At 37.0% G+C, this 72,089-nt stretch overlaps 1 protein-coding gene across 2 annotated transcripts; it reads left to right on the top strand.

Annotated features, from left to right (window-relative positions):
* Positions 1 to 21,478: 21,478 nt before the first annotated feature.
* Positions 21,479 to 66,006, top strand: CAND1 (cullin associated and neddylation dissociated 1). 2 transcript variants are annotated; one of them, XM_025882942.2, is made up of 15 exons: positions 21,479 to 22,018; positions 32,356 to 32,499; positions 42,642 to 42,796; positions 44,526 to 44,649; positions 46,210 to 46,466; positions 46,547 to 46,652; positions 47,801 to 47,946; positions 52,653 to 52,945; positions 54,386 to 54,527; positions 54,869 to 56,362; positions 57,123 to 57,218; positions 59,651 to 59,820; positions 59,901 to 60,065; positions 61,381 to 61,488; positions 62,288 to 66,006. In XM_025882942.2, exons 1-15 carry the CDS (start codon positions 21,951 to 21,953, stop codon positions 62,510 to 62,512), a joined length of 3,693 nt encoding a protein of 1,230 aa, XP_025738727.1. In that variant the 5' UTR covers positions 21,479 to 21,950; the 3' UTR covers positions 62,513 to 66,006. The 2 variants fall into 2 exon arrangements, with proteins under 2 accessions (XP_025738727.1, XP_073756786.1); XM_073900685.1 differs by lacking the exons at positions 21,479 to 22,018; positions 42,642 to 42,796 and having other exon boundaries at positions 32,366 to 32,499.
* The last annotated feature ends 6,083 nt before the right edge of the window (positions 66,007 to 72,089 follow it).

Below are 72,089 nucleotides of genomic sequence, written 5' to 3'. Positions count from 1 at the left end.
ATATATATTTATTATAAATCAAAATATCACATATGCATATGTGTGTGTATATATATCTATAAATTTGCATGTATTGAGTTGTGATATGGGGCGCCTGGGTGGCTCAGTTGGTTAAGCCTCTGCCTTTGGCTCAGATCATAATCTCAGGGTCCTGGAATGGAGCTCGGTGTCCTGCTTCCTGCTCAGCAGGGAGCCCGCTTCTCCCTCTCTCTGCCTGCCCCCCCCACCCCATTCAGGCTCTCTCTTGCTATCTCTCTCCCAATAAATAAATAAAACTTTAAAAATAAATAAAATAAAATGTTTTTCTTAACGCGTGTCATGGTAAAAATATGTCTGAAAACCCCTGCTTTAGAGGCGCCTGGGTGGCTCAGTTGGTTGGGTGACTGCCTTCAGCTCAGGTCATGATCCTGGAGTCCCAGGATTGAGTCCCACATCGGGCTCCCTGCTCAGTGGGGAGTCTGCTTCTCCCTCTGACCCTCCCCCCTCTCATGCTCTCTCTCTCTCTCATTCTCTCTCTCAAATAAATAAATAAATAAAATCTTTAAAAAAAAAAAAAGAAAACCCCTGCTTTATTTATTTATTTTTTTTTTTAAAGATTTTATCCATTTATTCATGAGAGACAGAGGGAGAGAGAGAGAGAAGCAGAGGGAGAAGCAGGCTCCCAAGGAGCCGGGAGCCCGATGCGGGACCCGATCCCAGGACCCCGGGACCATGACCCGAGCCGAAGGCAGATGCTTAATCATCTGAGCCACCCAGGCGCCCCGAAAACCCCTGCTTTAGATGATATTTTTCTTCTATACTCTTTATGTTAAAGGACTATAGTTATCTGTTCACTTTTGTGATAATTCAGCTGAATCAGGAACTTGATAGCGGCCCAGGAGCAAATGGAGAGCTAGCTGACCAGCATGAGCTAGAAAATTCTGTGATGTCATTAAGCTCAAGAAAGGAACAACTATTCTGCACTATTATTATAATTTTGTCCAAAGGCAATAAAGGAAAACACAGCTGAGTACAAGATCTGGACCAAGGCACACTGAAGACTAATCCTCTAACCCATCCTAATTACCACCAGACTCTAGAACCACTTAGGTTACTGACCTTCAGTTACAGATGTCTATTGAAAAGCCTATTGAAGAAGCAGAAATCTCATCATGTCTTTTAAATATTTTTCCTTATTAACAACAACTCTATTTATTTTAGTGATTTATGCTTATCTTTGTCCATAATAGGATAGGGGTTAGTTTCTTTTCATACATGAAAGAGATTATAAAGGTATCTCAACTCAGAATTGTATTTCTCTTTTTGGCATAATGATATTATTTATATATTGAATTATTTGGGGTATATTTTAAAAGCTAATATTATTAAAACAAATAAACAAATAGAGCCAAGAGTATCCAGAGGTAAATCTTCCCTAGCAGACTATATATAAATAAAAGTTTGGTAAATTGATTATTTTTTCATTGCTTCATTGCTCAAGAGCCCCTAACATTTTTGCTTCATGCTTCCCTACTAACCTTTTGTTTTCTTCAAGGAGCTAATGATAAAGAAATTCTGATATAAATAACCACTCCCTAAGCTATCGATTTGATACATTTCAATTTTCTTTTATTGTGATTGCTGAAAATAAAGACAAAACTGTACTCAACATTACATTTGTGGTAAGAACTGCTTGTCTACTGGCCCAAATTTTTACAAGTGTGAAAGCATGTGTGCGTGTTATGAAGATGATTTGTGAAATGATTTGGTAGAGATAAAGAGGAATAAAGATTTTCTGTTTGTGAACATAATGGGCTAGGTATCTTCCTAATTTCTTTAGTCCTGCCAGGTCAAGTAATGGCCTGGCTAAATCCCAAATGGGTATAAAAGGGCAGGCATAGATTAAAAAGCAGTGAGAGCTGAATTTTGTATCTGATTCTAACATAATCAACTACCCTTGATCAGCATGACTTCTTTCCTGCAGAAGTTTCTATGGGAATGACATTAATAAAGTGTTTTAACTTCTGAGAAGAGTTTGCTCCATTTCTGAATGATAGGCTGGATACTGCTGATGAAGACAGTAAACATTAGAGGGAGATGAACTGCTGTGTTCCAAGACACAAACACTATTGCTAATTTCTCACAATCTTTCTCTCACTCTCTGGGAGGAATGTACAGTTGTTTTAAGACCTCCTACAAATTAGCACAGCATCACAAGTAATAGCCCTATTAATAGGAGAGGACTTGCCCGTGTGATGTGCCAGAAACTGGGTGAAGCCTTGAACCTGCATGTTTCCATTTGGTCTTCACAACACACCCTGGACTAGAGCTTGTTATTCTCGTATAAAATAAGGCTGATTGGGGCACCTGGGTGGCTCAGTTGTTAAGCATCTGCCTTCGGCTCAGGTCATGATCCCAGAGTCCTGGGATCGAGGTCCACATCCGGCTCCCTGCTCAGTGGGAAGCCTGCTTCTCCCTCTCCCACTCCCCCTGTTTGTGTTCCCTCTCTCACTGTGTCTCTCTGTCAAATAAATAAAATCTTAAAAAAATAAATAAATAAGGCTGATTAAGCTCCAGATTTTGTTTTCTAACTCATGCATTTCTGTCCAACTCCAGAGCCTTATCACTGCCATCGGCTACAATTTGACAGCATTTTACTTCTATGCCTTCAGATTTTCTTGCTACAAAATAAGTAAGTAAGTAAGTAAATAAATAAATACATATTGAAGAACTTCAAGTAACTTAAAGGTAAGATGATATTTATAGCTAAAAAAACATACAATGCTCATATATAATTATGTAGTTGTTCAAAGGCCATCTTGTACACAATAGCCATTATTTATAAACTGGAACGAATAAGTGCAATATTTTATATTATCACTCAAAAATTTTATTAAGCACCTTGTATTCTAACAATTTGTGATACTAGTGACCACCCTTGGAAAAAAATACTATTAGGTGATGTTTTTCATACTGAAGTTTGGCTTACTCTTCCAGAAATAATTTTAAGAGAGACTAGTGTTAGATAACACTCAAACAATACCATAACCAGGATGGAAATTACATTCTTTGAGTTCACCTTTTAAGGCACAAATGCCTCTTTCTGAAAAGATGGAAGCACGTGTCATGGCTCACCACTACTGAGGGCCCAACATAAATAAATACGGTGTATCTTATCTCTTATAGAGTGGATGATAAACCCTCTCATCTCAGATTATGTGTACTCAGGCAGTGGGCGCATTATGTAAAACAAACTTGATAGCGTGTGTTGGTAGAAAATGAAAACTAAGAAGAAAATTAGCTTCCTTTATACCTAGGATTTCCAAATGTTTGTGGTTATAAGATCTTTCTCTATTTTTTTATCCCAGAGAATTCCTACCCTTTCTGGTGAAAAGAATATGTAAAATAGTCTCAAAGTCCTCAGTGCTAAATTTTCACAGAAAAAGTCAGAACACAGGACCAGAGAGGCACCTGGCTGACTCAGTCCATGGAGAGTGTGACTCTTGATCTAGAGGTTGTGAATTTGAGCCCCACATTGGGTGTAGAAATTACTTAAAAATGAAATCTTAAAAAAAAAAATCAAAAAGAGTGTCAAATGTTTCATTCAGCTAAATGATTGATTCTCTCGAGATTTATTTTTTAAAGTACTGGTCACTCAAAGGATTACGCAAAGTAAGACTAGACGTCATAGGACCAACCCTCTCTGCCACCTCCCTACCCTGCCCCGCCCCGCAATGGACCAGAGTCCTCAATTTAACCAAAAAATAGTCTGACAGCGACATTTTCAGAGAAAAGGGTAGATGGTAAGAACAGGATATCAACCTAAGTATTTTGGGAAAACAGCCCCTAAATGTCTAATGGTTTTTGACATCCATATACACATTTATTCTCCTACTGCTATAATTCTAGAGGTTGAAAGTTGGTATAAGGAATGGCAATCGTTGGTCCTTACAAAATGCTTTATCAGAAAAAAAAAGACAGATTTAGTCAGTTTTGCTGTAATGAAGTATACTATAACATTCTGAAGTCATTTTTAAGGCGAGTGTTGGTTAAAAATCACTTTTTATATTAATCAAAAATTTATTCAGGGAATGAAAGATTGATTAGAGCATCCTTCATTCCCCTAACTGAGAGTATCTCTCATTGACAGCCTTTTTTTTTTTTTTTTTTTTGTTAGGGAAGTAAGGGGGTGGAGGGATGGGCTTCCCATAAGAAAAGTTAACAAATAATTTCTGTGTTTGAGATTAAAGTTCTCCTCTTCTGGAGCCAAGGCAGGTAAAAGAAGCCAGTCACCATTATCCATTATGTTTTCTGTGACGTCTAAAATTATTCAATAAATGATAGCACTGCAGTAATTATGGAGTTACTATTAATTATTTGCTATTGCCAATCACAAGCTGATCAATCAAAACAGTACAATGATATTTACTAAAACTAGGGCCAAGGGATATGGAGCACTTTTGCTTTTGTTGTTGTTGTTGTTTAAGGAAAAAACCCACCAACAATGGTGAAACAAGTATGAAAGTCCACATCTAGCTCATCTAGTCTCTAACAGAAGATACGCGAAATGACATTGTAGGCTTGGGTTATTTCTGCTGTGTGACCAACCCTCGCATAGTCCCCAGAGCACAAGATTCAAAGGGCACTAATTCTTGTGCAGTGCTTCAGTTTTTCCCTTGCATACCCCTAATGCTTAAAAATAACTGAGCACAAGCCCCCAACATAGGTAAATGTTTTTATTTACAAATTGTATACATATATATTCTTATGTTAACAAAGTACGCACATGATAAAACTTATACAAGTAGAATTTTTAAAATATGTATGTAAACACAAGTTCTCATATTTTCCAGCTCTAGCTCAAAGGGTGGTTTTGAGCAATCCCTGGAGTGTGCAGGACCTCCCTCCTCCTCCCACTTAGCACATGGCTGCTCTGGACTAGACAAGTAGAGGCTGGCCTGTCCTTTCTTTTGAATCTACAAGTCCCCTGATTAGCAATTATCTTAATGTATTTAATTTTTAGGAACAAGATTAAGGAATATTTGAAGAAAAAAAGACCACACTTAATTAGGAACAACATTCCTAGAGAGATTGTATGCAACAGTGAAAAGGAATTTCCCTAGTATCTCAGCTATTTGTCATATTGTGAAGCATTCTTCTTAAAACAGAGTTAAGCCCAGTTTGAGAGAAGCCAGGAAAATAGATTTGGAGTGGTGCAAGATTATTTATTTATTTATTTATTTAAAAGATTTTATTTACTTATTTGAGAGAGACAACACGAGCATCGGGGAGGGGCAGAGGGAGGGAGGAAAAAGCACGCTCCCTGCTGAGCCAGGAGCCCGATCATATGGGGCTCCATCCCAGAACCCTGGGATCATCACCTGAGCTGAAGGCAGAGGCTTAACTGACTGAGCCATCCAGGTGTCCCTGGATTTTAATACAAGGTTAGTAAAAAGAACCTACTGGATAAAAGTAGGACTAATGTATAGAATTCCTTAATTATTTACTTTAAAAATCACTTTTGGCTAATTATATATAATAGTCAAAAAATGTATGTACTTTGGGTTTTATCAGATCGTAACATTTTCACAGCATATTCACTTGGATATCTCATAAAATACAAACAATAAAATGGCACATTTACATATAGTCATAAAACAACATTTTTATTAACTTAATGGTTGGGTCAAATAATAAGACATAACTATTTTTAAACTTGGGGTGTTTTATTTATAAACCAAGGAATATTCTTTTTCTCCTGACCCTGCCCCCGTTGTACCCTCTACAATCCTACCCATGTTTCAAAGTTCTCCTCTAATTCTGTTTCTTTATCGAGTATTTTGAAATCCATCCTTACTATACTCAGAACTAGTCACTCCCCTTTAGTTCACACATTAAACATTGTGGTACTTTTCATCAGCAGCCTGAATAACAATAACAGTTATTTTGCCCAAGATCAGTTTGTAAATGGCAGTTCTAAGAGGAGCTCAAGTCTATCTGACTTCCAAGTCCATGCCCCTCTGCCATACCATATCTTACGAATTATAACCAGATTGAGATTCTCAAAGGGCTGGTATGGTCCTGCAGCATGTAACACAGCCTCTTATACAAAATGGGGAATCACAAATGTTTGGTAATTTGAATCAATGAATGCAAAACAGCTACCCTGAATATATGCATTCAAATCATATACATATAATTTAATAAGTCCTTTCATTGGCACTTAAAATTCATATTGTTCTTTAAGCATATTTTTGTTATCTTCTGAAGGAAAAGAATATGGAAAGGAATATGGGAAGAAAATCAGTGGACTACCATAATGTCCAGTTCTAAAGAAAAATACTAGAAAACAAGAGATTACAATTTAAGGGGGGAAATACTGAAAAGAAATTCATTGCTTGAACGAATGGGCTCATTTTGTGATGTACCTCAAAATTTTTGTTCTTCTGGGGTGCCTGGGTGGCTCAGTTGGTTCAGTGTTTGCCTTCGACTAAGGTCATGATCAGGCAGTCCTGGGATCAAGACCCGCATCAGGCTCCCTGCTCAGCGGGGAGGCTGCTTCTCCTTCCTTGTTCCTCCTCCTGCTTGTGCTCTCTCTCGCTCCCTCTCTGTCAAATAAATAAATAAATAAAGTCTTTTAAAAAAAATTTGTTCTTCTTTGACTTTTCCCAATTCATAGTAGATGGTTAATGATGCACATGAAAATATGGAAGAATTCTACAGGGAAATTCACCACCACATAGTAGTGTTTGTATACCCTTCTCAAGAATTCTGGGGTGTCAGAATAAGCCATCCGAAATCCTCTTTGACTGAAGCTTCCCAGGAGAAACAGTGAAGATTCCTTTGTTGCAACCTTTGGGAATGCCAGTGGAGGGGATTGCAGGATGCGAGCAGATGCCCAGGAAGACAGAAATTCCCTCCAGAGATAGGAGAAAGTATGTCACGGAAGATGAGTCTGGCCTTGGGATTTCAGCTTGGATAGAAAAGGGGTTTTTTGAGAATGCCTCTGAAGGGTTTCTGAATGCCCCCAGGGTAGCTCTTGAGAACTCGTTCTAAAAGTCTTAAAGAGAAACTTCTAAAGCTGAAAGAGTAAAGCTAACTCATCAGAGCCCCAAATAGCTGTATTCATCGGGTAAAGTCAATGCAAGGTCGTCTAAGAGAAGCAAAAACAAAACAATTCTTTAGCTTTAAAGCACACAAAGCTCAACAGGTTAGGGAAGCTCTCAAAAAAATGCAGCTCTGACAATAAAGTCATGAGTGACTCTGATGTAGAACTGTTTTGAAATATCACCTGGGATATTTTCCTTTTTCAACAATTTATCTTTATCTTCCATAGTCCTTCTGCCAGGTAGAGTTGGCCTGCCCATGGGCACGTTGTCTCTGGGAAAAGGAGACAAGTAGAGTTTTAAAAGAAAAAGTCATTGATCAGCCATGAGTTCCAAATCTGACTTTTAAAATATTTATAGGGAGACAACGGTCTTGAAATATGACTTTCAAGAGAGAAAAAAGGATTTTCTCGCCATCGTCAAAGCTTAGATTTTATTCCAGAACCAAAGCTTAAAGGATTGACCGTAACTTGAATATACAGAAGAAACAATGAGAATGTAATGCGGAAAAGTTCCTGCCACCCCGTGAAGGAAATGGTCTGCCTGCTGCTGAGGGGTGGAACCAGGAGAGGGGTGGCTTTCTCCATCCCCAGCCTAGAGGTGAATTTCAGAGGAAAAGACATCTATAGAAACACCCGGATATGTTTAGGAAAATTCCAGGTCTGAAGTCTGTAACTGACTGCCTCAGGTGCAGGCTGAAAACACTTCTAATGCCTCCAAGGGAAAACCATGGTTAATGTAGCAACACACACATCAGGCTAGAGGTCAAGTACAAGGCTGAGGGAGGGGCCTAGCTCAGTGGGCCAGAAGGCAGCCTCCCAGGGGCTAGCACAGTCTGGCTTAGTACAGAGAAAGTAACTGAGAGGTCCTGAGCCTACAAGGGGATAGTGTAAATAGAGAAGAGACCATCATAACAAAACAGGCCTCAGGGGGGCAGGCCATAGAGAAGAGGCACTTTGGAATAAGAGTTAGGGGAAAGGTCATGTTCATCAACAATGGGTGCAGGTATATGCTCCAAAACACCAGGTAGGACCAACTATACCTCAGTCAATGCGAGAAAAGACACCCAGAAATGAGAAGACCAAGCTGCACCATACTGAATGCAGTGATATTGGGACACTAGGATCCTGAGACCCTTAAGAAACCTTAGTTGGGTTGAGAAATCTCAATTGACATCAACCATAGGTCATAGAAGACCAGCCCCTCATTCCCCAATGCAGCCATGACATATAAATGTTTCTTGTATGGTCAGTATGGCAATTCCCCGTTGCCATCTTGGGAAGCAGGAGAGGATAGAAGAGAGAGAATCCCTCAGGAGATAAACAGATACCCAGAAGAGAGCTTTATAAACCTTGAGGCTGGGAGACCATCATTTGCAACGTGAATTTTTATCTGCCTCTGTTTTAGTTTTCTAGGGCTGCTATAACAAAGTAAAACTAACTGGGTGGCTCAAAACAACAATAATTTATTCTCCCATAGCTCTGGCTAGAAGTTCAAAATCAAGTTGTCAGTTGTACCATGTTATCTCTGAGGCTCTGGGGGAGGATCTGTTCTATGCCATTCTCTTAGCTTCTAGTGCTGCCAGTAATCCTTGGTGTTTCTTGAGAAGGGTATGGAAATACTACGATGTGGTGGTGAATTTCCTCTGTAGGACTCTTCTACATTTTTCATGTGCATCATTAACTGTCTACTGTGAATTGGGAAAAGTCAAAGAAGAACAAAAATTTTCAATGTACATCACAGAACAAGCCCATTTTCTTAAACCATGAATTTCTTTTTTTTTTTAAGATGTATTTATTTATTTAAATGAGGGGAGGGGCAGAGGGAGAGAATCTCAAGCCGACTCCCCACGGAGTGTGGAGCCTGGAGCCTGATTCGGGGCTCCATCTCACAACCCATGAGATCATGACCTGAGCCAAAACTAAGAGTCCGACGCTTAACTGACTGAGCCACCCAGGCGCCCCTCAAGCAATGAATTTATTTTCTTTCAAGTATTTTCCCACTTAAATTGTATTCTCTTGTTTTCTAGTATTTTTCTTTAGAACAGTACATTATTATAGTCCATTGATATTCTTCCTATACTCCTTTCCATATTCTTTTCCTTCAAAAGATAACACAAATATATTAAAGAACAATATGAACTTTAAGTGCCAATGAAAGAACTTATTACATTGTATGAGTATATATAATTTTCTTAAAGTAGGCTCCATGCCCAGCACTGAGTCCGATGCCAGGCGTAAAACCACGACCCTGGGATTGAAACCTAAGCTGAGATCAAGAGCCGGAGGCTCAACTGACTGAGCCACCCAGGTACCCCATGAATATATATGATTTGAATGCATATATTCGAAGTAGCTGTTTTGCATTTATTGATTCAAATTACCAAATGTTTGTGATTCCCCATTTTGTACAAGGTGCCATACTACATGCTACAATACCCTGCCCACCCAATCTAGTCATCATATTTCATAAGTACCAGAAATGAGTACTTGAATGAATCTCCTGAGGGGATACAACTCAACCCACAGCAGTTCTCAACGGAAATGTGGGTTTAAGAGCTAGTTGGGTTTATTTATGTGATTACTTTTATTATCATCCTTTCCCTGTTGGTTGTAGTGTATATTGTATGTTTTGACCCCTCTCTGGCGGGAGCTGACAAACTCCAGCCTACATGTGAATTCTACACAGCTGCCTGTTCTAAGGCTTAGCAGCTAAAAAATAGATTTTACATTTTTAAGTGGTTTTAAACAAATCAAAAGAAGAATATTTTATAACATGTGAAATATATGTAGAACCCACAGGTAGATGTCCATAAACAGAGTTTTATCCCTGTCACACTCATTACTGTGCTTCCATGTCAGAGTGGAGCAGCTACACAACAGATTGCAGGCAAACAAAGCCTCAAATATTTACTCTGCACTTCTTTATAGAAAAAGTTTTCTGCCTCTGATCTACACTGATGGGGGAAAAAGGGGGAGAGATGTAAAGTGATTGATGGATATGAATGCATGGAGCAATCTCCAGCAAGTTCATATTTAAAGGATTCTTGAAAAAATGAAAAAGAAATATGATGGAAAGGCAAGAAGAAGAAGAACAGCAACAACAACAATAAAAATGAGAGGAGGAGGAGAAGGAAGAAGAGGTGGAGGTAGAGAGAGGAGGGGAGGAAGAAGGAGAAATAATTTGGAGAAGTAGTAGGGAATATATGGGAATGATGTCAGTGAGGCTAAAAGTTCACAAGATGCTGAGGCTTGTGAAAATTAGTAATAGCAAAAAAAAAAAAAAAAAAAAAGATGTTGTCAGGGAAACAAGAATGTTCCCAAGGCCACCACTTGGGGTGAATGGCACAATGAATGCTACTGAATAGAAAAAATTAAATTGAGTTATTTAACTGTCTTTACTAACTTCTTAAGTATGTTTCTATTTTTTTTTTCTGTGAAGATTTATCATCACTTGGAAAGAACAAAATAAATAGTAATAAGAAGAAAGGGAGATCAAGAAAGTAAAATAGCAAAGAAATACCCATCAGGTCTGATGGGTATTTGGAGAGAACCAAAAGGTGTTTAAAATATAGAGTTAGAAAAATAAAGCCTCCAATTAAAAAGAAAATAGAAGATGCTGCAAGCTATCAGATTGAGAGCTTGCTATGACTTCCAGTGAGACCCTAGGATGAATTGTTGAGTCATTAAGAAATGTGAAAGAAAATTTGTGATCAGGGAGAGAACAGGTTTACTAGAAAAATCAGGCCAGATAAACCTCATATCATTTTTAGATAGGATCATAATATATGTCTTGATTTTAGAGAGTCCTTTGACAGGCTTTCTTATAATATCCTTAGAAGTAAAAGATTTAGAAGGAATGATGTTTGCAGATCAGGAAGTATTATCAGCGCAGTTATGCAGGTTCATAATTGGAGTACTTGATTAATGATATTCCCCAGAGTGCTGATTAATGAATTGATGCCAAGTTATGGCAAATTCCCCAGGAGAATGTTACTGTCTTATTCTCTAATCTTTACAAATGATTTGGTTAAGGATCTGGCTGACACAATGCCTAAATTTGCAGAAACTCAGAAGCAGCAAGAGGTAGTTAGCATGTCTTATGGTAAAATCAAGACCCAAAAATATCTTCAGAAACGGAAGCAAAATTCTACAGTCAGATCCCAAACAAAACACACGAACAACAAAACCAAACCCTAACCAGGAAAACAAAGTTGTGCTTCTCAATGCCAGTGGCATGTTTGAATTGGGGAGAGTTTGATTTAATGGGTCTGAGAGTGGCCTGACCATCAGTATTTTTTTAGAGGCATTCCAACTGATTCTAAGTGGAGTCAGCTGAGAATAGGGATACTATGCAAGTAGAGGAGGCTGGTGTGTGGAATAACCAGAGCCCAGTGCGGGTACGGAAGTGTTTGGAGGCTTTGTGGACTGCAAGATCCATGAAGCAACAGTGAGATATGGCAGTTGAAAAAGCTAAAATGATCTTAAGTTGTAAATTTGAACAGAGAATTAGAAAGTGGTAAAAGTAACCCCCTTTGACAGGCATTTACTCTTGTATCAGGCACAGTAAAAAGGATTTTTAGTGCATTATATAGTTTAATCCTTACATTAACTCTATGAGGTCGATATTACCACCCCCAGTGTGTAGTGGAGAACACCAAAGCTTACCGAGGCCAAGTAACTTGCCTAAATCACCCAGCTAATATCTAGTGTGGCTAGGGTTTACTGAATGACAAGACAGTGATGAGCTGAAGGAGGGCTGGAGAGACCAGTTGTACTGGGAGCTTATTAGAAAGGAAAGATCTAAGTGATATTTTCTTGAAGAATTTGGTGTTAAAGTGAATATAGATAATGAAGGAAATGTAAAATTCAAATATTTTTCCAAGATTTTCAGTCTAAAAGAATGGAATATTTGTGGGAGCTATGAAAAGAAATATGGTGGGGCGCCTGGGTGGTGCAGTTGGTTAAGCATCCGACTCTTGGTTTCAGTTCAGGTCCCGATCTCGGGGTTGTGGGATTGAGCCCCATGTCAGGCTCTGAGCTTGGTGCAGAGTCTTCTTGAGACTCTTTCTCCCTCCCTCTGTCCCTCCCACTCATGCTCTCTCTCTCAAATAAATAATTCAAAAAAAGAAACACGGTGAGAGGGAAGAGGGTTAAATTTTTGGAGAAAACAAATTTTGTTTCTAAATAATAACAGGTAATGTTTATAAAGTACCTGTATCAGGCATTTTATATTCATCTAATTTAAGCCTTATACAACCCAGGGTACTATTAGTAGTATTCTTATTTTAGAGAAGTTGCCCAAGATCACAGAATAAGTGGTTATAGCCAGGGTTTGAACCCAGGTCTCTGAGTTAGAGCCTGCCCTCTGAATCACCCAGCTATATGATACGGCAAGCTGGGTTTAAGGTAGCTGTGCAGTATCTAAACAGAAATGTTCCAGAACAGTTGGACATATGGCACTAGAGCACAGGCAAAATGATTGGATTTATGTTTAAGTAGTTAATAGTTTATAAATATATATGCTAAGTTATTTCAAATGAAGCATTAGCACATCAACATTTTTAAGTGTCATAAATATAGTATCACTACTTTCTAAAAATTCCTATCAAGGCTGTAAATATGTATATGGTCAATATGTACTCTTTTTTAATACAAATCCTTTGTAGTAAATATCTCTTGCTCTCCAGTGGTGACAATACTGAGTTCTTTTTCTTTTTTTTTTTTTTAAGATTTTATTTATTTATTTGTCAGAGAGAGAGAGAGCATGCGCGCACAAGCAGGGGGAGTGGCAGGCAGAGGGAAAAGCAGGCTCCCCGCTGAGCAAGGAGCCCAATGTAGGATGATCCCAAGATCCTGAGGTCATGACCTGAGCTGAAGGCAGATGCTTAACTGACTGAGCCACCCAGGCATCCTGATATTTCTTATGTCTTAGCTCAAATGCTCTCTTTGGGGGAAAAATCCATTAAAGAAACTAAAGTTATTCTGACTCTTGTATTTTTTGAAAGTGGTCTATTTTTAGGTAACTTGGCTTCTATTTTTATCATTTTTTGGGCATCTTTATTGAGGTATAATTGATATCCAATAAACAGCACACATTTAAAGGGTACAGGTTAATGAATTTTGACATAGGTATACACTTGTGAAGTCATTATCACAATGAAAATAATAAACATTTCCATCAATTCCGAAACTGTCCTGGAGCCTTAATCTCTCCTCCACCCTCATCCCTGATCTGCTTTGTGTCTTTACAGATTAGTTTGCAATTTCTAAAATTATATATAACTAGACTCAGATTCTGTACTCTTTTTTTCTCTGACTTCTTTCGCTCACAATGATGCTTTTGAGATTCATCCATGCTGGTGTGTTTATTAATAGTTCATTCCACTTTATTGCTAAGAAGTATTTCATTGTATACATATATTACAAATTGTTTATCTGTTGACCTGTTGGCAGACGTTTGGGTTGTTTCCAGTGTGGCACTACTATGAATCAATCTGATATGAACATTTATGTTCTTTCTCTTTTGCGTAGATATCTAGGAATGGAGTGGCTGGGATGTATGGAAGATGTATGTTTAGCTTTTTGAGAAACTGCCAAATTGATTTCCAACAGCAGTATATGAGCATGCCATATCCTTACCAATACTGAGTATGATCAACCTCTTTGATTTTAATATTCTAAAAACTATGTAGCAGTGTGTCTTTGTAGTTTTAATTTGTCCTTCTTTGATGTTAATGATATTGAGCACATACTCATGTGTTTATTTGTCATCCTGTAGCTTCTTTTGTGAAGAGTCTGGTCAAATCTTTGTTCATTTTTAAATAGGAATTTCTGTCTTCTTATTGAGCTGTATGAGTTCTGAATACAAGTCCTTTGTCAAATATATCTTCTCCAAGTATTTTCTCCTGTTTTACGCCTTTATTGCACTATTAAGAGCAAAAAGTTTGCTTTTTGCAAATTCAATAAGAATTTTCTTTTAAACCCATTCTAGATTGTGACACATCTTAAGTGTTAACAACTACATCCATTATAACAAAACTCTCACACTTGTTAGGAAATGATTCAAATTTTTTATGGCATTTTCCATGAAATGTAGAGAGTTTGATTTTTTTACTTGGATCATACAGAAAAGTTTGTATTTTCCAAAATGATATAAGTAAAATAAAAAACAGGTATTTTATAAAATCAGCAGTTGTTTTTTCTAGAATGTGATATTTCTACCACTTTACCTATTAATATAAATAATAATGGACTAATTTCACTGTATAAATATCCACTGCAGAAAGAATCCCAGGACTCTTTCATTCAATTTATTTTCATTAAAATTATTATTTTCCAGCTTCATTTTACTGTACTTTTTTTAAATCTCTGAAACTGTGGGCTCATGATTTCCCTTTAATTACTCTTTCACACCATTTCTCAAAAGTCAAAACTTGCACCTGGTAGTGAGCAGAATACCTTTTTTAAGCAAAAGGATAAGACCCCATGAGCATGGCATCTCTATTTAAAGCAAAAGGCAGCATTTGCTTAATTCTAGCATTTTCTTCTGCATTCTTCTGTAAAAACTGATAACCAGCTTTATACTTATAAAGTTATATTTTTAGTTGTCTGAAAATCCTGGACAGTCCTCCTAAAAATGTATATCAGAAGATGTTATGATATTAAAATGCCACAGGATGGTTAATATTATTATAAAAGTCACAAGTAAGAATGAAATGGTAGTTGTTCCAAAGGAAACACCTTTGTGGTATAAATAATCATTGTAATTTTCTCTAATATGCTGCAAATGTATTTCTAACTCTAAAAGAATAATTCCTTCATGGAATAACAATTAAGTTTGATTTAGAGTGCCACTAAAAATTAACCAAGAGCTTCTAGCAGTTGTTTAGAAGAGAGTAGATCATAGGAAAAACTCTAGCTGTTGAATTGTTTCCAAACAACTGGAAATAAATCTTCTTAAGATCAATCTTATACAGCATTTACTTCCTTTTGCACCTAAGATGAATTCATTATTAACAAATGATCTGTAACAGGAGCATTTTGTGTTTATTTGTGTGCAAAGCTGTCTGCTGAAACACAAATCACAGCTGCCCTTTTCCTCCACTATTAACAGAGCAGCTTTGACATTCGACAAAGAATTATATTTCAGAAATTAGTAACTGGTTGAATAAATATAGCTCTATTTTCTTTATTTCCTTTAACTCAGTTTATAGCAAAATCTATGAATTAAGCACAATCCACATTTACTTGGCAGAAAGCTGTTTTAAAATGAATGTCAAATGAACTTATTTTCTGCCAAGACTCTCTTCCTCCCCAACACCCATTCAGCATTCAATTCAGGAAAAAAAAAACAAACACCCATGGAACAACGATTTCCAGTGTCTCATGGTACTCTCATTCCTCGAGATTGTAATAGGGTAGGACTTTAAAAAACTCTACATTCAAATGTGTCAAGTACCTGCATCCTTGTATAAGTTAGCTCGGGCTGCCATAACAAAATGCCATAGACTGGGGTGGCTTAAAACAACAGAAACTTATTTTTCCAATGCTGAAGGCAGGAAGTCCCAGATTAGGGTGCCAGCATGATTGGGTGCTGGTGAGAGCTCTCTTCCTGGCTTGCAGATGGCTGCCTTCTTTCTGTGTAAACACATGGCCCAGAGATTTGAAAGAACTCTCTGGGGTTTCTTTTTATAAGGGCACTAATTCCATCATGAGGGCCCCATCCTTATGACCTCGTCTAAACCAAAATACTTCCCAAAGGCCCTATCTCCAAATACCATACCCTTGGAAGTTGGCTCTTCAACATACGAATCTGTCATCCTTGTAAGGGAGAAGAGGGAATGAAACACATTGGTCGGTCCATAGGGATTCTATATATGCCTCTTGGGTATTCACAGCATATTAGCATACGAAAATCCCTGAGATTTTCTGGAGTTAAGAAAAAGTGTTTCTAAACGTTTTTTAAACTAAAACTCTACCTTTCCATCACACACACCCCAATAGTATCTGCTTCTATTGACATCTTATGGAAAGTGTTTGTTAGTATTTGGGACCAGTACACAGTTTGGGAAATGTTATGGTAGAGCCTGCTTGTAATAATGGGGAGAAGGATGGAAATTGAGATCAAGCCCTCAAGCATCTTTTGGAAAAATAACTTGAACTGAATAGCATTCCTCTCAAATCACTGGGAAATTGTATGTTACTTATGTAGGCTTCAATAGCTATAAAACAGACAAAGAAAACTTCATTCTTCGTCATATCACTCCAGACCTTTCACTTTCCTGTACAAGAGTCATTGTCATCTTCAACTTGTCTTTGTTGCCCTTCCACATTCTTAGAAGTCGCTTTCCACACATTCCCTTCACATAAATATTAAATGAGACATTTCTTTTGTCTTAGAAGCTCCCAAGTCGAAAACATTAGGCATAAAATATCCTATTTTTTTATTTTTTTAAAAGATTTTATTTATTTATTTGAGACAGAGAGAGCACACTAGTGGGGAGGGAGGGGCCAAGGGAGAGGGAGAAGCAGACTCCCCTGCTGAGCAGGGAGCCCGATGCAGGGCTTGATCCCCGGACCCCAGGATCGTGACCTGAGCCCAAGGCAGACGGCTAACCAACTGAGACATCCAGGTGCCCCTAAAATGTCCTATTTTTAAAGAAACCCACTAAGGGGGGCCAGTCGCCCCTTTTAGAGGTGATTTTGTTACCATGATCCTGTCAGCACCCTCCTGGCCTGTATAAGATGACTGCCATGGGAAGAAAGAATTCTAAGAGAAATGTGGGAATTATCAGTTGGCAGAAAATGCTGGGTGCTGGGTCTTTCCTCCCCTTCCCATTCCAACAAACAAACAAAAACCGACACACAAATAAAAACTCCCCACCACACAGAAAAAAATGGGAATCCCTGCAGGAAGGGAAAGTTCTGGAGAGAGTTGAGGTCTACCCAAGATGTTGTTAAGGGTGAAGGAAAATATCTGATAGATTGTGTTTGAAAGTGGTGATGAAACAACAAAACAATAGAAAAAAAATTCACGTTGGTACCCCCAAAACTTCAGATTATTCATCCCTGGGTTGGCCATCTACTGATTTATGCCCTTTTGAGGAGAGAAAAGAACTGGTGAGAAATGGCAGTACAGAGGAGGGGCACAGCAGTGCAGCAGCCTGCATGCCCTCCGTGTAGCGTGGCAAGGATGCCTGAGCTTCCAGCAGGCAAAGTAAGCAACTCCCTCCCAAGTCAGTTGGGTGTGAGCCTTCTTGGGGGACCCCATCTATGAGTGCTATTTGCCACCTGGAAGACCAGGGAATGCTCAGGCATGCTATGTCATGGAAGCGTACAGAAGGAAGGCCTCGGAAAGACACCTTTAAGAACTTACAACCTTGACCCTTACAAGAGAGTCAGTATTTGGGGGTCTACCAGATGGCATCAACAGTCAAGAGAGATGTGGAACGATAAGCAGTTTGCCTCTTTCCCCTTATCTTCTCTTTGCCCTTCTCTTTAACCCTACGGGGTATAGAAGCAGAAGGTAGTGTCAGGATGGACGTTGGACTAAACAAGATTGGACTTCTAAGACTTCAAAGGAAAAGCTCTGGGAACTGCCCAGTATATCATTAAGAGTGATGCAAAAGAACTGACAGAGTGTGTTTGAAAAACAAAACAACAGGGGCACCTGGGTGGTACAGCAGGTCGAGCATCTGACTCTTGGTTTCAGCTCAGGTGGTGATCTCAAGGTCGTGAGATGGAGCCCTGCCTTGGGCTCAGTCCACGCGGAGCATGGAGTCTGCTTAAGATTCTCTCTTCCTCTCCCCTCCCACTCCCCCCGGTGTGCTCACGCACATGCTCTCTCTCTCTCTCTCTCAAATAAATAAATCTTTTTTAAAAAAAGACAGAAAAACAACAACAAAGTAACATTTTATGCCAGTACCCCAACAACTTCATATTACCTAATCAATTATATAATGTCTCCGTTGCCTTCTGTTGCTTTCTCTTTATTGATATTTAACATTTAACACGTAATTCACCTCAGTCTTACCATATTTACACTTTAAAGACAATTTCAGGATCTATTCCTTTAGGCAAAATACAAAAAAATGTTATATGAAATTTAAGATTTGGTCAATTATGAATGTCCGCCCAAATTAAGGAAAATGTCTTGCTCATCTTTGTCTCCCCAGTAACTAGTACACTGCCTGGAACAGTGTAGTCACTCAATAAATGTTTGTGAATTAAGCTAAGCTACTGGTTGATATATGAAGAAACTTCCAAGAGCTAAAGGACTCCATTTTTCTTCTTTTCTTGTCTCAGTTTTCCATTATGACCATTGACTTGAAAGAAAACTCTTGGACGGCGGTCTTATGTAGGCTTATTTCCTTTTGCGGTTAAAATTAATTTAGCACTTACAGATTAAAGAAAAGCATTTCCCCACCGTTTAGTAACCACCTATATTCTGTGATGAATAGATCAAATCTCTAAGAGATCAAGAATACAAAATAAAATTAAGTACTTTGAGTGCCTATTACGAATTTGGCATGGGCTAAGTACTTGAAAGAAGAAGTGGTTTAAAGTTGGTACAAGCTCTTAAGGAATTTACACTCTAAGTGGAAGCTAGAATATAAACACTATTGTTGGTTCAAGATCCTAGAAGGAGACAAGGGAGGTGAATAGCATTGCAGGTGGGGACAAGCATTTTAGTACAGAGATTTGGAGCGTAGGCTCTGAGACCACGTTGCCTGGGTTTTCATCCTGACTGCCCCTTTAGCAAGTTACTTAAGCTTTCTGTGCCTCTCATACTTAAAATGTAGATTAAATGAATTAATGTAGCACCTGACCTAGAAGTAAGGTCTTATTATTATAATGATGATTATACAAAAATTTGGAGTTGGGTTTTTGAGAGACTCAAAAAAACGGATGGGAGCAATTCCTATATTAGAATAGTGGGAGAAAGGTCAGAAAGAAAGGTCTAGGGAACAGACGAAGGGGGCCGTTGATTGCTGAAACATTTGGACTTCATTCAGTGGTAGAGAGCCACTGAACTTTTTAAATTGCTGAGTAGCACTATAAAAACAATGTTTTAAAAAACTCTAAACTGGCTATGCAGAAGGGTTTGGGACTGGGACAAGTGAAAGACCGAGAGAATATACTACTACTAATAGCTGACTTTTGTTAGATGCTTTCCATGACCTTTGTAACTGCCAGAAATATTATTTATAAAGATTATTACATTTCAGGTAATATGCTGAACACTTTATATGGGGTATTGTTATAGACTGAACTGTGTCTCCCCCAAAATTCACATGTTGAAGCCCTAACCTCCAGTATGACAATATTTGAAGATAGGGCATCTAAAGAGATATGTGAGGTGAAATGAAGACACAATTAAGGTTGAATGAGGTTAAAAGGATGGTGCCCTAATCCAATAGGACTGGTATCCTTAGAAGAAAAAGAGATACTAGGAGTGTGGGTGCACACAGGAAAGACTACATGAAGACACAATGAAAAGGCCACCTTGCTATATTGATCTTGGATTTCCAGTCTCCAGGACTATGAGAAATAAAATTCTTGTTGTTTGAGACACCCAATCAAGGGAATTTAGTTATAGCAACACTAGCAGACTCAGACAATAGCTCATTTGACTCTTAAAACAGCCAGATGGGGTAATACTGTACTCTGATGATCATAGTGTTATCCATAAAGAAACCAAGGCTCAGAGACCTTGAAGTGAATTGCCTAAGACAGCTAATAAGTGCCAGTAAACAGGATTTATATTCAAGCTGCCTGACTACAAATATTATAGTTCAGTTGAAAACTGATAAATGAAAGGATTTAACACAAATGGAAAAAACAAAAAACAAAAAACAAAAAAACATGACTTGGCATCTGACCGGATTCAGGCTTAAAAAAAAGGGTTATCACCAGATGACTAAGACTTTAAGCCTTAGGGTCCACACAAGATAAATGACCAGCTTGTTTGTGTGTGATGTGCATGTGCGTAGTTTATATTAAATATTGTGGAAAGGTTGTTCAGAGCAGAAGGGCGTTAATTATGGATGAAGCTCTCTGGGAACCTAACGATGGCTGACTTGGGTAAAATGAGTGAAGAGGCATGGTACTACCGGGGAGAAACAGTATTAAAGTAAAAGGATACATGGGGGCAAAGAAGGGTAATAAAGGGAAATTTAGGTATGAATCATGAGGCCGGATCACATTTCATCTGCTTTAACTGTTATTAATTATAACAGTGCCTGGCTTTCAGAAGACACTCAGTAACATCTGGGAACTGTGGGAACGAACAGTAGAGAAACGTCAGATTTAATATTTGAAAGAAAGGAGCTAAGTGTTTTGTTTGTTTAACAGGAGCAGTAACAGATTGGGACAGAATTTTCCTTCTCTCTTGACTGGGCTTTCTCTTTCTTCTTTTAGGAAGGCCAGTTAGCTAGCTCCAATTCCAATTAAACAGACAAAAACGTGGGCACTAAAACAAATGATTTGGTGTCTGATTTCCCACTGCTGTGTGTGTATGTCTCTGGGAACAATCAAATACAGCTGCAGGATTAACAGATCCACAAGCGCTAACTGCAGAGGGTAGTCCTTTAGCTACTCTGAATAAAACGAGAAGGTCCGCATACAATCATTAGTCGTGGCCGTCCTTCCTTCAGGGAGCTCTTTATTGCACGGTGGGGCTGTGCCCGGCAGAGACTCAGCTGCCTTAAGGATGAGGCTACCATCACTCTCCAGGATTAGCGCTAGAAGTCTCTACTACATCTCTGCCAAAAACACTAACTGATCCGCATTGCGCCTGCCCAAACCGCAGCAGCCTAGCTCTGCAGACATCCCACAACAGCAAAAGCGGCTGTAAGAAGAAATCCGAATACGCGGCAGAAACCAAATGCGCGGGGAGCTAAAGGTTTTATCCACTACAACTGACTTTTTAGACTACAAATCCCAGCATTCACTCCTCGCACGGGAGCCAATGAGGACGCTACAAGTTCCTTCAGCCAATCACATCCTGACCCAGTGAAACACCCCGACTGAATTCTGGGATTTGTGGTTTTCACGTGGCAACATTATTTCACCGTGGTGAAGGCAAAGTAGGCCACGCGTCCTATTCGAATGGAAGCTCCTTCAATAATTCTTATGTTGGTCCCCACGCTACCCCTTAGCTAGCATTACTTCCTGGCCTTCTACTCCTTAAAAATCGTAAACCTTTCCTTTATTGTCATACGGAAAAAAAGCAAGTTATCCTCAGATTACAGCACGCTTGTCCCCCTCACCCCCCCCGTCCTTTAACCGTCGCTTTCAAATCTCGCGAGAACAGCCCCTTCGGTCGTTGTCATGCCTCCTGAAAGGCGGTTCACGGGAAGACTGACGAAGGCCTCAGCCAACACGGTTGCCTTTTAACTAGCGTCTCTATCGCGTGCGTGGGGAGACCTCCGCGAACCCTGACCCCGGCTTTCCGTGGCGTCCCGCGTTTGCCGCCCCCGCCCCCGGAGCGAAGGAGGCGGGTTTTGGCCTCTTGCCCTAGGGAGCGAGTGCGGAGAGAGTGGGAGCGAGACCAACCCGAGCGGAGGTGTCTGGCTCCCCGGAGAGGCCCTGCTGTACTCGCTGCCCATGAGCTCCTTTTCCAGCGAGCAGCGCCGTCATTAGGCCGACCCCACAGCCTCTGCTTCCTCCAGGACAGGCCCACGCCTTTCCGAGGAGGGGGCAGCCAGTCGAGGCGCCTCCCTAGTCGGCGTCGGCGTCGCGCTGCGACCCTGGAAGCGGGAGCCGCCGCGAGCGGGAGGAGGAGCCCCAGCAACAGCGGCGGCGGCAGCGGCAGCGGGCAGCAGCACCGGCAACGCCAGCGGGCGGGATCGAGGCCGTCAACATGGCGAGCGCCTCGTACCACATTTCCAATTTGCTGGAAAAAATGACATCCAGCGACAAGGACTTCAGGTGAGGCCGAAATCCGACCGTAAACCCACCTTGGCGTCCCCATCCGCGGCCCTGGCCCTCACACAGGCCTTGCCCCACCCCTTTGGCCTTAACCGGTTTGTGTGCTTTCCCGAGCTCTCCGGCCCACCACTCGGTTCCCTGATCCCGCAGGCTCCTTTTTCTCCCACCTTCCGACCCCCTCCCCCCATTCTTTCCTCTAGGCCGTTGCCCGCCGCGGGACCGAGGCCCCTTCTGCGTCCCCAGACGCCTCCACTGCATTCCCTGCTCCCCACCCCCAATCCCGAGACGTGATTTTCGTGCCCCAGGTAGTGTGAAGGGGCAAAATCATCCACCGTTGTGACGAAGGGAGTTGCTCTAGGCTTGGAGACCAGGAGGCCCGGGCCTACCGGCCAGCCCGCCTTAAACGCTAGGCCGCCCTGCTTGCTAGGGCTGAGGCTGATGCCCACTGTGGGCCCCAGCTGCCGCCTCTTTTCCCGCAGATGCGAGTGGGCCTAGGTGCGTTCAGCTTGAATGATTTGCTTTATTTGAGCTTTCCACGGATTGGGTTATAAACTTTTTCTTTGGACAATTCGTTCCGTGAAGGTGGGAAGAAGGGGGTGGGGTGGGGTGGGGAGGGAGCCAGGATGAGGAAACTTGACTCGCAGGGTTTTCCCGCCAGCATCTCTGTCATTTTTCCTTGTCAGGTGAAAACTAAGCAGAAATTCGGGGTTTCATTCTCATTTTCTTATATCCAAAATTACTGCCAGAAAGGTGAATTCCTGAACCTTTAAACTAAAAAGTAAAGCAAGCAAATGGATCTCACTGATGGAAGTTTTCAAAAATGAGGGTGGTGAATATGAGGCTTTATTATAGCAGTTCTGTTCCAGGAGACTTGTACTGTCCGTTCCAAACATTGGTAACATGCATTTTGAAGAATTGTTATATTCTCACGGATTATCTGGGTCTCCCCCCCTTTTTTTTTGTACTACAGTGGTGGCTACATTCCTTACTTCCCACCTCCTATCCCATCACAAATAAATAAGCTCCCAATCTAAAAAAAAAAGCTTTTTTATTTCTTCGATATTCTTTTGTTCTCTGAGGCTTGGTGGTTGTATTTTGTGAGCATTTTAAAGGAAAGAACAGATATCTTCAATTAAAATTGAGGCTGAAGTCTATTTTATTTTGTTTTGTTTTATTTATGTATGTATGAGCAGTACCCTTTAACACCTGAAAACATGTCCAGACCTCCTCTACTAGGAAGAGATTTTCCTGTTTGTGAAAGGAGAAGCATGAAAAATGTAATGATTATGTTCCTCATTAAATTGATGTGCCGGTGTATTAAAATGGTCAGTGAAATACAGTTTTGGTTCTGTGACTTCAAAGCCAGAAATGATTTTTACAAAGTTTTGCTACCTAGGGAGTTGTTGAGTATTGCATTTGAAACTTTTAAAAATCCAGTTTGCTAATACCAAAGATTTTGGTTTTGTGACTTTTTGGAAGAGACATGTTTGTTTGGTTATTTTGGTATTTTAGATTTGTGTAGATCAAAATCAAGATTTATTGGAGGAAATAAAAGTTTTGCTTTTGTTTTTGTGTGTGTGCGCGTGTTTTGTAAGGATTAGAATGCTGTTTACTTCCCTTTGGGAACTTTGCTTGCTCTCAATGCAAGACACTGAAATTTAAATACATATTTGAGTGGGATATATACATATATTTGTAACCTTTCAGCTATGTAGACTGGTGTGATTCCCCCCCCTTCCCATTTCTGTAAATTTGGTTCATTCTGTAAAAGTACTAAATATCAATTTCATACTAAAGATAGCACTTTGCTATAATACTATAATAGCATGATTTTGTTCAACTAGGTAGACTTGTGTATGGGTAATGTGCTTAGAATAAACAAATCGTGTTAATACTGCATATGTGATTTTTGACTCAAGCTATTTAAATTTTTTGTAAAGATAATATATACATGATTTTGTGTTTCCTTTTTTAAATAAACTATATGAAAGATACAATGCTTTGATGTTAAGCTGTAGTCAGTGTTGAACTTGGTAAGAATTATCTACCAGTTTCAGCTAGAGTAAATCAAAACATTGCTTGGAGGATTGTTCTTCTAAAAGTGTAATATTGATGTATTTCTAATAGTTGATGAAGAAGATAAGTGTAGAAACAGTGACTTTCAGCTATCTGGCATTGTTAAGATATTTTTATTAACTATGTTTTAAAGACTTGTAGTATGCTGAAGCCATCCAGTTAACAGACAAGTCTTTGGAACTAAAGTACTGTGTATATTAAATTACAGATATTTAAGAGATTAACTAAAATAGTGAGCATTTGAAGTCAAGTATTTTGAACATTTTTCTGTGTAATTTCAGTATAGGCATTTATTTGAATATATGTGTTCTATTTTAAAAGTATGCCTTCTTTCTCATTTGAAATTTATTTTGGTGTAAATATCACAGTTTGTTGCTCTGTGTTTTCAGATACCTACTAACAAAGATCTTGAGGACAGAGTTAATATTATAGAATATCTAATGCAAACCCCTGTACTTGTGCTAAGGGGAGATGAAAACAATAATATATTTAAAAGGAAAAAAAATTATTCCTTTCATGGCAGAATCCAAAGAGAATACGACCTACTTACTGGTCACAAAATATGGGCTCTAGTCATGTGTTCTAGTCTAGTAGGATTTTTTTCTTGTGAACTCTCTGTGAGATTTTGGACAGACTACTTAATTTGGGATTAAATTTTTACTTTGAGAGACTTGTACATGGGTGATTACAAAAGGTCCCTTATAGGCCTGAAATTTTAGGTCTCTGGGTAACTACATAGTCCATTCATATAAAGTAAAGTAAAGAAGTGGGTACAGGTTTCAAATTTTTCAGATGTCAGCATTTTTAAAGAATCATTTTGTAGGATTTAAATCATGGGTTCAATTTATTGGGGGGGACATCTGACGTCCTTTTTCTTTCATGTTTTAGTATTCTGTACTCTTTGAAGGTGGTATTTTAAGGTTTACTACTAGTAGGTAGGTCATTCTGTAGATACCAGAATGAAAACTTCAATGTGCATGAACCAGGTGAATGCTCTGTTTATGAATATTAATATTGAAAATTCAGTGGGTTGATGTAACAAGTTTTGCTTTTATTTTCATATGCTTCACCACCAACTGAATACTTTAGTATTCCAAGGAATAAAGAGCTGAAGGAAATTTACCACTGTTTTATCTTTATCTACATAGTAGTTAATATTAATGCTTACTGTCAACTTTATGTACTTGATCCTGTTTATCCTCATAACTGTAGTATAAAGTGGATAGTTAACAATCTGTATTCCAGTCCAGGAAACTGAGGTGTGGTGGTGGTAATTAAGTACTTCCCCAAGGTGAGTTAGACATTAGATCTGAAATTTCCAGACAACCCCAACCCCAACCCCAACCACAGATCATGAACTCTTAACTACCATGTTATGTTACTTCTTGAGGGTTTTGACTAGGGGACATTGAGACTAAGAACCTAAATTTCAGTTCCCTCTTAGGCTTATGGAATATTTTGTGCTAGAAGACACTTGTAGTAATTCCCTGAGAAGGGACTACAGAATGTTTACGATCTAGTGCTTGCCCTTAGTAGTATTTACATGCTTGTTGAATAGTTAAGACACTTTTATAAAAAGATGAAGAACCCAGAGCAATATGTAGTTGTCAGCCTTAAGTGGCAGAGAAGATGGAAGCAAGGAGATTCATGTTTGTGGAGTTACCTGAGCTAGGTCTTGAAGTTGTAGGTAGAGAAAACGAGTGCAAGCGTGAAAGCTCACTATACAAGTAGATAATCTTGACTGGAGCTGGGGGTATTGTTTAGGGAACTGCTTGAGGGTAGGGACCTTGTTTTACTGAACGAATCCTCCACTGTTTTGGCCTTGTGGGTTCCCAGGTGCTAGTTTTAGTTGGATTTTAATTAGAGTTAGAAAAGCGTGTAAGGATTTTGGGAAATTTCTTCCAGAAACCATTGTAAAAATCTACCAGTCTATTTTTTTTTAAATACCATTTGATATAGTCTTAAAATAATTTACTGCACTGCAGAATTTCCTAGCTTGATAAGTTTATGTTACCAAATTTATGTATGTATGTATGTATGTGTTTTGGATATTAGCAGTTATTTTTTTCTTGGAAACTTTAAAATGCTAATAAAAATCTCAGGCCTGGTAGGGAATTCTGCACTTTCAGAGCTGGAAGGGACCTTAGAGATTCTATAACATACCTGAAAGTACCCTATGGGCATTTATAATAATGTAACAATAAATACTAGTGAAGTTCTCTGTACTACTTGTGCTTGAAGAAAAGTAAGTTTAATCAGAGGAGATAGATTTGTAGAGCTTAGGAAGGTGATTCTGGGCACCTTTTAAGTACTTTGCAGGTTGATGGCCATTAGTGACTGGATTTCACTTACGTGATAAAAGTGTACTGCTAACACTGATTATCAGCAATGATTAAGGCTCACCACTGAAGAAAGACCTCATTGAGGTAACTGGGAAGAAGAAAGAGGGCTATAAATTAGTTTGATTTACATGAACAATATTAAGACCATCCTAAATTCATACTCCAAGGGAATAAATGAGAAAAAAATGAGATGGTGGTGGTGTGTGTATGAGTTTTTTGAAAGATAATTAGCTCATTAGATGGTGCAGGTGGCCCGTTTCACTTAGATCTGTCTGTTAGTAACAAGGGTAAAATTGTGCTTGTGTATGAGAGGAAGAGTTGTGAGACTGCTCATTGTGCAATACAAGGTATCTATTTCTACCACTGTTTCTGTACATCTCTACATTGGATTTATGATGAATAATTTCTCCCCTCAAGGAACTTTCAGTCCAGTAGAATAAGCCAGGTGTGTAAGTTCTATCATATGACTGTCTTGTTCATAACTGTGTTTGCAGAGCCTGGCACAGTTCCTAATGATGGTACTCCCAAAATATTTATTGAATACATGAGATGGCACTGCCAGTAGGTTATATCCACCTGGGACTGCCATAGAAGTTTGAAAGTTAACATTTTAACTTTTCTCTCTCCCACCTTAAGCCTTTTTTATTTTTATTTTGTCCCATTCCATTACCATGTACCACATGTCCCAGTTGGAAAACCTTGATGTCACCCTTCTACCTTTTTCTTTCTCATTTAATTCCCTGATGGGTATTTCTCAAAGTTTAGTCTTCCTGTCTCTGGCCTCTTTTTAATCCATTCTTTGGTAACTCTTCCATTAGAATTTTCTTTCTAAATATCACAGCTGATCATTGCCTTCCCCACTAATTCCCATTAACTACAAGATAAACTCTAAACTTAGCTGTTGCCCACGTAAGGATCACTGAAATTACTCTTCCCCAAGTTTCTGAGAACCTCTATGTAACTAATTCAGTGGATATTTTGTTTGCTTATCTATTTGATATGCAAGCACTGTTTATTACTTTTTCCTTCTTGAAATTCTCTTACATAGGCATCCTTGACACAAGTTGGATTTATTACCATTATAGTGAGGGAGAGAGAAGACACACCATGGGAAGTCTCAGTTAAAGAGTGGTAGGACCTATTCATTTGGATAGTTTTGGGAAGGGTCTAAGGAAGTGGAGTTTCACACTGGATTGTTGGAAAGTGGGGCAGTTCCATTGTTTGACATCTTAATATGAGGAGGGCGAAACTAAAGCAGAGGAAAAGCTTTAATTGGTCAAGAAGTAGCAGTCAATGAGTTAGAGTGGAAGGTGTGTTTGGTATTTTGTGTTAAGTGAACTTGTCTGAAATGTATATTCTGTGAGGTTGTTTATGTCTAGGAAAACAATACGCTTTCATTGTAAGCATCAGATCAGTTTGGAATAACATTCAGATATAGGTATGAGCCTCAGATCAGTTCCTGGACTGTAGGGCTACTGTTATTTGTTGTTTTTGTTTTTTCCCTTTCTTAGTCCTCCCTTTTGACCAAGGGCAGATGAAATTGGGCTGCCAGGGCATCATTGATTTATGATGTTTACATCTTGACTATTGCTGAGATTTTGTTGATTAGGATCAGAAGGAATGGCCATTCTGTGTAGTCTGTAGTTGAGCCAGGTTTATTAATCCTTTCTCCTGTTGTAAGGTGAGTGTTTGAACTATTTGATATGACAATGGCTGCTAAATAACAGTAAGACTCTGGAAGGGATACATACCTGACTTTAACACCCAAGTCCTGTGGTTTTCCTCCCTCTGCTTTGTCCATTTGCTAACTCATCCCTTACCATCCCCATATCTAATCCATTTCAAAGACTTATTTTAACCTTTTAAATCTCAAATAGTTGGTTATTATTCTCGGTAGGTAGTACTATCAAGTTAACCATGAACATGGAATTAGTGATACTGAGCCGTTATACGGTGGTAGGTTCCTGTGAGCTTCTAGTCATAGCATTTTCATATTTGATCGGTTCATAACCTTGTTTTTATTTCTTTTTAAAGACAACCTTATTTAATATATGTTGTTGATTTGTTCACATTGTGCTCATGGCCAACAGCACTATCACTTCATGCCTGAGAAAAGCTTATCTAATATATGTATTTTTTTCTGGAAGACACAGCTTTCTTGTACTTAGGAATACTAGACAGCACTACACTATGCTTGGGGGTCATTTTAACAGCAACATTACCAACAAAAAACACAAACATGCAAATGATGTGGCACTAGATAGAGAAGAGGATACTTTTTACAGTATGTGAGTTGAAACAAGAAGGCATTAACTTTGATAATAATGAGAACTGATTGTATGTCCATTTTTCTTCCTCCATAGATTGTCATAACCCTAATTGTAGCTACCATCATTTCGCACTTAGACTGCAACAGTAACTCTCCTAACTTTCTCCGTTCATTTTGGCTAAATGAAGATTGGTTCTTTCTACACTCTGACCATAGTATAGCTGGAGTAATGTTTCTGAAATGCACATTTGATCATTTTGGTGTACTGCCCATCTCTGACCCAGATACCTTTCAATAACTTCCCATTGCTCTTAGAATAAAGACTAAAATTCCAGTAAGACCCCCAAATCTCTTCAGTCTCTTGGCCCTTGCTTACTTGCTCCTCCCCCAAAAAAAATTCCTGCCCATGCTTCAGAGTTCAGTCTTTCCTAATGCACAAACCTCAGTGCAATCTGCATCAGGTTACTTTATTACACCATTGAGTTTTCTTTGTGCCCTATCCTTTCCCTTCCCTTCCTAGCATTTATCTCTGTTCATAATTACATATACAATTAACCCATATATGTAGTTTTTAAAACTAATGTCTCTCTTTGATTGTATTGTAAGCTCCAAGACAGCAGGAACTGTTTTCTTTTGCTATCTCTTGTTTGTATAGAGTTGAGCACAGTACCTGTTACATACGTACTAGGTTCTCACTACAGAGTCAGATCTTTCTTATCTTGATGTCAGCTTACATTTCCATCTTCTTCCTGTTAGGCTTCTTTCTACCTGCCTATGTCCCAGCCACACTTAACTGCTTCTTAGCCCTTCACTCAAAAGGGTTATGTCCCTCAGCATTGTTGCTGCTGCCACCGTCCCCAACCCCAACAAAGACAAAAATTTAAAATTCCAAACCAGCTTTCCCCATGCACACCCCTGTTAATCCTTGGAGATCCAAACTGTCAGTTCTTGGTGTGATCAGTGTCAATTGTCCTTGAGTATTTTTTAAAAATCTGTAAGATTGAGATTTGTCCATTTACCTGTCTGTCTGCCGTATTAGATGAAAAGGTTAGGAAGGGACTGAGTCTGTTTTATCATCTTAGGTCTTAGCATCATGCCTAGAGCATTACATGCTTAAGAGACATTTTACAGATTGGCTTTTGAATCTACCATGGACAGCTTTTTAGCTGGTTAAACAACTTTTCTTATGATTTTATAGTGCAAATTTTTTTATCAAATTAACAGAAGAAATTCTTAGAACTTTCTGTTTGGGCGTCACCATTAAAAAGTAACTCAGTGTAACTTAATACCCTCCATTTTCTCTCATTTTTAAAAATAATACCTATTGCTCATTTTACTGGGGCTCATTTCAGCTTTAAAAAATGTTTAACCCCATTGGTCATAGATTTGTTAAAATTATAAACTTATAGAAGTATAGTTGACATACAATGTTACATTAGCTTTAAGTGTACAACAAAGTGATTTGACAGTTCTAATTCTGTCCATTACACAGTGTTCACCATGCTAAATATAGTCACCATACAAAATCCCTGCCATTTATTTTATAACTGGAAGTTTGTGCCTCTTAATCCCCTTTAATACCTTCTAGGTCCATGCATGTTGTTGAGAATGGCAAGATTTCATTCTTTTTTTGTGCCTATTCCATAAAATATCCCATTGTTCTTTAATCCATTTATTTGTCAGAGGATACTTAGGTTGCTTCCATATCTTGGCTATTGTAAATAATGGTGCAGTGAACATAGGGGTGCATGTATCTTTTTTAATTAGTGTTTTGTTTTTGGTTTTGGCAGATACCCAGTTGTGGAGTTACTAATCATATGGTATTTCTATTTTTAATTTTTTGAGGAACCTCCATACCGTTTTCCATAGTGGCTGCACCATTTTGCATCCTACCAAAAGGGAACGAAGGTTCCCTTTTTTCCACATCCTTACAAATGCTTGTTATTTCTTGTATTTTTGATACTAGCCAATCTGACTGGTGTGAGGTGATATCTTGTGGTTTTGCATTGATCGTAGATTTCTGAGAATCAGTAGACTTCTCTGAGGTCAGGAGCCAAGGTTTATTTACTTTTTATCTATCCTTTGCTCATAGTCCAGCCTTGTAGCATAATAGGCAATGAATAAATAAGTGGTAAATAAAGGAGAGAATCTGTGTACCAGTAGACTCCCTTCAGAACCATAAAACAACTTTTTGCATTGGGATTATTTGCTTTTTTACCTAAATTAATGGCCATGTTCTTTTCAACCAGGTGATGAGCATTTCAGGGGTCTTTAGAAGTCCTAACTACTATTGTTTTATTTCATAATTTTATGGAAGTAAAATGGTTAAGATATTTTAATGCTTTGTGTGCAGAATTCCTGCATTAGTGCGCTATTATTCAGTTTTTTGTTTTTTATTTTCTAGAATATTGTGTGGTTTTAATTTCATTTGTCATATAAAATGGGGAGGGGCTATCCATTACAACCATGTTCATTTAAAAAAAGTACATGCTTTACCTTGTATAATCCTAATTTGAACACAGACTTTATAAGCTGTTTCACAAACCTTGGTAAGAATTGTGCTTGCATTGTAGTTTAAAACTTTGTCAAATTAGCATTAAATGAACATATTAACTCCTTAGATAACAAATAATTCCTAAATTAATAAGTTGTTTTGCCGATCCTTACCACATTATCGCCTGTATTGCCAGACTGTCTGCGTAGCTATTTATCATTTCAGCTCCAATAGTTAGTGGTTTTTAATTGATTTAAACACAGATTTTGACATTTCTGTATGTCATATAAATAGTACACTTTTACTCAAACTTGATTTGGTTCATATAAAAGAAAAAGGCCTTTAAGTAGTTGTTACTGCAGTTAGGTTATTTCAGTAGGTAGGGAAGAGCCAGAATTAGGGGAAAAATTCATTTGGCCTTCAAACAGGGGGGCTTTATTTTCAGTGTGATTATCTATTACTCTTGAGAAAATACTTTTAAAACAATGAATCATCTGGTGAGGTATATGAGAAAAAAATCTGAGAGTCTGTTTACCTAATTTTTGTCTCCTATTCAACCCTTTCATGTAAAACGGAGATTAGACAATTGATCACTCTGGATTTTTTGTTCAGACTATTAAGTATTAAACTTGTCTTTCTTTGGCAGTAGTTCTTAAGGGGAGGGGGCTGGATGTCAGATGGAAATATGTTCTAGAATCGCCTCTTCACCATTTTGAAAATACATCTGATAACCTTGTGATGGGAGTTGGGGTAGAGCTGAGAATTTGTATTTTGGAAATTTCCCAGTAATTTTTTAATATGTGACTCCTGCCCCTCGATCCCAACACAGAATATTATATAGGAAGGTATTCTTAATGTTTGTAGTTAAAGGCTTCCTGGATAAAATTCAAATCACAAACAAAGAAAATAAAGAGGAGCTTTTCTCCTCCTAAAAGCAATGATACAGTTAATTAGAATGAAAGAACACTCAAAGTAGATCCTATCTGTAACTTAAAACAGGACTGACCTGGGGAAGATAATTTAAAGTGATGGGTTCCTTATTTAAGAGGGTTTGTTAGGACTTAGATAGTTAGATAAGGATGATAGCATTATATTTGAAAGACATGATCTTTGTGCTTAAAAATTGAAATTATCAACAAATTTAATTTTTTGATAGGTTTATGGCTACAAATGATTTGATGACAGAACTGCAGAAAGATTCCATCAAGTTGGATGATGACAGTGAAAGGAAAGTGGTGAAAATGATTTTGAAGTTACTGGAAGATAAAAATGGAGAGGTACAGAATTTAGCTGTCAAATGGTAAGTGTTTTTTACTTGCTTTCCACCCCTATCAGCCCCATTAAAAGACTCAGTGTAATAGTTGGTAAATTATCTTAGTTGTGTACTATGTCTTTCTGGAATTTTCTTTAGAATTTGCAGGTGAGTGGTGAATGTTCAATGTTTGCATGTGGTATGTATGATACACTTCTTAAGGTTTCTTTTTCTGTTTTTTTCTTTTAAAGATTTTATTTACTTATTTGACAGAGCGAGAGAACACAAGCAGGGGGAACAGTAGAAGGAGAGAGAGAAACAGGCTCCCTGCCAAGCCGGGGCCCAATGCGGTGCTCAGTCCCAGGACCCTGGGATCATGACCTGAGCTAAAGGCAGATGCTTAACCATATGAGCCATCCAGGCACCCCATACACTTCTTAAAGCCTTTTATGGTATTTTGATTTGTATGAAATATGTAATGGAAACTCCAGAAAGAGCGATTCTCTCACTTGTTTGACCTGATTTATTTAGCCAAGTTAAAAGGCCTACTTGCCTCTATTCATCTCTGTATGAAAATCTAAGAACCAGTGATCAAGGGAAGTAAAAAATAATAAGACTTTATAAAGAACAGCAGCATTTAAAACCGTAGTTAACACAAATTAAGACTGATAGATATAGCAGCTACAAAGAATTTTCCCTAAAAATTGTGGGAATTCCAATTGTCTTTGTGTACAGTGTAGTAGGAGCATCTTATTAGACATGTTATTGACAGTTTGACTATTTTTAGTAATAGGGTACAGAATTTGAGTTCTCAGTAAATTCTGTTAAATTGTTTCATTTATATGTATCAAATACTAGAAAACCTTAACAATTTACATAGTTAGTGTAACCTTTAGTTTCATATAACAAGCTATGGAATTTTATGTCATTTTGTATGTCCTGTAATAATTAGGCATCAATTTAAAAAAGCGTTGTCTCATTATGATTCCTTTATTGCATTAAAACAATTTTTTTTTTTTTTAAAGATTTTATTTAAGAGAGACAGCGAGAGCGCATAAGCATGGGGTGGGGGAGAAGAGCAGAGGGAGAAGGAGAAGCAGACTCCACGCTGAGCAGGGAATTTTCTGGGATAATGACCTGAACCAAAGGCAGATGCTTAACTGACTGAGCCACCCAGGCGCCCAGTATTGCAATTTATTACAAAGGTTGTAAGTTTGTTTTAGGCTTAGCTTTTACATATCTGCTGTAAAAACAGGCAAAAATGTGAGAAATCATTGGTCAGCATAGAGTTTTTAGACAATGCAGTACAATTTCTTTAACTTGGGACATTTGCAAGTTTAAAATAAAATGGGTCTTAAAAAGATAAGTTGCAGAATAATGCAATGAGTATAATTTTACTTTATTTTTCATCTTTTATTTATTTGTTTTTTTTGGCCTGTGCGTAATAAAACTAAACATTGTTCAAAATATATGATGAACATTTACCAGCTTTTAAAAGTGGTAATAAAAAGTAGTCTTTGTCCGAAATTGAGAGTTGAGAGGAACATAGGTCTTATTCACTCGCATAGGAATCTTTACTCATTCGGGACCTGAGCTTTTGGTCTTTTGAAGACCTTTATTCTAACAGGTTGGGGGAAGAAATGGCATATATTCAAGAAAAAAATAAAGGCATTAAGATAAAAACAAAAGTAATACAGTAGGAGATAAAACCCAAGAACTGATTCTTGGAGGAGGGAAAATCACAATAGATAAATTACTAACTAGCCTTATCAAGAAATACGGAAAATTGTCAAAGAACTCATCACCCAAAAGAAACTCAGGCTCAGAAATCTTTCACACACGTCTTTGAAACCTCAAAGAACAGATAATTCCAGTACGGAGAGTTCTAGTACTATTCCAGACCGTAAACTATGAAAACTTCCCAGTCTTTTATTTAAACCAATTACTGATAACATATTGTGACTGAAGATAACACTGAAAAAGAAAACTACAGACCATTTAAATGTTCAAAATATAATCCAACAATACAGTAAGTGTAACATACCATGACCAAGTGAGATTGATCCCAAGAACATGAGGGCGGTTCAATATTATGTGCTTTGTTAATATATTTCATTATGTTAGTGGATAAGAGGAAAAAAAAACAGTTGTCCAGGCACTGATAAGATTCAGCATTGATGCTTGATTTTAAAAAGATTTTCCTTTTTTTAAATTTATTTATTTGAGAGAGAGTGAGAGAGAGAATGAGAAATAGCATGAGAAGGGACAGGGTCAGAGGAGGAAGCAGGCTCCCCGCTGAGGTGAGAGCCCGATGTGGCACTCGATCCCAGAACTTCGGGATCATGACCTGAGCAGAAGGCAGTTGCTCAACCAACTGAGCCACCCAGGCACCCCGATGCTTGATTTAAAAAAACAAAACAAAACACCAAAGCACAATACTTACTTAGGCTACTTATTGTAATTAGAGGAGTGAAACACCTTCCAGAGACCATCATCATACTTAATATGTCATTGGAGTGAAGAACAGGTCAGGGATGCTTTATCTCACTAGGGAGAATTCACTGTTTCAAGGGAAACATTTTATTAAATGAGAGAGAAGACCTTTTTTATTTTTATTTTATTTTTTTAAAAGATTTTATTTATTTATTTGACAGAGACACAGTGAGAGAGGGAACACAAGCAGGGGGAGTGGGAGAGGGAGAAGCAGGCTTCCCGCTGAGCAGGGAGCCTGATGCGGGGCTCGATCCCAGGACCCTGGGATCATGACCTGAGCTGAAGGCAGACACTTAACGACTGAGCCACCCAGGTGCCCCGAGATAAGACCTTTTTTTAACGTTAGAAGTACACACACATACACATACCTCACCCCAAAAGCCAGTAAATTACCAGATACCTTTACACTAATGTCAATAAGAAGGAAAAGATGGGTTTCTGTCTCCACTACATTCTTTTTGAAGGTATTAGCTGCTATAGGACAAGGAAGAATAAAATTATATGCATGAGCGTTGGAAAAGGTACATGAGAATAATCCAAGTCAATCAAGAAAAAAATTTAATGTGGACAGTAAGAATTCAGTGAAGTAACAGGATGTGAAAGTAATGAACAAAAATCTGTAGTTTTCATATAAACAACAAGTTGGAGGATCTCATGGAATCAGATGTCCATTTATTACAGCAACAGAAAGACAAAATGCCTAGCAATTAAATGCAACAAATGTTACAATGGTGACCTTGAGTGAGGGTATTATATGGTATAGGTAAGGTTACAATTTTATCTTTTTCAAAACTTAAGGAAAACTTTAAAATATTCTTGACCCCTAACAAAAATGTACTTGGAACAAATGGAAACACATTCCATGTCCTTGGATAGGATAACTCAATAAAGTTGTTGGTTCTCTATTTAATGCTAACCTAATTGTAAAAATTATTTCACAAGCTAGACAAGTTGATTTTAAAGTATATTTTGGTGGGAGGGAGAGGGGACAGGTGTTTGCTCAAGATAGCCAAGAAAACTCTGAAAAAGTGTTAACAGTTGCTGAAGGTGGAGTTGTTGCTTAGCCCTACTAGATAGGAAAAGAGACTATTGTGTTTCTGTAATCAAAGCAGTGCAGTAGTGAGGCATTAATGGACAAATGGAGTAAAATAGAAAGTACATGATAGAAAGTTGGACCCCCCCCTTTTTTAAGGACTAGATAACCATTTGAAAAAGATAAAATTGTATCCTTACCTCACATACAAGATCCCTACTGAAGGTCACAGTTCTTTTCACTTTAAATTAGTTTTGCCTGTTTCAGAGCTTCATATAAATGGAGAGCTTCATATAAATGGAGTTAATACAGTATGTGCTCTTTTGTGTCTAGCTGTCGTACTCACATCTGTGAGATTCATCCATGTTGGGTGTGTTAGTATTTCTTGACTTTTTATTACTGATTAGTAGCCAGTAATAAATACCAGTCTGTTTATATGTTTGGTTTCTTTGTAGAGTTTGGCTATTGTGAATAGAGATACAGTGAACATTCTTGTATGAGTTCTTTTTAGGATATGGGTCTTTTTTATGGGTAGATACCTAAGAATGGAATTGCTGTTCTCCAATTAGATTTTTAAGAAACTGCCAAATTGTTTCCCAAAGTATTTGTATCATTTACATGAAAGTACCACCTTCTCACCAACACTTGGTTTTGTCACCCTTTAATTTTAGCCATTCCAGTAAGTGTATAGGTGTAGTTTTAATTTACATGTCCCTGATGACTAATATTGTCCAGTGCTGTTTTGTGTGTTTGTTGGACTTTTTTTTTTCCCTGGACTTTTCCCAATTTTTGAAATTGAGGTAGTTTTTTTATTATCAAATCGTACGAGTTCTTCATATATTCTAGATAGGCCCTTTGATACATATATTTTATAAATATTTTCTCCCAAGTTGATGAGCTTAAGTTTTTAAATTTAGTTTTAAATTTAGTTTCATTTGATTATCTTATAAATTAATTTCAACTTTTCTTTTATGGTAATTGCTTTCCATGTTCTAAGAAACCTTTGTTTACCTTATGTTGCAACAGTTTTCTCCTGTTTTTTTTTCTAAAAGCCTTATAGTTTCAGCTTTTACTTTTAGACTTGTGATCTGTCTTGAATTAGTTTTTCTGAATTAGGAATTGAGTTCAGTTTTTTCATGTGAATAGTTGTTGAAGGACCATTTATTGGAAACATCTTTTCCCTATTGAATTGCATTCATATCAGAGATCGGTTGACAGAAAGTGTGGGTTTATTTCTCGACTCTCTTGTGTTCCATTGGTGTTTTTGTGTATTCTTATGCCAGTACAAAACTGTTGTATTAGTATAATGTAGCATATTAGACAACCTTGCCACTATTGACTTTTTTGGGCAGATCTTTGTTGTGAGGAGCTATCCTGTGTATTCTGTGTATGTAGGATGTTTAGCAGCATCTTGGCCTTTAGCTACTATTTGCTAGTAACATTCCTTCTTCTCCCAGAGGTGACAACCAAAAATGTCTCCAGACATTGCCAGCTATCTATCTATTGGAGGGTAAAAATTGCCCTTTGTTGAAAACAAAGGTATAGAAGATCTATAGAAGTCTGATGTAAGGTAGTTTAAATTCTTAGCTTCATTCTTCCTTTCCCAAGAGGATTTTGATTTTTTAGGGTTTTTTTTTTTTTTTGTATTTCCGTTGTAAATTTTAGAATCAGTTTGTCAATTTCAATTTTTAAAAAAATAAGCTTGCTCAAATTTTGATTGGGATTGTGTTGAAGCTGTAGAGATTTTTGAAGAGAATCAACATCTTAACAATACTGTTTTTTAACAGTGAACCATAGTATCTCTACTTACTAGTCACAGTAGTTTTTGTTGATTCCTTGGGATTTTCTGCCTAAATAGGGGTCATCAGAGAATATCCCCCTCTTTCAGTCCTGATTTTGGTAATTTGTGTTTTCTCTTTTTCCCTCAATTCATCTAATTATGGATTTACCAACTTTACTTATCAAAGAACTGATAGGTTTGTTAATTTTCTCTATTGTTTGTTGCCTTATTTCATTGATTTCTTCTCTTTTATTATAATGCTCACTTTCTTCCTTTCTAATTCTTAAACAATTAAAGGTATGTATTTTTCTCTAATTACTTCTTGAGCTACATTCTACAAATTCTGGTGGTATCATTCAGTTTGAAATACTTTTTTAAAGATTTGATTTTTAGGTAATCTCTACACCCAACGTGGGGCTTGAACTCACTACCCTAAGATCAGGAGTTGCATGCTCCACTGACTAAGCGAGCCAGCCAGGTGCCCCTAGTTTGAAATATTTTTAATTCTATTGTGATTTTCCTTTGATCCATGGGTTTTTTAGACGCAATTTTCAAATATTTGGAGGTTACCTAGATGTTTATTTTTATTGCTAATTTAATTCCATTTTGGTCAGAGAACCGTATTTAAAATTTCAGGATGTTTGTTTTGTCTACTTTGATTTGTTTTATGGTTCAGCATGTGGTGCATCTTGGTGAATGAATGTCCCATGTATACTTGGAAGAAAGTATATTTTGTGGTAGATGGGCATAATTTTTAGAAATGTCAGGTCAAGGTAGTTGATAAAGTTTAGATTTTATATTCTTTGTGATTTTTTTGTTTCTGCTTTTGGTATTAAATACCCCAAAGAGACAAGTGTTTAAAATTTTCAACTATGATTGTCAAATTATCTGTTTTTCTCTTTGATAAATGTCAGGTTTTGCTCCATGTATTTTGAAACCTAATAAAATGCATACACATTTATATGTCCTCCTGATGTTTGACCTTTTTATGAGTATGAAATGTTTCTTTTTAAATATACCTTATCTTCAAATATATTTTCTATTATGTTACTATGGAAAAGTCACCCCAACTTTTCTAAGGTTAGTGTTTGCATAGTGTACCTTTTTTTATTTTTCAGTTTAATCTTTTTATTTTTTTTAAAGATTTTATTTATTTATTTGACAGAGAGAGAGAGACAGTGAGAGAGGGAACACAAGTAGGGGGAGAAGGAAAGGAAGAAGCAGGCTTCCTGCTGAGCAGGGAGCCCGATGCGGAGCTCGATCCCAGGACTCTGGGATCATGACCTGAGCCGAAGCAGACGCTTAACGACTGAGCCACCCAGGCACCCCAGATCTTTTTATTTTTAAATGGTGTGTCTTCTCGACAACAAATAGTTAATTCTTGCTTTGATTCAGTTTCATAATTTTTGACCTTAAATAGGAGTGCTTATATAGTCCCTTAGTGTTTATTATAAATATTTGATATGGTTGGATTTAGGTGTGTCATTCTTCTTATTTTCTTTTTGCTTTTGTTGTTATTGTTCTGGGTTTTTTTCCCCCCACCTGCCGCCTTTTGGGTTAAGCAAATCTTTTATAGCAACAGTTCTCAAAGTTTGATTTGGGGGGACCCTGGAACATCCTGTGACCCTCTGAAAGTGTCAGAATTTATCATGTGAATAATTATTTTCCCTTTGACTCTAGTTCTCTTGTAAGTGCACAATGTAATTTTCCAGAGGCCACATAATGTGATCATCATAACAGACCAAATGCAGAATCAGATATGAGAACATAGTTTTTTTTTTAAGTGCAAACATATAAATCAATGCTATTTTTCTCTCACTTTTTTTGAGAACATAGTTAAGTTTTTAAAAATGTTTATGTTAACGTGATAGGTTTATTTTTGTTACTTTTAATTTTTAATATGGTAAGTATTGATAGACACAGCCTACATAAAGACAAGTTTTTGGGGTCTTCATTGATTTTTAAAGCGTTAAAAGGGTTCCTGAAACCAAAAGGTTGGGAATCTGTTTTATATTTAATTTTGATTTCCTCTGTTGACTTTTTAGATATGTCTCTTAGTGTTTTTTGAATTGTCACTCTAGGCTAGGGATTATAAATTGCATTTTAAATTTATGGCAACATACTAAAAGTTAATATTGTACCACTTGATATAAGGTATATAAATCTTGTAACATTTTTCTGTTTACTTTCTTCCTGTCTTTATGCTACTGTTTTTTTATGTATTTGCATGTATGTGTATCCATACTACAGTATTATTTATAATTTGAAGAAAAACTATATAGTCTTATTTTATTTTTTTTTTAGTTTACTTATTTACTTATTTATTAGTAATCTCTAAACCCAACATGGGTCTTCAGTTCAGCAACCCTGAGATCAAGAGTTGCATGCTCTACCATTGATTCAGCCTGGCACCCCAATGTAGTAATTAAGATACTCCAATGTAGTATTTAAGATAAATATAGCCTTTTATGTATACACACATTTACATTTCTGGTGATCTTTTAACTCCGAGTAACCATATGGTTTAATTTTTCTTTAGCCTAAAGAACTTTCTTTGGCAATTCTTGCAGTATAGGTTTGGTAGTGATATAGTTTCAGTTTTTATCATAAATTGTCTTTATTTTCACTTTTAAGGGATAATTTCAGTGGATTTGGAATTCTAGGTAAACCTTTCTGTTTTTAGTTACATCATTATCTGGCATTCAAATTGTTGTTTTTCAAAAATACAGATGTAGAGAGTTTACAGACTTTTGGTCCAACAAAGCTATTTTGCCATTACCAGAACTCTTTAAATTCATTTTTGGAATCCCTTTTATTTTCACTCCAAATTTTTTCATTGTTTCATGTTAGGTCTTTACACATATGCCATGTCTCTTTGTCACTGCCGTCATTTTGGATTAGATTGTTCTTGGATTTCTCCAACCTTTCCGTTTATTTTTCTTTCTTCTCTTAATTCCCCAGATTGCACTGCCTGTGGCTTCTCCAATCAAGCAGTTAGCAGTTTATTGAACATCTGTATTTGATAAATGCTTATCTGACATTTATCAGATTAAACTATTTTTCTCATGTCACTTACGCTTGACAAAATGCATTGGCTCCCAATTTTACCACATCACATTTAAATTTGCCGGCCTAACTTTAAAGGTTCTCCATAATGTCCCAGGGGCCTACCTTTCCTGTTGTCTTTTATGTGCCTTTTGTATCAACCAGTTCTTTTCATTCCTCATTTTTTAAATCTTATTTAAATTAAATTACTTAACATATAGTATATCATTAGTTTCAGATGTAGAGTTCAGTAACTCATCATTTGTATATAACACCCACTCATTATATCTCCGATCCTCCTTAATGCCTATCACCCAGTTACCCCATCCCCCCACCTGCTTCCCTCCAGCAACCCTGTTTGTTTCTTATAGTTAAGAGTCTTATGGTTTGTCTCCCTCTCTGGTTTTGTCTTATTTTTCCCTCCCTTCCCCTATGGATCCTCTCTTTTGTTTCTTAAATTCCACCTATGCGTAAAACCCATATGATAATTGTCTTTCGCTGATCGACTTATTTCACTCAGCATAATACCCTCCGGTTCCATCCACGTCGATGTAAATGGTAAGATTTCATCCTTTTTCATGGCTGAGTAATATTCCATTGTGTGTGGAATATTCTTTATCTGTTCATCTGTTGGACATCTGGGCTCTTTCCATAGTTTGGCTGTTGTGGACATTGCTCCTATAAACATTGGGGTGCAGATGCCTCTTCGGATCACAATGTTTATATCCTTTGGGTAAATACCTAGTAGTGCAATTGCTGGATCGTAGTATAACTCTATTTTTAACTTCTTGAAGAACCTCCATACTGTTTTCCAGAGTGGAAACCAGCTTGCATTCCCTCAGTGTAAGAGGATTCCCCTTTTTCCACATCCTCACCAACATTTGTCATTTCCTGACTTGTTAATTTTAGCCATTCTGACTGATGTGAGGTGGTATCTCATTGTGGTTTTGATTTGTATTTCCCTGATGCCGAGTGATGTTGAGAACTTTTTCATGTGTCTGTTGGCCATTTGGATGTCTTCTTTGGAGAAATGTCTGTTCATGTCTTCTGCCCATTTCTTGACTGGATTATTTGGGTTGTTTGGGTGTTGAGTATGATAAGTTCTTTATAGATCTTGGCTACTAGCCCTTTATCTGGTAAGTCATTTGCAGATATCTTCTCCCATTCCATAGGTTGTCTTTCAGTTTTGTTGACTATTTCCTTTGTTGTGCAAAAGCTTTTTATCTTGATGAAGTCTCAGTAGTTCATTTTTGCTTTTGTTTCCCATTCCTCATTTTTTAAAATATGCATTCCACTCATTCTGGTCTCTGATCTTTCCATTTGAAATGCCCTTCTTTTCTAACAATATCCCATAAGCCCAGTACCTAAAAATCTGTCACCTAAAAATCTGTCCCTTAGGTGCAGTCTTCTGTCCCGTTCTTTCGGTTCACAAGGCGGAGTTGGTGACAGATGATAGAAGGAAGGCGGGGTCTGAGTTGGCAGAGTGATATATTGGGTAGAATTGCTATTTCAGGTAAACCATAGGATCCTTGTTAGGAGCAGACTCCTAATTAGCCTTTTTAGTACTAAAAAATGTTTTGTATATATGAAGGATTGGGAGCATCTTAAGTTTAAATTTCCATGATACCATGGTGGAAATCAGTGGGGAAACACTGGAAACCAACTGCAAGGAGCTTAATCAAATTTGTTTTAAACCCTTATTCATATACTATCTATGAAACAGGCATAATGTATTTATTTTGTGTTGACAGTTGCTAGGCAGAAGAAAATAATGCTTTTGTCTATTTTTCTGTTTTTGTATTTAATGTAAATTAAAATTGTTTTCTATTTATATTACAGTCTTGGCCCCTTAGTGAGTAAAGTGAAAGAATACCAAGTAGAGACAATTGTAGATACCCTCTGCACTAACATGCTTTCTGATAAGGAACAACTTCGAGATATTTCAAGTATTGGCCTTAAAACAGTAATTGGAGAACTTCCTCCAGCTTCCAGTGGTAAGCAAGAGCACTTTTTTCTTCCTAGTTCCTTTTTACATGGAGCTATTTTTCCTCCCATTTGTTTTTCCTCCTGGCCAGGGAAGGAGAGCAGTGTCTATCAAAGGATCTTTGTAAGCATCTCTTTGAACAAATAAGGGGAAAAAAGTCCAGAGTCTTATTTTTGCTTAAAAATAAATTCAATTTCCAGTTTTAAAGAATATTATTTTGATTGAATTTAAGTATCTCATAGGAATAGCAAGATTTTTTATTGTTGTATGTACCATGACTACAGAATAGAGTTAATGTCAACCTGTGCACTAAAGGAAAAGATAACCAAAATTTTGAGTTATTTCTGATTAGCTCTCTATTTTCAGTATTAGTTTTGCTTTGCATCAGAATTTATGATGTATGAAACTTAATACTGTTTTAAAGCAGTTGTGAAATAGTTCAGTTTACTAGTATCTTTATTAAGGCTGACTCTATAGCTACTTTGGTAATTTAAAAAATTTAAAACGACAATGAATTTGTCAATTAGATTTTGGTCTCTGACACAGATTTAGGTAATGCAAGTTTTAGAATTGATCTTAACTACTAAGCTGTCTGCTAAAATCAGCAGGCTAAAGTTATTGATGGTCTTATCTACAGATGGAGTGAAATTATTTATTTCATGGAAAGATGTAGACTCGTAATAGTGTAGTCTAAGTATGTAGTTTTTACTCATTTAATAAAGATTTATTAATCTTTTGCTATGCTAGCTATCATGCTAGATGATATGTGTGTATTATTTCAGTTAGTCTAACGTCAGCCATATGGGAGGTCTTAATATTCCTAGTTTATTGATGAGGGAATTGAAATGCAGGGAGATTAGGTTAATGCACCCAAAATTCTGATTACCTATTTGGGTGAAGATTTAAGTCCTCTATTATTTTTTAATCCAAAGCTGATGCTTTTTCAACTGTTTCTTACCAATGTTACTTTGGTCTTATTATTTCAATAAAATATTTCTTATAATTGTATTAGTTATATTGATATTTTCCTCATTTCTTTTCATTGAAACACGTTTGTTTTTAGCTGATTTCTGGTTCAAACAAGAATTTTATTAACCATTTAGATTAGTTTCGTGTTCCTTTTTTTTTTCCCACTTGCCAGTAATAAGACAAATCTACTTCAGAATAGTAGTAACCTTGATTTATGAGTTCTCTGGAACACCATTTCTAGTTCATCATAATGAAGTTTTGGAATCTTTAGATTGGAATAGGAAGGTTCTTACAGGTTTCCAGCTCTCTCTCTTTTAAGAGATCATGTTGTTAGAGGTCAGAATATATTTGGTTTTTAATTCACTGAAATTTTAAGAAGTCTGAGTTGCTAGTAAAGAGTATTCAAGTAGAAGAAAATTCATTTCTGCTTTCCAGTCTAGAGGCGCAAACACTACAGCTGCTACTGGCTCCGTAGTCGGCCGTCACGTCAGTATGTAGAAATAGTTGTCCAGTAGAGTCTGTTGAATCATTATTGTTTTGCCTGTGTCATATACTCCTTCTGCAGTTAATTACTCTTATTCTTGTTTATATCTAATAAATTATTTTATTGGAAAGCAACCTGTTTTGAAATATTTTTCTGACATGGATCTCTTAAGTCAGTCTCGATTATAATCAAGTTTAGAGTTGTTGAATATCTGGTAACCACCATGAATATAAGGTAGAGTCAGTATAATTGCCTTAAAATTATTCTTGGATTATTATTCATGTAGGCTCTGCATTAGCTGCTAATGTATGTAAAAAGATTACGGGACGTCTTACCAGTGCAATAGCGAAGCAGGAAGATGTCTCTGTTCAGCTAGAAGCCTTGGATATTATGGCTGATATGTTGAGCAGGTAAACATGCCTATCATTTGTATTATTTGTAATACAAAAACTATGTGCATTTCTTAAAAACACGTTTTGATAAATATAATTTGGTCTAAAATTGTCCATGTTTAAATTGTGGCTGTTTTATAATGTGGGTAGGGGTAAGGGGAGAAATAAGCTAATTATATTTATCACATAATATTGCATAGCAGGCATTTTTTGTAGTTTTGAAAAGTAATAAAATTTGTGATTTGAATTTCACAGTTTTTATGTTTTGTTTTACTCATATATTTTGATTACAGTGATTTCTCTGTTACATAAGAGATATACTGGTAGGAGTAGCAAATTTTCCAATTAAAATAATGGCATAAATTTCAGCAACCATGATTATAGTGCATGTTGGGGAGGAGGGAGCTTGGCTTTATACATTTGTTCCTTGTATGCTTTCCTCTGGAAGTCAAACTTGGGAAGATAGGAAGATCTAATTAACTCCAAGGGGGAAAATACCTTAGAAGACCTGTCAGTTTCAGTTTATCTCTAATTCTCAAAATCATTATATGTCTTCATTGTTTGTGTATTACTTGTACCTGATTCATTGCAGCTTGAAAATAATCAAGTGCCTTCATATGGTACATAGTTATAGGAAAAGGTAAGAGCTGTCATTCTGGCACACACAAGAACTTATATGTTACTGTAGGAGATAAGAACAAAAATGGAACTAAATACTGAGACTGTTGGTGTGTTTTGGGGTTTAAAATGGAGGATTCCAAGTAAGTTTATTATGGAAAGAATGGCATTTGAGTTTGGTTTTGAAGAATGGGTAGGGCACAAGTGTATGTGCCTAGGCTTAGAATATTCAGCATAAGTAGTCTTAGAGTTGGGAAACGTTGTATTCTCGTTTTCCAGAATATATGGAATGAATAGAAAAGTGGTAGGAAATCATTTTCATAGGTTGTGGTCACGTTGAAGAGGGTGAGGAATTTATACTTAATTTCATAGGTAGTAAATACTCAGACATTTTGTCCTGTGTTACTGGATCAGTTGCAGGGTCCTGGCGCATAGATGTTTAACTGCTATTGACTCCCTGAACTGCACATGTGAAATGATTTGGAAGAGAGGATTGGACCAACGGGGTCAATGCAACTTAGTACATAGATATGTTGAGGAAAGACCATAGGGAGAGGGGAAAGTCAAGAGATTCTGAGATTTTGAGTGTTGAGAACTCCCAGAAAGCTATCATAGAGAAAAAGCTATTAATAGGGAAAACACTTTAGAGATCTGGAAGGGAAAAGGGACAAGACCATTGTTTTTTTGATGTATTCTCAAGCTTGGTTAGATATCTTATAGATGGGGATATGGTTCTAGATTCTAGAAGTGAATTTTGGGATACAGATTTCAAAACTGCCTTTAATTAACTTTTCAGTTGGGTTGCTAGAGAAAGTAAGAATTTAGTTTTACTTTAATTCTGAATTTGGATTAAATGTCATCTAAATTTTTACTGTTTGAATACATTGAGGTCAGAGGCCAGACATTTCAGTAGTGCTCAGAAATCTTGAATCTATTTATGGTTTTCTTTCTTATTTTAAGGCAAGGAGGACTTCTTGTTAATTTCCATCCTTCAATTCTGACCTGTCTGCTCCCCCAGTTGACCAGCCCTAGACTTGCAGTGAGGAAAAGAACCATTATTGCTCTTGGCCATCTGGTTATGAGCTGTGGAAATATAGTTTTTGTAGATCTTATTGAACATCTGTTGTCAGAATTATCCAAAAATGATTCCATGTCAACAACAAGAACCTACATACAATGTATTGCTGCAATTAGTAGGCAAGCTGGTCATAGAATAGGTAAGAAATGTTTAAATACTTTAATATTTTCTTTAATTAAAAAAAATGCATGTTTTTAAGAACCAATATGCTTTTCTTAGGTGAATACCTTGAGAAGATAATTCCTTTGGTGGTAAAATTTTGTAATGTAGATGACGATGAATTAAGAGAGTACTGCATTCAAGCCTTTGAGTCATTTGTGAGAAGGTAAGTTTTTAGGATCTCTATATTCAAATAAAAGTTTCCCTTAAGAATAGAGTAATAATTAAGATCTAGAGTAGGTGGGTGAGGAGAAATGGGTTATTTTACTGACAGCCAGGATGAATTTTGGTTTCGGATGTGTTTGATTGGATTAAATTCTCATTAAACAGTAACTGATAAATCAGTGCAGTATTTGAAGTGGTTGTGATCTCATATTTCAAAATACGGTCCTTAGATTTATTTTGAAATGTTTCCTTTTCATTGCTAGGACTTGAAAGAATTTGTAAAGGTATTTATGGTTGTCTTTTGGTTTAATTTAATAATGTAGTTACTGTCTTAAAGAGCAGCAGGTAAATTAATTACCTGGCCAAAACTATATAGTGAATTTTATATCTTTCTAACATTTTTTGAAGTTTGCCACATGCATTTTGCTAGGGCAGTGAGTCTCAATTTGGAAACCTTGGTTCTAATAATAAAATCTTCATTTATGTACTAGAAGGCCATACTGGCTGAGGAGCAGATTTTTTTGCCTTTGGCTAAAATTGCCAGTTTGGTATAGCATAGTGTCTTGAGACTTGACTGGTTGTTATCTGCAGTAATCCTTTGCCCCACTCGTGGTTTTAAGAAGTAGCTTTATGGTCATACCAAATTTTTAAAATCAGAAATTGTGCGATTTGTTTCTGTTCTTTTAATTGAGAAACATAAATTATTCCTTTATTGTGGGGGATTTCTATGTTCTGTCTCTCAGCATATAGCTAGAAGACCAAGCGTAGGAGTATGTATTGGCATTTTCACAAACAGTCCTAGTTGCTGAAGAGCACATTCACTTGGGCTTGGTCTTCTAATCTTATGTTGAGAAGATAGAGCATATACAGATTTCTCTCTATACTACCCCACATTAACCATGATAAATCAGTTATTGTAAGAATCATCCTGACTTCAGAGGTGTTAAAATGGGAAAAGTTCATCTTAAAATTAAGTGTAATTTGAAAAGTAAATATTTTAAAATATGCAGAGTCATTAGTATTGAAAGGCTGGGGACCACTTTTCCTATGCTATGTTAAAGGGAAGAAAAAAATCTGGTAATAAAATGTGTCAGATAGTGGATCGAGAAAAGTATAGTTATTCAAGGCAGCTTTTATTTTTTTCTTCAGATGTCCTAAGGAAGTATATCCTCATGTTTCTACCATTATAAATATTTGTCTTAAATATCTTACCTATGATCCAAATTATAATTATGATGATGAAGATGAAGATGAAAATGCCATGGATGCAGATGGTGGTGATGATGATGACCAAGGTATTTCAAATTAAATAGAAGGAGTTTGTTAAATTTTCATGAAAGACCCAGTGTTATAGATGGAGATGATCCTTACCTAGTGAAAGGGGAAATGACCTCAATATTCAACAATAGAAAATTGATTAAATAAATTATGGGGCATTCATGTGTCGAACTGCTATGCAGCACTTTCAGAATCTAGAAGAATAGTAAAGCAGTTATTAATAAGTTGAGTGAAAAAGTGGATAACAAAAATTATGTCCCAGTTTTATTTTTTTTAATACACAGAAAAAAAATGTTACTAGTACGTTTATAATTGCTAGCCAAGAGAATTTTGTTCTTTATTCAGATTTTCTGCAAAGGGTTTTTGTAAGGAGGGAAATGAATGTTATTTTAAAACTGTATGGTAGATATACATATTCAGCAGTATGGTTGGTTTTATACATACTTTCATGAAAAATCCTAGATATTGTTTGAGGCTCCTTTTAACTTTCATGAATCATCTAAACTTTTTAAATATTATTTTATTACATTATGTTAGTCACTGTACAATACATCATTAGTTTTTGATGTAGTGATCCACACTTCGTTGTTTTTGTCTAACACCCAGTACTCCATAGGTACACTCCATGGGTACGTGCCCTCCTTAATACCCATCACCAGGCTAACCCATCCACCCACCCCCCTCCACTCTAACACCCTCAGTTTGTTTCTCAGAGTCCATCGTCTCTCATGGTTCATCTCTCCCTCCGATTCCCCCCCCTTCATTTTTCCCTTCCTTCTCCTAATGTCCTCCACGCTATTCCTCATGTTCCACAAATAAGTGAAACCATATGATAATTGACTTTCTCTGCTTGACTTATTTCACTTAGCGTAATCTCCTCCAGTCCCATCCATGTTGATGTAAAAGTTGGGTATTCAAAAAAAGAAGTTGGGTATTCATTCTTTCCTGATGGCTGAGTAATAGTCCATTGTCTATATGGACCACATCTTCTTTATCCATTCATCTATTGAAGGGCACCTCAGCTCTTTCCACAGTTTTGCTATTGCAGATATTGTTACTATGAACATTGGGGTGCATATGGCCCTTTTCCCTGCATCTGTGTCTTTGGGGTAAATACCCAGTAGTGCAATTGCTGGGTCATAGGGTTGCTCTATTTTTAATTTTTTTTTTTTTTTTTAGATTTTATTCATTTATTTGACAGAGAGACACAGCGAGAGAGGGAACACAAGCAGGGGGAGTGGGGGAGGGAGAAGCGGGCCTCCCGCTGAGCAGGGAGCCTGATGTGGGACTTGATCCCAGGACCCTGGGACCATGACCTGAGCCGAAGGCAGACGCTTAACGACTGAGCCACCCAGGTGCCCCTATTTTTAATTTTTTGAGGCACCTCCACACTGTTTTCCAAAGTGGCTGTACCAACTTGCGTTTGTAAGAGGGTTCCCCTTTCTCCACAACCTCTCCAACATTTGTTGTTTCTTGCCTTGTCAATTTTTGCCATTCTAACTCGTGTAAGGTGGTATCTCAGTGTGGTTTTTGATTTGAATTTCCCTGATGGCTAATGATGGTGAACATTTTTTCATGTGTCTGTTAGCCATTTGTATGTCTTCTTTGGAGAAGTGTCTGTTCATGTCTTCTGCCCATTTTTTGACTTGATTATTTGTTTTTTGGGTGTTGAGTTTGAGAAGTTCTTTATAGCTCTTGGATACCAGCCCTTTATCTGTACTGTCATTTGCAAATATCTTCTCCCATTCTGTGGGTTGCCTCTGTTTTGTTGACTGTTTCCTTTGCTGTGCAGAAGCTTTTTATCTTGATGAAGTTCCAAAAGTTCATTTTTGCTTCATTTAACATTTCTGAGGCTCCTAAGATTGATCGTGCTATGATATGTAGTATTTACTCTGGAAAGGAATAGCACTTTCAAGGACATAGAGGTTGCTCATGTTTAGTTGTTTCTGCTAGTATTAAGAGAAATGTAGTGGACGGGCGCCCGGGTGGCTTAGTCATTGAGTGTCTGCCTTCGGCCTGGGTCATGATCCCTGGGTCCTGGGATGGAGCCCGGCATCGGGCTCCCTGCTCAGCAGGAAGCCTGCTTCTCCCTCTCCCACTCCCCCTGCTTGTGTTCCCTCTCTCGCTGTGTCTCTCTCTGTCAAATAAATAAAATCTTTAAAAAAAAATCATAATGGAGATAATTAAATGGGTAAGTTATGAGGTATGTGGGTTGGTGGATTTCCTGATATTTTTTCATACTTTTAAATTTGATTCTTTGAATGAACTTACATTCCTCCAAAGTCTATAATTTCATTTATCTTTTAAAAAGAAAACAGAAACAATTACAAAAAAATCCCTCTTAACCCGGTATTACACTCTGGCAGCTATTGCCAGTTTCTCTTACAACAGAACTCAAAAAGAGTGCTCTCTAGTTCCTTTTTCTCCGTCTTTCATGAATCCAGTCTTTCAGGACAGGATCACCAGTGACCTCAGATGTTTGCCTGTTACTCAAATCAGCAGCATTTCTTTATTTAATTTCCAGGATACCACACTCTACTGATATTAGTCCTATTTTTGTGATGATATTAGTCCTATTTTTGTGATTACTCCCTCTCAGTCTCTATGCTGATTGCTCTTCATAATCCTGAACACTAAACTTTGGAGTATTCCAGGGCTTGGACTTCTCTGTGATACTCTTAATTCTTGTTAATCTCATCTAATCTCCTGAGTTTAATATCACAATATGCTGAAAACTCAGATTTTTTTCTGCATTCCACATCTTTCCTGTGAATTTCAAGTTTCCATATTCATCTGCTTAATTGATTTACTGCTTAGGTGTCTAAAGTATCTTCTCCCCCACCCCTCCCTTTCCCCCATCTCCTGCCTAACCTGTTTATTTAGCCTTTTCTATCTCAGAATGGTACCTTCTTCTTAGTTTCTCAGGTCAAAATCTTTGGGGTTATATTTAATTACTTCCTCTCACACACCCTCTTCATTCAGTCTCACATCTCAGAGCTTTCCCCTTACTTACAGTCTTCCTTCTCAACGTTTTTATTTTCTTTATTATAACTAATCCCTTTTGACATATTGTAATAATTTCCATCCACTAGGATGTAAGTTTCATGAAGACAGAGATTTTTCATCCTCTTTATTGACTGCTTTATTCCAGTGCCTAGGATAGTGCTTGACACACAGAAGACACTCAATAAATGTGCTGTATTATTGAAGGGATTGTAACAGGAGAGTATCCTTTGAAAAAAGCAGTAGCAGTATATATTCCTCTTTTTGATTGTTGGTTTTTAGTGTGCCAAGTACTTATGTTGAATAACCAAGTCCTTCAGCAGTTTTATCTGTTTGCATGGATCATACCCAATAACTACCTTTCTACCATAGTGTTATTTAACACAAAAGCAACATAATTTCAGTGATTAGGGTATTTAATGTTTTAATAACCCTTTTTTCAACAAAGTATATTTCTGCAAAATAATTCCCATAGTTGGGTTGCCATGGGAAAAACTTCCTTTATTTATTTGCTTTTAAATAGTCCATTTTGATACAGTACCTTGTAATTTTTATTCACATATGTATTGGTGAATAAGTCAAATGCCTTGGGTTTAGTAGTATTTTGTTGGGTTTTCCTATAATGTGCTATGATGAAATTAAACCTTCTGGAGATTGGAAGATTTTATTATATAATCCTAGGATTTTCAAAGGCATAGCTGGCTACATTTAGCTGTCACTAAGCTAATTGGAATAGAAGCCAATGAAGAGATGACATCTTTTTCCCCCAGTGAGGAATCAGCATTTCAGGGCTATAATCTTATCTAAGAATAACAAAATTATTGTTAGATAATTTTAGACTGTCTGAGAACTGCTAGTATTTGTGCCATCCTCCTGACTTCGTTACCCAGCTGATTCAGCCTTATAGTATTAGAAGGAAATAATTTTCGGAGATTTCACACACATGAAAGTCAATGAAGTACACATGAGTGAAATGGAGTTAATAGCATTGGAATATTGTTTTAAGGTTTAACAGGAATTTGGAGAAGATGGTGTTCTGTTTTTACATGGTGCTTTGTTGTTACCAGAATTTTCTTGTAATTGAGGAAGTATGGTTTCTTTAAACTACCTTAAGAGAATATGTTGAAAGGTTGAAAATATACATATTATTTCCTCATAGCCCATCAACAAATTTAGTAAAAAGCCTTACAGCCACAAAGAAAGCTGATGTCAGGATTCTTTTTTCTCCCCAGCATGTCCTGGGATTGGTAACCATGCTTTTTTTTTTAACACCTCATCTATAGTCATTAGTCTTATTTCCTGGTTTATCTTATTAACTCCTTGATTGATTGTTTGATTTTCCTATAGTGTCAAATGAGTCCTTTGAACTTCTATTCATTTTAAAAGGCTGATTTTACAAATATTTATGTTGCAAAGAAGTTTCACGTGTTAATCATAGATTGATAAGCTGTTCATTACCCACATTAAGTGAGAAGATGATTAACAAGTTAAAAACAGTTATGATTATTTTCTTTAGAGGTTAATTTATGTGTAAATTTATACAGTCTCTTTAAGTACTTAATCTTTTAAAGCTTCTCTATTAAAAAAAATAAAACTTCTCTATTGCCATATGTTAGTGAAAAGTTATAAAACTGGGTTTGAGTATCAGTTCACTTTTCTGTATTAAATGATAAACTTTTCTTACAATTAATAGCGTGTTAACATTAAAACTTCTCTTTAGGGAGCGATGATGAATACAGTGACGACGATGACATGAGTTGGAAAGTGAGACGTGCAGCTGCTAAGTGTTTGGATGCTGTAGTTAGCACAAGGCATGAAATGCTTCCAGAATTCTACAAGACTGTCTCTCCTGCACTGATATCCAGATTTAAAGAGCGTGAAGAGAATGTGAAGGCAGATGTTTTTCATGCATACCTTTCTCTTTTGAAGCAAACTCGTCCTGTACAAAGTTGGCTATGTGACCCTGATGCAATGGAGCAGGGAGAAACACCTTTAACAATGCTTCAGAGTCAGGTCAGTGTAAAAGTATGGTTGAAAGTCATGCTTGTAAATATGAAATTTTAAAATTGTTTTTTTATATGGAAATCTGAGTCCCAGAACATCTTCAGAAAAGCATACTTCTGGGATATGTTTATGTAGTAGTTTATGTACATTCATATTATGTTACTTGTGAATAGTTTATTCTGATTTGAGGTATTCTTAATTTTACTAGATAATATTAAAATAATTTTAAGGTTCAGTCAAATTATCTTTGATGTTAACAGAGAAATCTTAGAGCTATGGAGTCACACTACTTGTGTTCATACCTCGTTTCACTCTTCATTTAGCTGTGTGATCCTGGACAAGTTAGTCGTTAAACCTCACTTTTCTCATTTGTAATAACAGTTTATTTACTTAGAATGGTCTACCCACGGTAGTGAGAAGTGAGATGATTTATGTAAACAGTCTAGTGCCTAGTCCATATTATTTTACTAATAACTGGCATAGATATTTTTCACTTCAGGACATCTTTTCTAAGATTCTAAAGATTAGAGCTATATAGCTCCTACTTACTGAATATTTAATGCATGCTAGGCATTTTTCTTTCATATATATAATCCCTACAGCAGCCCAATGGCATACATATTTGTTCATTTTTATAAATTACAAAAACAGATGTTGAGAGGTAGTGAACAAATAAGCCAGGGGGGATGTACATATCTGTCTTGCTTTCAAGTAGTACAAATTAACAAAAAAAATCATGGTGAACTTAAAGGTGAACACTGAGGATTAATTGTAGAAGGAAATGAGAAAAAGTATATAGAAGTCAGATAAAAACATGGGAAATTCTGATGAGGTAATGAATTAGGTGGTTTTCTTTTGTCTCTAGCTTTCAGATCACTGTTCAATATGGCATGTGTCTGTATGTATCATATCTGTAAGATTAGTAAATACTTTGTTTAGGTTTTACCAACTAACAAAACCTTAGAAAGTTTAGCAGCAGCTGTCTTTGAATCATAACCTTGCTGCTTGTAGCTACATTTTGAAGTGAGGTCTGTTTCATTGTGAGAGCAAAGTCAAAGACCCATTTAATGGTTTCTTTTCTGTAATTTGTCCCCTTTCTTTTAATGCATATCTGTTCTATTTTTGTTCAAAAAGCCATTTATAAATTATGTTCCTAAAATTTTGGTTGAAAATTTATTTGGTTTGATTTCTATTTAGTCTTGTGCATTTCATAGTTAAAATTAATCAAGGAAGACTTTCCTGCTCTGTAGAAAGCTAATGATAGCTTTTCTCTATTATCAGTATAAAGCAAATAGAGTTCCATGAGACCTTATCTAATAGGTACGACAAAATTTGTGTCAAACAATCTTGTTAAATTCTTCCCTCTCTTCCCATCCCTGATAATTTGTGTTAAGTGTACTGAGGAAATACCACTAGCTGAACCAGCTAACGTGTGTGTGATAATTACAGGTTCCCAACATTGTTAAAGCTCTGCACAAACAGATGAAAGAAAAAAGTGTGAAGACCCGACAGTGTTGTTTTAACATGTTAACTGAACTGGTAAATGTACTACCTGGGGCCCTAACGCAACACATTCCTGTACTTGTGCCAGGTATGAAAGAAATAGTAAATCACTTTGGGGACTTACTATAGACTTTATTAAGTCTTCGATAAGCTTAAACAGTTGTTTCCTTCAAAAAGGTAATTTGTGACAACTTAATTTGCACATAGAACCATCTTGAACACCTAAAGTTAGAAATTTTCAAGTAAAAAGGTTAAAATCTTAGCTTAAAATTTTTGGCTCTAATATTTATCATAGATTGTGGAATTTCTACTACTTTAGAGATATAGTATGAGTAAGTAGAAACTTTAATAAAATTTTAGGGATTAGTTTTTAATTTTTTCTTTCCTAGAAATACATAAAAATTATTGGACTTTTTGTTGGCTTTTTAGGAATCATTTTCTCACTGAATGATAAATCAAGCTCATCAAATTTGAAGATTGATGCTTTGTCGTGTCTGTATGTAATCCTCTGTAACCACTCTCCTCAAGTCTTCCATCCTCACGTTCAGGCTTTGGTCCCTCCGGTGGTGGCTTGTGTTGGAGACCCATTTTACAAGATTACATCTGAAGCACTTCTTGTTACCCAGCAGCTTGTCAAAGTAATTCGTCCTTTAGATCAGCCTTCCTCGTTTGATGCAACTCCTTATATCAAAGATCTATTTACCTGTACCATTAAGAGGTTGAAAGCAGCTGACATTGATCAGGAGGTCAAGGAAAGGGCTATTTCTTGTATGGGACAAATTATTTGCAACCTTGGAGACAATTTGGGTTCTGATTTGCCTAATACACTTCAGATTTTCTTGGAGAGGCTAAAGAATGAAATTACCCGTTTAACTACAGTGAAGGCATTGACACTGATTGCTGGGTCGCCTTTGAAGATAGATTTGAGGCCTGTCCTGGGAGAAGGGGTTCCTATCCTTGCTTCATTTCTCAGGAAAAACCAGAGAGCTTTGAAACTGGGTACCCTTTCTGCCCTAGATATTCTAATTAAAAACTATAGTGACAGCTTGACAGCTGCCATGATTGATGCAGTTCTAGATGAGCTCCCACCTCTTATCAGTGAAAGTGATATGCATGTTTCACAGATGGCCATCAGTTTCCTTACCACACTGGCAAAAGTGTATCCCTCCTCCCTTTCAAAGATAAGTGGATCCATTCTCAATGAACTTATTGGACTTGTGAGATCACCTTTATTACAGGGGGGAGCTCTTAGCGCCATGCTAGACTTTTTCCAAGCTCTGGTTGTCACTGGAACAAATAATCTAGGATACATGGATTTGTTGCGCATGCTGACTGGTCCGGTTTATTCTCAGAGCACCGCTCTTACTCACAAGCAATCTTACTATTCTATTGCCAAATGTGTAGCTGCCCTTACTCGAGCATGCCCTAAAGAAGGACCAGCTGTAGTAGGTCAGTTTATTCAAGATGTCAAGAACTCAAGGTCTACAGATTCCATTCGTCTCTTAGCTCTGCTTTCTCTCGGAGAAGTTGGGCATCATATTGACTTAAGTGGGCAGCTGGAACTAAAATCTGTAATATTAGAAGCCTTCTCATCTCCTAGTGAAGAAGTTAAATCAGCCGCCTCCTATGCTTTAGGCAGCATTAGTGTGGGCAACCTTCCTGAGTATCTGCCATTTGTCTTACAAGAAATAACCAGTCAACCCAAAAGGCAGTATCTTCTGCTTCATTCCTTGAAGGAAATTATTAGCTCTGCATCAGTAGTGGGCCTTAAACCATATGTTGAAAACATTTGGGCCTTACTGCTAAAGCACTGTGAGTGTGCAGAAGAAGGAACCAGAAATGTTGTTGCTGAATGTCTAGGAAAACTCACTCTAATTGATCCAGAAACTCTCCTTCCACGGCTTAAGGGGTATTTGATATCAGGTGGGTACCTGGATTTTCTTATTTAAAAAAAAAAAATTTATTAGCAGTTGGTAACCTTGAAAGATTCCTTATGCAGAAGTTAAAGCCTTTTTGTATTGTGTTACATGTAGAATCTGTTGCCTTGTGTTGCAATATGGAGCCATATGCAAAGGACATTTTATTGTTTAAAAAGGATAGAGTAATAAGATCGTGGTTAAATCTCTTGTAGTTCCTATTCATGATATTTTAATGTTACTCTTTTATCTTAAAATGTGGAAAAGACAAATGTCTCTTGAATTAATACATACTAAGGAACTTGGTAGTACTAATTATAGTACTAAAATTAGTGAACTTAGTTCAAATGAAGGATCCTAGAAGACTTTTGTTTTCAGATTTACCAGGGTCAACTCCTTTAGACCAAGTAGTGGGTAATAATAGCCATTGTTTTCTTTAGAAACTGCTTTTTTAAGAAAACACTTGAAGGGCTTGTAAACTATTTATGGGTTTAAACTCTTCCCTTTTGTGAGGGCTAGATTCTCCACTGTTGCTCTCCCAGGTCTTCTCCTTCCCAGAAGGCATTATTTCTTTTGAAATCTAATGGGATTATGTTTTATGAGTAAACTTTGCCTGCCCTGAGAGCAATGAGTGGTACTCTTGACCAAAGAGAATTTTAAGGAATTGAGGACACTGGTGTCAGTTGAAGTGGTTTGAAAATGATAAGGCTATCCATGGATTTTAGTGAATTTACATACCAATAGACTTAAAATTTCTTTTTAATTAGGCTCATCATATGCCCGGAGCTCAGTGGTTACAGCTGTGAAGTTTACTATTTCTGATCATCCACAACCTATTGATCCCCTGTTAAAGAACTGCATAGGTGAGTGGAAACAAAGATAAACACTGATTAATAATTTCAGTAACTAAAAATATTACCAAGGAACTAAAATAAAATGCTTGTAGGGGTCTGGTAATTATTTCATTAAAAAGATAATTGATGGTGTGTGACCTTACATACTTCTATCATCCTTTAGTTTGAAGTTATCAGATAATTTTGCAAATAAATACACTGGGATGGCTTCAGAGTTGTCTACACATTTGGTCTATCTGACCAGATATAAATTAATCTTGCTTGATCTGTTATAGCCCCGATTTTCTGTTCTTACTTATAAACCCTTCAGCTCCCAAGGAGATCTGTGGAGACAACATAAGAATAAAAAACAGAGTAGAACTAAGAGATATCCAGGAGAGACTAGGGCTGTCTCTACATCAGCGAGGACAAGATTTAGTTTTTAGGATTATTTTATTGATTTTATAACTTCCCTGTGTTGTTTTCATCATCAGTTTTCCTAGGGTTGGTAATACTAAAGACCTTCAGAGCTTAGTTTGGTGTTTTCTTGAAGACAGAGCTGCAGAGAGGATAGAAGGATATGGCAGAGAAGCTTTGTAGTTTTGTGCCATTCTGCAATAGGCCAGAAAGGAAAAAAACAATTTAAAAGAATTACAGAAATGGATTATCAGTTCAGAATAAGAGAGGCATAGGGATAAATGGATGCTATTGTTGGGACCTAGGCATAAGGTCTGAATTGGAGGATTCTTGCCTTTTGTCCTCCTCACCTGTTTTTGGTTTGCTTTATTTATTTAGAGAGCAAGCCAGCATGAACGAGAGGGGCAGAAGGAGAGGGAATCCCAAGCAGACTCTGCCCTGAGCACATAGCCCAGCATAGGGCTCAACCCCACAACCCTGAGATCACAACCCAAGCCGAAACTAAGAGTCGGCTGCCCAACCGACTGCGCCACCCAGGCACCCTGCTTTGATATATTTGACATTTTTTGTGTCGTACAAGATAGGACAAAGGAGAAGAGTCCTGTGCCACATCTCTAGAGACATATTTCCAGGTTGACAAGTCAACCATTGTGTATCATTGGTATAGTTATTTGAGCAGATGATGGTCATTCTCATTGAATTATGATTTAGTATTATCTGTGACCATATGAACATCAGAACCACCTAGGAAGCCTTTTAAAAATTGTAATAACTAAACCAAAGAGTTGGGGATAGGTAATCCTAGTGCATGTCACCATTTGTCCATAGTAATAGCAGTATTTTAGATGCTTTTCTGAAAGCAAATACTTTATTCTAATTTACTGTCTTAGTAATTGTAAGCAAACAGAGGGGTAAGAAGGTTTAGTCTGGTATATTTAAATTCTTTTTGATTCTGAGGTACCTCCTGAACGCTTTTTGTAATCCGAAATTTCCTGGGTGGTCAGCCTTGAATTTACCAGTATATGGTGTCTAAAGTACTAGTATCTTATACTTCCTTCCCGTTTTTTCAAATTGCTGTTGTGACACATTCAGGTCTTGGCACCTCTTTTGTTCCCTTATGTATTCCAAAACATTGCTGACTGTAAGGCTGTGATTGCATAATGATGAACAGTAATTCTATGTGAATACCAGCAGTGTCTCAGACACTGTTCAGCAGTATACGTGCAATTTATTCTACTCATGTAGCCTAAAGGTTTATAATTCTCATTTTGTAAACTGAGAAACTGAGGCTCTTGCCTAAGGTAACTTGCTGAAAGTCATACAATCGGCAAATGAAGTGATTTGGATCACCGTCTGTGAGACTCCAAACATCTTTGCACTATGATTTCTTCCCCGCATTGGCAAGACCAGACTTATTTCTGCTTTTTGTCCTATGTTAGGTTTCAGTTACCTCCTTTTGCATTTTTAACCCTCTTACCAATTTATATATTCTTCATTAAAGATAGAAATGTTTTATTTCTCTTTTATCATCTGATAAATTGTATACTTGTTAGTGTCCGTCAAGCAACTTGCTTGATCCATCAAAGCAGTGGCTCTCGTTCCCATCCTTTTTATCTTATTTTGAACTCAATGTTTTTAATTCTGTTTTTGTTGCTTTTAGTGAAAATACTAGTTTTGAACTCTGAGTAGAATCGTTTATGTTACTTTTGTAGCTGCTGGCTCCATCACTTCTCTGTGTAACTACCTTTTTAAATATATCTGTAGAAGTAATTAGGGAACTTTTCAGGCTCTCTCATTCCATGCCCTCCGCGTTATAGAATGCTTATGAGCGTCGGTCATCATGTCTGAATGTAATTATGTTTAATCAGTAGTTTACCTGTTGCTAAAAGCAGCTCTAAGGTTCACTTACTATATCATCATATTCTTCCATGACCTGCATTGAAGAAATAATAATATCAACGGTAAACTTACCCATATAGAAAAAACATAATGTATTTTATTTTAAGCCTACCATGACAGTATGTTGCTTCTCCTAAAATTTTCAGGTGATTTCCTAAAAACATTGGAAGACCCAGATTTGAATGTAAGAAGAGTAGCCTTGGTCACATTCAATTCAGCAGCACATAATAAACCATCGTTAATAAGGGATCTTCTAGATACCGTTCTGCCACATCTTTATAATGAAACAAAAGTTAGAAAGGAGCTTATAAGAGAGGTACGTTAGTTACATTACTGTTTATCTAAGCTTGTCTTTTATTTTTAAGTACATCCACACGTTCTTTTTTGTTTCAACAGGTAGAAATGGGTCCATTTAAGCATACAGTTGATGACGGACTGGATATTAGAAAGGCAGCTTTTGAGTGTATGTACACACTTTTAGACAGTTGTCTTGATAGACTAGATATCTTTGAATTTCTAAATCATGTTGAAGATGGTTTGAAGGACCATTACGATATTAAGGTAAGATGTTTGTGCCTATTTATAGATTGTTTTAGAAGACTTTCCTATAGTGACTTTCATCCTTGTAATTTACTATTGTTTATTAAGAAAAACTGGTTTGCTTGTCATGATTTTAGTCTGTTATAAACTGTAATATGCAAAAGTAATAGTGATGCAATGTAACATCAGTTGACATACAGGAAAAATCCAGAAACCTCATTGGGGGAGGAAGTCAAGTCTACGTTATGGATGGAAAACTCTGTCAGCTTGCTTTAGTGCATAGTTTCTACAGCTTTCCCTTACTTAAGAGTCCAGACAAATTTTGCTGTTTAGAGTATGATATTTTTGTCCTGTCTTAATATTGGATAGTAGTCTTCCATCATTGTCTTAGCTAATTCTTTGGACTGTCTTTAAAGCTGTTCTACATGATAACCATTTTATTTACTGGAATGAGGGGTTTTTACTTTCCAATATAAAACTATAGGCTTAATAATAAGAGTTTTGTTAAAGGATAACACAAAAGGACTGTTTTCACATATAGAAAGCAATCTGTAGAAGCAACTAGAGAGAAATCACACTGCTTTATAGGTTTAGAGCATGAACTTTACTCATATTTGCTCTTTGTTTTATTTGCTCACGTCTGTTTTAAATATGAACTATAAAAGGGTGATTTAAAAAAAAAAAAAGTGCATTGTCTCTCTTTTGCTCTTTGGGGCCGTCCGTTAGTCAAGCAGGGCAAAAGTGGCAGCTGTGAACAGTAATTGAGCATACTATCAGAATCCCAACTTCTGTTTCCGTATGTGGTAGTAACCTGATCCTCTCAGAATTCAATGAACAAATCCCCAAAAGAATAGAATCCTCCTGTTTCATTCTGCAGTTTATAGTCTAAAGAGAAAAAAAGACTATGGGTTACTGGATTAATCTGAATAACCAGTCTTTTTGATACCTGCTAAGGCAGTAGAAACTTATTTTGAAGCGTTTCTCTTAGTTATTTTCTTGTTCAGTGATTTCCATTCTGGTGCACATGAGCTTTTTAAAAAATACTGCATCTATGGCCCTATCCTGACAGGTTAGGTAAAAATCTCTGGGAAAGGGGCTGAGGAATTGGGCATATTTCTAAAGCTCTGCAGTGCTAATGTGCAGCCAAGATTGAGAACCACTGTTAGTTCTGTACTCCAGGACCACATTATAGGTTAGATCTGTCTAATGCTTGTAACTAATATTCCTCAGCTAAGGTTTGAAACTAGTCATTCCTCTTAAAAACTTTGTCAGAATTTGGAATACTGTCTTTAGAAAATAATGCAAAGTCTTAATTTTTTGTTTTAATTTCTAATAGATGCTAACATTTTTAATGTTGGTGAGACTCTCCACCCTTTGTCCAAGTGCAGTACTACAGAGGTTGGACCGACTTGTTGAGCCATTACGTGCCACATGTACAACTAAGGTAATCATTGATTGACATCACCTAAGGCCAGATTGGGTATATTCAAGATTCCTAGTTGATTCTGTACTCTAGTTTTCCAAATTTAACCATGCTAGTACCCTATGTAGCAGTTGGTTTTTTGCTAGTAAGTTTAGAAAACTTACTAGCAAAAAAGAAAACTTACTAGCACTGTTAAATGCTATTCCTAAAAGCTTTTATTTAATGTTATAATAATATGATACATATGTTGAAGTGCTGATAGAGGATAAAGTGTGATAGGAACACAAAAGAGGAAATGATGAATTCTGGTGGAGGTGGGTAGGTGTGGGAGTCATAGAAAGTGTTCTATGAGTATGATGACTTAAAATTGATCTTGAAAATGAAAGTCAATTATTTTTAGATTCGGAAGGTGAAACAGGATTTCTCATATAAAAATAATCATACATATTAAGGCACAGAGAGGTCAGTACATGATGTTCTTAAAAGAATAAGGACTAAACAGGGTAGCTAGAGGAGTAGTTCTTGGGGGCCAGAGTAGGACTTGATGACCAGGTAAGATAAGGCTCTGGGTTCCATTCTTTTTTTCAACCATGATGGCTCCGGATTTTCTGTTTTATAAGGGGGTTGGTATAAAAGGTTTCCTCAGAGGAAGAACAGTTACGGCTAAAATGTTTTAAAAATAACTGTTTAGTTAGTAGAATGTACCTTTTGGATGTATAAAACAATAGCTTTGCTTTATTTACCAGAAATGTCTACGTGCTTAAATTTTGTTCAAGAGTTGTCTTTATAACACACAGTATAAATTTACTCAATGTTACAGGTGAAGGCAAACTCAGTAAAGCAGGAGTTTGAAAAGCAAGATGAACTAAAGCGATCTGCCATGAGAGCAGTAGCAGCGCTGCTAACCATTCCAGAAGCAGAGAAGAGTCCACTGATGAGTGAATTCCAGTCACAGATCAGTTCTAACCCTGAGCTGGCGGCCATCTTTGAAAGTATCCAAAAAGATTCATCATCTACTAACTTGGAATCAATGGACACTAGTTAGATGTTTGTTCAACATGAGGACCATTATATTGACCATATGATGCACTGAATTGACAGGTTAATCAGAAAACATGGAAAGAGAAGTATTTAAGGCTTCAAAATGTTCCATATTTTTTTTCCTTCGCGGAGACAGTTTGGCTTTCTTCCATTGTTGTTTTTGTAGCATTTCTTTCAGAAACATGTATTTCCACAATCTCCAGAGGTTGTAAAACCACTAATGTCTTAGTGGTTAGGGCAACATTTAAAAAATGGAAACTAAAAGTTAGGATTTATGGAGATAGGGTCCAGTATCTATTTGCCCTGTAATGTTTAGGATTAAAATGTTAAAATTTTGTGACCATGAATTTCTTTCTTTTATAAATTTTCTTTTAAAAATCAAAAATTCTGCAAGATGAAAACCATGTTTTTCTTGTATAACTTTTTGTTTCAGCAACATAAATTGATTTTTAGCTGGCAGACAATATCTGTGTAAGATTTGTTACATTTCAAAGGGTTTGGCAGTTTAAAAAGATAACGTATCATTTTTTAAGTATGGGGATTAATGATATCCCTGTTGCGCACACTAATTTTGCATGAGCAAGTTTACAAATATGTATTGTCTGTAAAGCAGCATGTGCAGATTATTCATAATAACAAAAGTTAAAATAAGTATTATTGTATTAGTGCAATTTTCAGATATTTATTTTTGCACAGAAAACATATCTGGAGAGAGAGAGAGAGAGAGAGAGGAGTAAATTTTTGAAACTTTGGTTTTCTTAATGCCAGTGTGAATTTGCAGATGTTTTCAGCAAATCAAGTCACAATAACAATTTGCCACTTTTTCTATTACAAATTTTCTTACACATTTAAAATTTGAATATTTAAGTACTCAGTTTTTCTCAGTTACCCATTTGTGTGTGTGTGTTTCCACTTAGAAATTTTTAAAACCAGATGTTTCTTTCATTCCCTTTGGATCCCTGCATTCCTTATCGAAGGATACAAATACTGTGTATGCTTTTGAATTTTATTTTTAGGAAAATTCTGAAGCTGACTATCACAGGTTTGTTAGCTAATATAGTATTTTCTTTTGGTTGGGTTAGATTCCGCCCCCTTCTTGTAGAGCTAATTTACATATTGTATTTGGTAAGTGTTGGCTACTTTTCCTCATTAAGGGGTCTGTGCTGGGGGGAAACAAAGCTTTGCAGTACCTTATATTGTAGTTAAAATTTTATTTAACCTACCCTTCAGTGAGCTTATTTCACACTGTAGCCTCTTCCTTCAAATTTGTGGTGCTCCTGTAACAGTAAGAACTAATTTCTGAAATAAAAGACATCTCCTAATGCTGTGCAAACATAGTTTACATGTATTGAAGGAGGCAGTTGTTAAATTGACCAATTTAAGCAATCATATTTGAAAACTGCACCCTTTATTTTTGAAACTGTGAATTAGAAATACTTTTCCTGCTGTATAACTTCCTGCTTTAACATCTGAATATGCAGTGATTTTAATTGATAACATACTGTGGTTATTAGATTAACAGCTTGATTTCAAATGTTCAGATGATAATGCATAAGACATCATTACCAGTAAGGATTTTAGTACATTAATATAGAACGTTACATGAAGTTGGTGCCATTTCAAAAATGTGGCAAGTGATAATCTTATACCATAATTTGCATAAAACTGTAATAGAAATTTATTTTGAGATGTCAGTATATTATGTACTATGCATTACCGTGGTATAGATGTTGTGGATATATTTAAGTATTTGGTTACATGGTTTCACAATAAATTAAAATACTGCAGGCTCTAGGACCATATAGGAGACTGACATGCATATGTTGTGTGAATGTCTTAGTTAATTGTCTAAAGTTAAATCCAAATACTTTTCATGTATTGGATTTTTTTTTTTTTAACTTCCAAGATGGCATGGTTTTTTAAGTCTTGGAAGATGGCTAATTTTTCTAACATAGCTGAAAGTCTATCTTTTAATACAAAAATAGATCACACTTTTTTCTAGTAGTAGATATGATTTTAGTGCTTTTTAAAATATATATATATATTTACATATATATATATTTATGTACATGACAAAATTAGGTAATGGAGAAGAAAACTCAGATTTTAAATGCTGAGTTCTACTGATTAACTCTGTACTTGTAGTGGTCAGGTCAACACTAGAATGGAGGTTGTAAGATGTGGAGTCCAGTCATAGTCTGCCACTCACTACTCTTGCCAGTCTTACATATTATTAGGAAGTTCTGCTTAGCAGTTCTCCGTATGTAGGTTTCTCAGGAGAGCTACAAGTTCATAGAAAAACTGCTGTTTGTTTGCTGATTTTCTTGAGGACACATCAACTGTTTAGAACTACCTGGCTTTTTTTTTTTCTTCTTAAGTTCAATATGGGGAGTTGCATTTGGAGGTTATTTTATGAAACTAAAGCGGAAAGGAAATTTGGTATGGCAAGGCCTAATGTAAAAATTTGTCATTCAGTGCTGTTGATTTTATATGTAATTTTTAAAAAGTGGTCAGGTCTTCACGTTAGTGAGGTCTAAAGCTTCCTAACCATTAGGATTTAGAATGCTTAAAAGGAGTATGATGACTTCATCAAATGTTTGAATATTTACCAAAAAATTTATGTAACCACAATTAATCAAATGGTAAATAATCGGGGCATATCTAATTTAGCCAGTTCTAGGGGATGTTTTGATATTTTATAGCTCACTCTTGGACAGCAAATAATACAATTATATAGGCATGATCGAAGCTCATTAATAATGTTCAAAATCCCTGGTCATTGAAACAGTTAATAAGCCATGTAAGCTTTATTTAGCCACATGACAAAGTATATGGCAATACTTCACAATTAAAAAGCTGAAGTAACATTTTCTGCCCACATTAAATTTTACCAAAAATTTAAATTGTTAAAATTAACTGCCATTCTCTACATATATTATGGTTAGTAAATGTTTTGATGTTAAGGAGCTTTAAATTTTTAGCAAATTTTGGATTCTAGCTGTATCTTAAATTGAATCTTACTTTTCAAATCACTGCCACCCCAGATTCATATCTTTGTAGAGTGGAAAATGGACAATATAGTAACACTTCATATTGTTTGGAAAAAGGATATTCTGGTTTTAACTGACTTTTCCAGTTAACTAAATATAAAACTCCTTTGATACCTTTGGTTGTAAAAATGGAACACAGAAGTATTTGGTGGCATAAGGCCATTTTCTTAAGGAAGAGATACAGTGAAATTACTGCCTTTCCTATTACTAGAAAAATAAGATTTTTGTGAACACCTCTACTGCAAGTTAGGGCAAGATTATCAGGAATGTGTGCTTTTAGAAAGTTAGTTCTAAATTCAAATTGTGATCTGTTTTTCATTGGATATCATAAAAACCAACTGGAGGGAATTAAAACTACTGGAGGGAATATTGCAGGTAATTTTACTTTGTTAGACCCTGTGATGTCAATGCGTGTCAGGTTTCAGAATAAAATTTTTAGTAGAGGGAATCTTAATATCCTGACCTCTTCATACCTTTTAATTCTGATCTTAAATGATTATCAGTGATGATTTTGGCAGATTGTTTTACTTAGGTCTTGGAGAAAAAGCTTACATTCTGTGAACTGAAAATTTTCCAGATTAGGAAATACTGGAATTCGTGTGTATTTAGCCATTATCAGTAACTAATGGTTGATGCACATTGAGTGATTTTATACTAGAATGCTCTCTCTCTCCCCCAACACACATAAATCTAAAGAATTATACTCCAGAACTGGGTAATGTGTGGTACCATAACCACCTCATGTTTTAATAGCCTGTACTAACCCTGTTACTCTGAAAAGCTATATTACTTGTTCCACAGACATTTCACTTTTAGTATAAACCCAACTTAGGAACTTCCTTAGGTAAGGGTAGCTACCTTACTACAATGGTAGTAGCTTACTATAATCCTAGTGTATTTTTAGAAGACACAAGTGTGTATTTTGTTTGGAATCATTATCGTCTATAAACTAACACTTTTCTAAAAGGGCTGGAAAAAACTCCTGGCTCCTTATTCTAGATGTAAAATCCATGCTTTCCTCCAGGATTTAGACTTCAGTGGAAAAATACATCTTTTTAGATCAGGATTTCTTACCCTTGGCACAGTTGATGTTTTGGACTAGATAATTCTGTGTCATGAGGGCTGCCCTGTGCATGTTAAGATATTCCCTCGCCTCTATCCACTTAGATACTACCAGTAGTACCATCACCAACCCCAGTTTTAAACAACCAAAATTGTCTTCAGATATTGCCAAATGTCCCCAGTGTTCGGTGGGGAGGAGGTTAATGCAAAATTGCCCCCAATTAAGAACCACTGTTTCAGAAATTTCTTTCTAGCAGCTATAACCAACAGAATTCGACATGTAAAACTTCAGACATTCTTGTGTCCATTCATCTTAAGTACTACTTCTAATGAACCTATTAATCATTAAGTACAACTCATGATTTAGTGGAAATAGGTTTCTACTCTATAACCTCCTCTGATGGAAATGGATGGTCTTAAATCCCTTAACATACTGTTTTTCTCTGGCTATAAAATGTTTTCTGCACACTTGGCAGAAATAGTATAAAGGGGCTGCTACTGTATAGGGGAGTATGAAGCAGTTGGAGTGCTTTGGGATCGATGCACTGTATAAAAAAGTTTAGACACAGTAGCCATGCGCAACTAGTACATTTTTCTTGAATTCTTAAAGTTGTAGGTTTTCAAAATTGCTCATATTCTCTGCAAGAGAATAGTCAATTGACTTGTTTCCCAGTACAGGTAATTTCCTGTTGAGCTATAATATGTGAAGTCCTGCCAAAAAGTGCTATTTTGTATAATTCCAAAACAATATATATTTGAACTTTGAAAGCCACTATTAAACTTAAGCTGACTATAGCAGATTTTTGCTATTTTTCTAGGATTAGTTGATGTACGGAGACAATAAAATGCTTCTGTATGAATCTTAATACCCACACATGGGATTTTAGACTGATGATGGTAGGCATGCGACAGAAAAACTACCACAAAACTAAAAGCGGACCATTGAGCTGTCGACTAGTCTGTCAAGCTTCTTGACCATTTCAGTACCACTTGGGAGAACTGACATAGACATAAAAAAAAAAAAAAAAATTTTTTTCTTTTTACATGATGTTATTGAAATACTAATGAGGTTGATTGGCCCACAGTTGAAGTCCAAGATAACCTTGAAGATCATTCAGTCCTTAAAATTTACATTTAAAAGATTTAGAAATTTGTTTCAGCATTGATTGCCGTCTAAAGTACAGTCAGGCCTTAACCAGATGGCCATGTGCCACTGCCCAGGTAAGAGGCCCCGCTGCTGATCTGTGTACTGCTGTAGCCCCTGCTCACGTGTTCTGCAGGCAAGATTTATCTGTTACCATGCTTCCATTTCTGTAAATGGATCCCAGGCAAAGCTAATTGACTTTTCTTCTCCTTCCCTTGGTACCTCCTACTCTTTAGTACTATGTGCTTGATATTGGGGAAGACACACTGCATAATTACTATGAAGTAGTGTTGCAATAGGGGAAATACAGGGTTCTGTCTGATTTGTACCAGAGAGGTTCTTCGTCTGGGGTTCAGAACAAGCCTAAGCCAAGAAAGCTGTGTACTCCAGTGGGAACAGAACTGGCAAAAGCATACAGACAAGGGGTCATGGTGTATTTAGAACTGAGTGGCTGTAGTTCGCAAGAGAGCAATGAGAGGCTAGGGAGAGCAGATTATATGGGGCCTTGTAAATAGTTTGGCTTGTCATCATCCCCGAAATTAAATCCATAGATTTAAAAGCTTGGCAGTCATGTAATCGGATTTGTATTTTTGAAAAATTAGCTACAGTTTAGAGAATGGATTAAAAGGAAGGTAAGACTTGTTGATGAATTGGGACATTATTGGGGTAATGCGGGTAGGAAGGAAGGTTATACCAAACAACTATAGTTTGGAGAGGAAGTCAAGATGTTTGAAATAAAATTGACAGGAGAGCCATTGATTGGATATCGGAAGTATATACAATTAATACTGCAATATGAACATTCTCCAAAATGGGTTTAGGACAACTTGTTAATTAGTCAACATGTCTATTGCAGTAGCATTGGGGTTTGGCTTCCCATCTCACTGGGACCCAGCAGAACCAAGATACCATTTGGAATGCTGTCCATTGCTGTGGCAGAGGGAAAGTGAACGAATCAATCTCTCCTATTGCCTGTAGCCGACAGTGACACATCACTAATGATCACATTTTGGTGGGCAAGAAGTCATGGCCATAAATAATAGCTGAACATTCACTCACAAGGCATTTGTGAAAATAGTAATCTCAGATGAATTTTGATTTTTTTTTAAGAGGCAAGGGAGGTAGAGGAGGTAGGTCATCTTGCATGCCCCACCACAAACAACTCAAAATTAGATGTCCCTACCTCTATGACAAGTTATCACCCTGCCACTGAGTTTGTCTCAGTCTTTTCCTTCGCTCAATGCCAGTTCCTGACTGCTCTCATCTTTTATTTATCCTCCGTAACTACCCTCACCCTTTCCAGAGTAACAGATTTTGTTACCCACTTTTAACACTGGCACCCAGGCCAATGAGAAATAGATCACCTACCTCAAGTCCCCACCCCCACTCCGCCATTTCAAGTGTATTTTTGCAAACAAAACTACACCCTAAAAGTGCCAGCTATGTTGGTGTCTTCTAACATATGTACGTAGCTACTCTTACTCAGTATTCCAACCCTATGATTCTTGCTTTTATCAACTTCATCTTTATTTCAACCGACCACTCTGAGGGCTACAGCTTGGCTATTTCAATTCAGAGCTACTGAACTTAACCTTTGGTAACCTACTCTAACTACAACTTCCTGTCCAAATTCTGTGCTCTAGCCCTAACCTGATCTTTGACTTCATAGAGTCCTGCAGTCTGTATTTCCCACCACATTTTCTCAGTCCATCCTAGCCTTCGGTTTTCCACCTCGCATTAACCTCCTAGTTGGTTTTAGAAAGGGCTTATTTATAAAATTACTTGTCCTCTTACTGCATTTAAGGATGCTTACTCTTCCATTCCCTAAACCTTTAAGTTTTGCACTTAGCTTTCTTTTCCATAGCCAGTGGACTGCCATTAATCTCATTTTATCAGTAAAATGAAGGTCGTCCCTCCACCTAAAATACTCACATTCATTCCTGTCTTCACTCCTGTCCTCATCTCAGAGATTGAGTTGCCACCCTATAGCTCAGGACAAACCTCTCCCAGGTTTTTGGTTCGTTAAGTTGGTTCTTCATTTCTTCCCTTTATTCTCAACACCACTTTCAGTGGTTCCATCTGCTCCACTCAAAAGTACACTGAAGTCCCATCTAAAAAATTTATTTTTTATTGCATCTTCCACAAGATGTCCTGTATCTACAGAGACAGAGATTTGCTTTCCCAATTTCTTGTCTTTTTCACTTACCTGGTGATCATAGCAAGCCAATTTTTGTGACGTCTTAGATGCCAAAATGGCCTTCAGTCTTTTTCTTACTTGAATTCATTGATACTAGTACTGTTCATCACTCCCGTCATGAGGCTACCTGTTACCTTGGCTTCTAGGACTCTACTGTCTCCTGGAATTTCCTTATACCTGTGAGGCCATTGCATCATGGATTCCCTCAAATATCATTCACCAGGGCTTTCAGTCCACAGGTCTCATATACACAGGTTCCCCCTGCTATCTGAAAGTAGAGCTTCCTATGAAACCTTTCATAAGTTGAAACGGGGTAAAACGAAGATGCAACTCTCCTGAATTTGTATGGAAACATTTGTGAGCATCCCCAGACCCAAAAATAACCTCTTAGGCTCTTCTAATCCCTTAGGACACATCTTGTCAACAGTTACACAAAACAAATGGAGAGAAAGCACAGATGCCCACAGATGCAGTTCAAAGCTGTGGCCGCCTGACACAGGGATGCTGAGTGTGGTTACAGGAAAGGAGTTGGCGTGGCTCACTGCTTGCAGTGTGCACGGCCTCTATAACTGCTTGCTGCCAAACAACCACAGAAGGCTATTTTTGCTTTTCCACAAATGCAAAAATCCTCTTAGGGTTTCTTTTGGTTAGTGAAAACGGGTACTAATGTAGGTCTTTCCTAAAAGCACAGTGAGGTAACGTGGACTTTTGAAAAGTAGGGATACCTGTAACAAATATCTCCTAGGTCCTCTCATCCATTTTTCATTGTTTGCATGTTGATTTTAAAATCCGCATAATTTGGGCGCCTGGGTAGCTCAGTCGTTAAGCGTCTGCCTTCGGCTCAGGTCATGATCCCAGGGTCCTGGGATCGAGTCCCACATCGGGCTCCCTGCTCAGCAGGAAGCCTGCTTCTCCCTCTCCCACTCCCCCTGCTTGTGTTCCTGCTCTCGCTGTCTCTCTCTGTCCAATAAATAAATAAAATCTTGAAAAAAAATAAAAATAAATAAAAATAAATAAAATCCGCATAATTTAGGGGCACTTGGGTGGCTCAGTGGGTTGGTTAAGCATCTGCCATTTAGTTAAGCATCTGCCTCCGGCTCACGTGGTAATCCAGAGTCTTGGGATGGACCCTCCCTTGAGCTCCCTGCTCAGCAGGGAGTCTGCTTCTCCTCCCTCTGCCCCTCCCCCCTCAGCACGCGCTTTCTCCCTTGCTTACTCTCTCAAAAAAAAAAAAAAAATCCGTATACCTAGCCCAGTCCATGCTCCCATATTTCAAACTATTACATCAAACCATTGCTAGCCACCTTGTAAAGGTATCTCAAACACAGCATATCTAAAGCTGAACTTAGCATTTTCCCCTGGTTTTTCCTGTCTTTATGTCTTTGCTGAAAGCACTCCATTTACCTAACCCAGTCACTCAAAATCTCAGCACAAGAATAATGCAAAGAATGAGGATTCTGCTGCCAAACATCGCCTGGGTTTGAATGTCAGCTGAATATTAGTTTGACTTGGGTAAATTACTTAGCCTCAGTTTCCTCATTTATAACATGGTGATAGAAATAGTAGCTAGCTCATGATTATTGTGAGGACTTAAAACTGCCTGGTACACAGTAAGTGCTATATAATTGTTAGCTCTTATTAGCATCCTAAATATTTCTCAGGTCCATCCCAACTACTCTTGACTCAAGACCTCATTTCCTCCTTGTCTATTGATTGGACTACTGCAAATGCCTCCTAGTAAGTATTTTTTTGTTCATTCATTCAGCAAACTAATTTATTAAGCGCGTTGCTGGGTCCTGCTGACCTGCAAAGGCAGGCGAGAGACAGTACCTGATATAAAGAAGTGTGCTGGTTGCCACAACAAACTGACCTAAAGCACCACCATAAAATTCTACTGTAGAAGTAGGTGTAGGAGACAGAGGGGCTGACAACGGAGGATATGATCCATTCTACATGGGTGGGGCGGAAAAGTTTCATGGACAAGATGAAGTAAGGAATACCTCTTACCTCAAGAGGTGTTCCTTAGAAGAGTGGTTTCAAATGAGGATGCATCATAGTCACCGGGAGGGCTTATTAAAACTGATTGCTGGGCCTTGCCCTCAGAGGTTCAGGTCCAGTAGGTGGGTGT

The sequence above is a fragment of the Callorhinus ursinus genome, unplaced genomic scaffold, assembly GCF_003265705.2.
Source record: "Callorhinus ursinus isolate GAN/ISIS: 27379988/994484 unplaced genomic scaffold, GSC_fseal_2.0 scaffold14, whole genome shotgun sequence".
NCBI classification, from domain to species: Eukaryota; Metazoa; Chordata; class Mammalia; order Carnivora; family Otariidae; genus Callorhinus; species Callorhinus ursinus.
The sequence above is the reverse complement of the archived record's forward strand: the minus strand, read 5'-3'. Positions and strand labels throughout refer to the sequence as shown.

What these genes read in the sequence shown, in the direction of transcription:
- CAND1 (XM_025882942.2), top strand. Translation starts at nt 21,951, where the DNA reads ATGGCGAGCGCCTCGTACCACATTTCCAATTTGCTGGAAAAAATGACA. An exon ending in CATTCCTGTACTTGTGCCAG is followed by an intron (nt 54,528 to 54,868) that starts GTATGAAAGAAA and finishes TTGGCTTTTTAG; the next exon opens with GAATCATTTTCTCACTGAAT. An exon ending in CCTGTTAAAGAACTGCATAG is followed by an intron (nt 57,219 to 59,650) that starts GTGAGTGGAAAC and finishes TAAAATTTTCAG; the next exon opens with GTGATTTCCTAAAAACATTG.